Genomic DNA, 52,639 nt, shown 5'->3' on the forward strand with positions numbered 1-52,639 from the left:
GTGGATGATGTCATCATTACTGGAGATGATGAAGATGGGATATGTCGAATTAAAGCCAACCTCTCTATGTGGTTCTAGATGAAGGAGCTTGGAGAACTAAAACACTTTCTAGGGCTCGAGATTGATAGGACAAAGGAAGGATTATTCCTATGTCAACAAAAGTATGCACGAGATCTCTTGAAAAAATTCGGAATGCTTGATTGCAAACCTATATCTACTCCGTTGGATGGGAACACAAAACTATGTGCTGAAGAAGGTTAAGAGCTAGAAGATTCGACTATGTATAGGCAACTGGTAGGTAGTTTAATTTACATTACCATAACTTAGCCTGACATCTCTTTTGCAGTGGGAGTAGTGAGTTTATTCATGGAGAAGCCAATGAAGCCTCACTTGGATGCAGCCAAGCGTATCCTGACGTATGTAAAAAATACTTTTGATTTTGGGCTTTTGTATAAGAAGGGATCATCGAGTGAGTTGGTCGGTCATTGTGATGCTGACTACGCTTGAGATCAACACACACGACGATCAACTACTACTCGTTTAATCTTGGATCAGCAATAATGTCTTGGTGCAGTAAAAGACAGCTAACTGTGTCTTTGTCTACAACAAAAGCTGAATACAGAGCAGCGGCAATGGCAGCTCAGGAGAGCACGTGGCTAGTGCAGTTATTGGATGATCTTCATCAGTCAATAGGTTATTCGACAATATTGTATTGTGATAATCTATCAACTATAAGCTTGGCAAAGAATCCAGTTTTCCATGCTAGGACTAAGCATGTGGAAATCCACTATCACTTTCTGTGAGAGAAAGTGTTGGAGGGTGTGATCAAGTTGCTGATATCTTCACCAAAGGTCTTGGAGCTGTAAAGTTTGAAGAGTTTCGAACTTAACTTGGTATGGTCGCGAGGACTATCCTTAGAGAGAGTAGTCGGTGAGGGGGAGTATTGAATATACCACCGCCTATCTTCTGTGACTCTTCGTGTTTTTGGTCATAAGACTGTTCAGTTTCCAACGAAAATCGTTTCGGCACACATATTAAAGTGTCTTTATTATTATTTATTTAGACATGTCTTTTCATATATCTAAAGTATGTCAAGAGTCATGTTTTAAGCCTACATATAAACGAGTCTTGTAATCGTTTAAAAGAGGAGAGTGAAAAAAATTTTCTACGAGTAAAGTAGTGTATCCATCTCCTACATTAAGAGCTTCTCTTGTGAGAGTGTTATCAGAGATGTGCGACTCTGATATTCAACATTACCATTATTCCCCGCCATAGCCACGAGCTTCCCCAAGTATAATGAGGCGGCAACGATGGGCCATAAGTCTGATTCGGCGGTATAGCTAAAGGGGATGGCAAAAATGAGCTTCTATGTTAGAACTTAACTCTATCTCATCAATCAATTTTATTTCATACTAATATATGCACATTTAAATATTTTCTCTCTCTACAATCCACTAGCGTTTGCTTTTTCTTCTTTTTTTCTTTTCTGTGTTTTGCTCATGTGTGAGATCTTTAATTAGCATTACAATAAGATAGTGTAAATTGCCAAACAATTTAAATTTATTCGAAACACATCGATCTTAGCTAGATCTAGTGAAAATGCACTAGCTTTTGATAACCGGACCAAACATGTCCTCAAAACATATGATATGGACGGGTCTTTTCAACTCTGCAAGAAAAGTTCCCGTGAGCATAAGATTTCTTTCATCCTCAGCATAAAATCTCGAATCGAACCTGAAAATGATATAATCATTACCATACGGAGTAATGAACTTACTATAAATTGTGTGAACAATCAAAGATTTACTTGACCGCACTTCCGGAAGGAAAAAAGGATTGCTTAGCTTTGGTGGAGATCATCAAGGCCAGGAGGATTAGAGGTTAGTGAGAAAAATTGTTTGGATCGGATTGGTGGGATCGTTCGAGGGGTCGGGCTTTACTTTCAATAGACAATATCAAGCCCGATAATTGGGCCGGGCCGAATGGGCCGATGCCATTGTCACAAATGTTCAGATCAGGCCCGATCGGAACACTTCAAGTAACCACTACTTTAGTGGACACTTACTCCCTACATTAAGAATTTTTTACATTTTCGTCTATTAAAACAACCATTACTTTTAGGATCCACATATCATTATTTGACAGTTGACATTTCGAAAGATTCAATTGCAAAAATAATTATAAACGCACTTGTCAATAATTCGACAGTAAATGTATGAGAATTGTTTTACTCAGCTGTAAGCCTAAGAGTTTTTTTTTTTTTTTTTTTTTTTTTTTAAGTTACACTATTACTTGGAGGATCCAACGCATTTGTCTGATCTCATCTCGTCTCATCTTATTTTATACTGCGTATAGAAATCTAAGGTGTCTCGATTGCATGACAAAATAGGAGCGAGCAGTATGTGTGTGCTTTTCACTTGCGTATATAGAATCGATTACCATGAATAAGAGGATGTTGAGGAGGTAACTTTGGTTTTTATACCATATGAAGTTTCAGTTATGTTGGAGAGTGCAACACAAATTCGATAACTTCACCGGGGAGGTAACCAAGAAGAAGTTTATTTAGAATATTATTTAATCAATTAAGAACAAACGGATCCATACATGATTGTAAAACACCAAGATCAATAAATACAACGGAATTAAAGCGTACCTGTTTGAGCCATTGCTTTACTTGAGGAAAACTAGATCACTCTGATAATCAGGGATCTATTGGAATACCAGATCTTCCTCTCTATGACCTATTTCGATATAGCAGCTTTCAATGGGATTAAAGCAACTGATAGGTATAACCTACCCTTTTATAGGCTAGAGAGGGGACCTAGCAAACCCTAATCAACAACGTGTCAACTGGGCCCTTCCCATTACGGGCTTCAGTCAAACACAATTGCCTACACTTTGCTGCTCAACTAGGCCCGTTAACAATAGATGCCAATACCCAATTCAATCAGATCATTTTAGGGTTTAACAAATATTGGAATATCCATTAACCCGATTATTTAAAATAGAGAATCAATTAATTAATGTAAGCCCATATTATAGGAAATTTCCAACATTCTCTCACTTGGGCTACATTAATTAACTTATTTTATTTTGAAAAAGATTTTATATTGAAAACGACACTATCGGGTTAATAACTAAAATTTTGTTTTATGTGGCCACAACTTTTAAAATAATATTCCAATAATGGCATCTCAATACCAATCCAATCCTATATAACCTTAATATAGGACTATGGAGATCAACGTGTTAAGAAAATACCACAACACAAGACCTTCCATAATCACATATAATAAGTATTATATTTTCATGGATCATGGGCCTAGTAGTGTAGTAAGAAATAGTGCCAACATGTGATCAAAATATACACTATTTCTTATCGGTCCTCAATGCAATTTCTCAATGACATGAAATTACATTATCGCAATTTCTAAACAACATGAAATTGCACAATTATGTCACAATCCAACATGAGATCTCATAATCAGTGACATCCAGTCATCTTTAAACTAAAATTTGTTTAAAGATACTGTTTTATATTTCCATTTCTCAGTCAACATGAGAAAGGATAACAATAGAATCAATAACAACAATCATTGAAAATAAATGCTTTAATAGATATCATAAAAGCATTATCAGTCTGCATATAACTATAATATCCAGAAATACAAACTATATAACTCCCACTAACAAAAGAAATCAAAAGATTCTAAAACACCCATATTCTTTACATGTTCTTTAAACAAAATGGGTCGTAAGCCTTTTGTTAGAGGATCAGCCAACATGGACTCGGTTATGATATTTTCAATTAGAACGTCTCCATTTTTGACCAAGTCCTTAACAATATAATATTTGATCTCCATGTGTTTGGACGCATTACTAATCTTGTCATGCTTGGAATAAAACACAGCTGCAGTGTTGTCACAGTAGATCACCATAGGTCTAGCAATAGAGTCCATAACACGCAATTTTGAGATCAAATTTCTGAGCCAAACTGCTTGAACCGACGCGCCGTAGCACGCTACAAACTCAGCATACATTGTAGAGTTCGTAATCAAGGTTTGCTTTGTGCTCTTCCAAGAAATAGCACCTCCAGCCATCATAAAAATATATCCAGAAGTTGATTTTCTATCATCTGAAGAACTAGCAAAATCAGCATCTGAATATCCAATCACTTTTAGGTCCTCAACTCTGCTATAAACGAGCATGAAATCCTTTGTTCGTTGTAGATATCTCATCACCTTCTTAGCTGCAACCCAATGTTCTTGACCTGGATTCGACAGATATCTTCCAAGAGTATTTACAGCAAAAGCAATATCAGGTCGGTACATACTTGTGCATACATAAGACTCGCCAACCGCACTAGCATATGGAACATTTTTCATGACTTCCTTTTCAACATCATTCTTGGGGCATTGATCTATGCTCAATTTATCTCCTTTCACAACATGAGCTTCACCTGACTTAGATAAATCTCAATAAAACATCAATATAATTATCTCGTCATTCATCGCTCCTAACCATTTATCTGCCCGATCACTATTAAGAGCTTCTTTGAAGGTCGTCGGATCAACTACACTTCCAATGTCAAAATCAGCTTCTCCAAGATAGACATGATAATCATTTAAAAGCGTTGGTCTTCTTTGTCGCTGTGATCTTCGCACAGGCATTTCTGGAGCTACATCATTCATATGGGGAATTTCATTTGTAATGGGAGGATCTACCGTCATATTTTCGGTATTTGCTTCCTGTTGAATTTCCAATCTGCTGAGATCTCGCATAGAATCATCATGCAAGATGGGCAATGGAATAGAGACCGTTTTATTTGGTTCTTTCATTTCGAAAGATTGAGAAGAACTCTTTTCAGCAACATCTAATTCCAGGAATTTGGCAGTTTGAGATTCAACGATTCTAGTGCCTCGAGTAGAACAATAAAATCTATACCCTTTAGAATGATCCGGATATCCAATAAAGTAACATCTAGTAGTCTTGGATTTGGTCTTCTTCTGAGAAGGATCATAAATTTTCACCTCTGCAGGACAACCCCACACTCGAAAATGATTCAAGCTAGGTTTCCTCCCAGTCCATAATTCAAAAGGTGTTTTCGACACCGATTTACTAGGTACACGATTCAATATATAAGTTGTCGTTTTAATCGCATCACCCCATAAGTATTCAGGCAAATTAGAACTGCCCATCATACTTCGTTTCATCTCCATGAGTGTGCGATTTCGCCGTTCAGCTACACCATTTTGCTCGGGACTCCCAGGCATTGTATATTGAGCAACAATACCACAGTCCTGCAAATATTTTGCAAACGGTCCCTTTTGTTGTCCAGCCTCAGTATATCGCCCATAATACTCACCACCACGATCAGATCTGACAATCTTGATAATTTTTCCCAATTGTTTCTCAACTTCAGTACGAAACACTTTAAACATGCCAAGAGCATCAATCTTCTCCTTAATTAGATAAAGATAACAATAACGGGAGAAATCATCAATAAACGTGATGAAATATTTATTTCCACACAAGGTGGTTGAGTATGGCCCACTAATATTAGTATGAATTATCTCCAATAGACTTTGACTGCGAGTAGCGCCTTTCTTCTTTGTTTTAGTTAATTTTCCCCTTACACAATCAATACAAGTCTCAATATCATATGAGTCAAGAGGAGGGAGAATATAGCCACGATAAGTCGCTTTACCCGTTCTTTTGAGATATGCCCCAATCGCTTATGCCATAGCAATGAAGATCTATCTTTAATCAAAGATCTCTTAGCAACAACATTCTCGACATTGAAAGAGCAATATGGTCTATCGGGAGATAAGGATAATCGATATAATCCATCAAACAAAACACAATTCCCAATAATTCTGGAATCATAACTCAAATCCGCTCTTTTATTTGCAAAATGAAGACAATATCTAGCCTTGTCAAGCGAAGAAAGAGATACTAAGTTTCTCCTAAAATTAGGAACATAAAAGACATTGTTCAAGACAAGCTAAAAACCAGAATCTAAATTTAAAACAACTGTCCCTATACGCTCCACATCAACTCTAGTATTGTTTCCAACTTTAAGCTTTGACTCCCTCAGACTTGGACTCCTTAGATTTGTGAGACCCTGTAAGGTAGTAGTCACATGAACAGTAGCACCAGAATCAAGCCACCAAGAATCCAAAGGAACATCAACCAAATTTGATTCAAAACAAACCAACAACTCACCTTGGTGACTTTCTTTTCTTGTTTTTAGCCAAGCTCGAAATTTGTAGCAATTGGCTCTCTTGTGACCCTGCTTCTTGCAGTGAAAACATTTAAAATCCTTATCTCCATTCCTCACATAGTTCTCATTTTTCCTAAAGTCTTGCCATTTCTTTGGGCCATGAGCATTTGACCCCTTAGGCTTCCATTTGCCTCTATATGAACTCAACTTGGCATTGGTAGTTAAGTGGGCGGACTCATACTTTTCCTTCTTTAATTTCTCTTCCTCGTCACACACTTAGTAATCAAGGCATTAACACTCCATGTCTCATTTCGAGCATTATAAGCGATCTTAATTTGGCTAAATTCAGCCGGCAAAACATTTAAGGCTTGATGCACAATATAATTTTCAGAAAGAACAATTTCATGGGCCTTAAGTTTGGACTAAATGTGGACCATCTTCAGTATAAATTCTCTAACACCCATAGCAGCATCATACCTCATGTTCGTTAACTCACTTAGCAAGTTCCCAATTTCAGCCTTATCTCGAGACTCTATATCTTTCTCCCACCGCTTCAAGGAACCGTGCCCGGCATTCGTATCTTCCGGCAAACCACTAATCGATGCTCAAAGCAATAGACCTCTTCATAGCAATGAGGCTCGTCGATTAGATTTTTCCCATCTAGCATAATGGGCCTTTTGATCTCGCAGTACTTTGATCATTGGGCATGGCAGGTTCATCCTCACGTAGAGCCAAGTCCATATCAACGATGCCCAAAGCAAACTCTATATCTTGCTTCCATCTCTTGAAGTTCGATCCAGTTAACATTTCAACCGTGGCATTGTTGTTATTTACAGCAAAGATAACTGTTTGACACACATGATGCAATAAGATCAATTATGGACAATAAGCAACTCAACAAAAATAATTAGTACATCATAAACTCCCATTTGGGCAGAGTGTATAATGCACAATTATTTTTCCCAGCATGAAATTTATAAAAGCAACAACAGGAGAATTACATATAATTATCAAGGATCAATCCCCTTTGAGCAGACAAATAATTTAAATCATACATCTCCATAATATCAACATAGAGGGGAATTACATATAATTTTCAAAACATTTATCCCCTTTGGGCAGATAAATATTTTTCAATTATACATCCCCATCTTTTAAATATGGGTATAAATTTCATGCTATTTTTCCAAATTAATATACAACACAATAACTCCCTTTGGGTGAGTAATTGTATATATTAATCTTTATCAATAGGGAACTCCAAAATTTATGCCCAAAATTCATCAAACAATATGAAACACTTCACAACATGTGTTTCCAAAGATCATATTGCACATTTTCAAAAACAATTTTTGCCACATTTTTTAAATTTTTTTAAATTTTTTAATTTTTTATTTTTTATTATAATATTATTTAAATATTTCGGACTCCCGCGGGCCCAGGACCCGCGAGCAGCCCTTATCAGACCGCGGGCCAGACCCGCGTGTCATACGTGCGCCCGGCCCGCACGCAAGCCATGCGGGTGGGCCACGAATTAAAACAAAAAATGGGCCAAACCCATTTATTTTTGGTTCTGGGTTCACGCCCAGAACCTCTTTACTTTGGTTCACGGGCGTGAGCCCAGAACCTTTTTTTTTTTATTACGCCCAGAACCTTTTTTTTATTATTATTTTATTAATGGGCGTGAGCCCAATTCGATGGCCCAGCCCGGCTGGAGGTCTTCTTCAACCTCCAGCCGGGTCACGAATTTGCAGAAAACCGGGTCGCATGACCCGGTTTCAACCCGAAGCTCCGAAGGCACAAATTAACATGGTTTTTGATGAAATTTCTCCATGGGACTTGCATAAAACATCAATATAATTAACTACAATGAATTAAATGAAGAAAAACCAAGTGAATCTACCACATACAAGCCTCAAAGTTTCGGATCTAAAGCTCCCATGCCCGAATTTCGAATTTCCTAAATTTAAACCCTAAAAACTCAATTCAATACAACGAAAGATACTAAAACAAATATATAACAATACCCATGCAACGGTTTACATCATACATCAATCGATTGCAAGTAATTTGCAAATTCTAGAACTTTTTCACATAAAAACCCTAGAATTTCAAATCTAAAATTCTCTCTCAATTCTCAACGGAATTATGCAAATTATATATGGTTGGAAATATCTCAACATGTAGAACAAAAGCCCTATGGTTACGGGATTAATCAAGCAAAAAATCTACACGAAAAATTAATGCCCATATCCGGCTCAAAGAAGAGGGTTTCGAATTTTTCCATAAAAGGAAAATTTGGGTTCTACATGTAGAATATTATTTAATCAATTAAGAACAAACGGATCCATACATGATTGTAAAACACCAAGATCAATAAATACAGCGGAATTAAAGCGTACCTGTTTGAACCATTGCTTTACTTAAGGAAAACTAGATCACTCTAATAATCAGGGATTTATTGGAATACCAGATCTTCTCTCTATGACCTATTTCGATATAGCAGCTTTCAATGGGATTAAAGCAAGCGATAGGTATAACCTACCATTTTATAGGCTAGAGAGGGGACCTCCAAGAAACCCTAATCAACGGCGTGTCAGGTCAACTGGGCCTTTCCATTACTGCTTCGGTCAAACACAATTGCCTACACTTTGCCGCTCAACTAGGCCCGTTAACAATAGATGCCAATACCCAATTCAATCAGATCACTTTAGGATTTAACAAATATTGGAATATCCATTAACCCGATTATTTAAAATATAAAATCAATTAATTAATGTAAGCCCATATTATAGGAAATTTCCAACAGTTTAACCACCCACATTTATTCAAAAGCTCACTTTATTAAGTTATAGACCAATTAGAATTCACATGTATATTTCAACAAACTCCCTCACATATGAGGTTAGTGTTAGGCATAACACTTATCATTCTTGAGATATTCACCAAAAATTTGGTATCTTCACTTGAGGAGATCATCAAGTGAAACCCAAAGTTTGAGCTCATCAATATACTTTTATTCAATAACTTAAATCAATGAGTTATAAGCTAATTAGTATATGTTAATTGTTCTAAATCACACAAATTCTTTGATTTGAGATTTTTTTTTTTTTAACATAACTTGCTCGTATGTCTCAATAGTTTGCTCGAAGCTTCGATTATGGGATTTTTATTGGTGAAATGAATCAACCGAAAGTAGAAGACAACGATGAGCACAAAAGTATAATGTATACTCCAGCACACATCCAGGGGTGGGAATAATTCGCCTAATTATTAAGGTCTTGGTTCTGATTGAACATTTCGGAGCTAAGGACGAAAACACTTTTTGGGGAATAAGAGTAAAGCAAAAGAAAAGGAGTCCAACCTTATATTCTCCCTCGCTCCTCATCCTTCAAAGTACAAGTTGTAATTATGCCTCACGTTCTTACATATCATCCATACGTCTTTTTTTCCATTATTAATCTCCATATTTAGTACTTTCGCTCGAGACGAATGACAACATAATTCTGCGGTTGAATGCTGCAAAAGCTTAAGATTCTGTCCGCTTTGCCTCCTTTTAAACGTCGACGCTAAAAGGTGGCAAAATTGCATCTCCCATGGTAATCTTGTTTATTTTGTGAAGTGCTCCTCATTGCATGAGAATCCATGCATTTCGATGCTCTTTGTCGGAGGAATTTTTCAAAAAATTGTATCATTTTTGGCATCTAATTAAGCTGAAAACGTCACGAGTGAATGTTCAAGAAGTGCATATTAGGGTGTATTTTGGAGGAACAAATCGCACTGATAAATAAGGGTGATTTCAAAGAGTGTATATGAGGGAATAATTTATGTAGTTTCGATTTGGAGAAACTGAAAATGCTTTTATTTTATTTTTCATGGAAATAGAGTTTCCATTTGCAAGAAACTCAATAAGTAAGCTTGCAAAATGAATTCTACAATTATTCTCCAACTTTAAATAGACATGGAAAACAAAAATACAGATAACTCTATGGCTATTTGCCCGATTATGGACTAATAATTCATCACTCAAGAACCACATGAGTAGGGTTATGGAAAATTCTTGGACCATGAAAAAAAGGGGTATGGAGATTTTGCATCAATTCAAAACAAAATCCTATAAATCTACTAGTTGAGAAATTTTGCAAAAATTAATGAGATCGAGCATTACTGAATAAAGAATCGTCAATAGAGCAATTAAATAAATAAGATAAAAAAAAAAAAAAAGATAACCCAGTTCTCATATTGATTATAGTTTTAAGATGAATTGGCTTGATTTATAAATTTGGAAATCGTAAAATCAATTCTAACGAGATAGGGTCTAGATTTCTATATTGAAACCGGCTAATCCTAATTTTCATCAATCGATTTTCATTCTGACAAAAAAATTCCTAATTTTCATTTCCCTTTTCGGCTTTTCTTCCAAGCATTCGACAATAGAATAAAGAAAGCAGAGAAGCGCAGGAATTTAAGTAAATTGTCAATTTCTGGCTAAAAGATAAAGAGTACAACGTCATTTCGTTTATATAGCACGGAAACGGTACAAGGTCACTTCATTGTACAGACGGTCGCTTTATTAGTCAAATGGCATATGAAACGCTGATGTGCTCTGCCTTTTGGTCATTTCCTTTTTCAGTTTTGTTCTAGCAGCTGTCCATTCAAGTGTCCTCGGAAAAGGTCTTTCTTTTTGAGTAAAAGAAAATCAGAATTAAATAAACATGAAAGAAATCTTTATCAAGGCAATTGCCCCGGTGACTGTTCTACGTAATTCGATATAAAAATAAATACTTACAATGAACATTGAAGTCTAAGTATACCAAAGTGATTTCATCCGAAAATTAGATCAGTAAATGTTTCAGGTAATTAGAATTTAAGTGTACACATTTTAGGAAATGATATATTACTCTCTATTGTAAAACAAATCTAATAATGATCATGCTTGCTCCGAGATCGAATAATAGCGTTGCATTTGTAAATAATGGACAAAAAAAGTAATTCAAAAGGTTAGTGTAACTCTTATCTTATTATCCCTGGAGTCCTTCATCAAATGAAATAATAAAAAAACGAAAGTGCGCAACTTTTTAAAATATGATGTGAAATGAAAACAAGAAACATTGTGCCCTCGGAATTTAATACATTTATATAAATAAAGATTAATATCATGAAAATGCCAAATCGATATATTTGTGATAATTTTACTCAAAATTAATTTTTTTCATAACAAAAGAAATCATAAATCGGCACACCTATGATAAGCGAAGGGTAAACTCCCAAGTTAGTAAACTCGTTAATTGTCACGCATTGCTCAATTCAATAATTTGATAATAAAATTTCATAAAAATTAACAAATAATAAATTTATAACAGATATACTAGTATTGAGTTCTTTGTAATAAAAAAAAATTGTTGTAATTGACAGGGCTGTGATAATGATTAATTAAAAAAGAAAGAAGTTTCTGTAATTGAAAAATATATACGAGATTAAATGATTAAGTAGATTGACTCTAACGATTTAATGGAAAATTTACTACAGCTTCATCAAAGCATGAGTCTTTTGGAAGGACGATGGAGAATTGAAGAAAGACATGTTTTACATCAGAAGGAAAAACGTAAGTTGTTATAATCATAGTCAATAAAGCAAATTTCGAGTAAAAATAACTTTTATCTAACAAATATCTCTAGGGCGTAAACCATTTTTTGCTCACGGTGTGCCTAATTTTTATAAAGATACATGACCACGTGAGAATATTTGAAACCCTTATCTAGATTAGTTGTACGTCTAGATATTTAATTGGAACAGCGTAAAAGAAGAGTAGTACAAAGAAATGAAATTTAAAGGGAAAAAGATGGATAGTTAGCTGAGCATAAGAGAAAGTAATTTTAACGCCAAGACTAAAATATAAAAGTGGTAACTTTTTAGGGAAATAAATATAGGAAAAAAGAGGAGAAAGAAATGAGCTACAATTGAATAAGAAGTTGGCAGCAACGTGGAGAGAGAGATGTTGGCATGCATGTTTTTTCCGTACTCCCGCTGGCCCCCCTGTCATGGGGTTGAGTCACATGACAATCACTTTTGATTATACAACTTAACTTGGGAATTAGAGTTAGGCAAATCCTGTGAGAGAATCGAGTGTGATGCACACATCACCTCCCTTGTCATTATCCATTTTAGTTACTATTAACATCACTTTATCGACGTTGATTCCCGATGTTGTTCGTCGCCTTTGATGATACTTTAACAACGTGATCTTGTGATAACATGTGCACTCTCTATTAGTTCCACATTTTCCCAGTTTCTCTTGTTGATATGGTCATGCCCATATCTTGTATCGACATGGTTATGTCCATGTTCTGCTTGTTTTTGAGCGAGGCTTGGACTTATGCATGATCAGAAGTGTAAAACCGATACTTTCTACATAAAAATATGACCACATCTCTCAAAATGTTGTATGAGTTAGTCAAGAATTAGATGCAACTTTTGATGGTATTGAAATTCCAGTGCTGTCCAACTTAGTCAATAGTTCACAAAACTGTTGATGGTCGGAGCCCTGCTGCAAATAGAACAACCTAATAATCTATTCGATGTGGTTACATTCACTCCTATCTGTGCAAGGGCGAACTCGCATACCAAGTGAGACTGCTCACACACTAGTGCTATTGCTTCTTGCATCTATTATCATTTATGCTAAGTGTCAACGGTATTTAAAGATATTATCTGCAAACTCAATTAAACTTGATATTACTTCCACGTGTCTATTATCATTTATGCTAATTGTCAACGGTATTTAAAGATATTATCTGCAAACTCAATTAAACTCAATATTACTTCCACGTGTTTGAAGCAAATGTTAGAGATATGATTAAATATTAAGGATACCATTTGATATTTCGTTACTTTTAAGGATAGCTAATCTCATCAATAAATTATCACTTTCTTTTGTGTGCACGTTGTGCGGATGCAAGTATTTCTCAATTGTGTTAGATTAAAGTGAACAACAGTATACTATTTTCCAATTTTCTACTATAACTTTTCTCAATGACTTTCTATTAAAAAAATGTTGATGTTGTCCCACATCAATTGTGGAAGGGCTGGCGATCAATTATAAGCATTAGAGAAAATTTCATCATTTTAGTTAGTTTTTAGAAAGAGAGACACAAGACTACTTGGCATTAAAATCAAAGTCTAGTTTGCCAACAAATATGAACTCAATAGTCACACGGAAAAGTTACAGGTTATTGGGTTATTGCACCCCTGATCAAAGCTCAATATTTAAGTTAGGGCGAGAGAGACTTAAGACCACTCAATAGTAGAGTATGTCTCTTTAAGTTTTTGAAAGATTATAGAAAAATATTATGGCTTTGAACGTTAATATGAGCATCGGTTGAGGTGCCGAGGACTCCTTAAAAGTTGAATATTAAGCATTAAAATTAGAAAAAAGAAATTCCAAAGCAAAGCTCACCCAGCAGGACACCTCAGTCGCTCAAAAACATCCTCAATTTCTTTCAAACAAATTAATGACATCACCATTACTGAAGTCTATCTAGGACATCGGATACTTGCTGAGAATCTTTTATTTTAAATAAGTTAGGAAAGATGGGAAGGTGAAGAATTTAGATTAGAAAGGGTTGATGGACAGATGAGAGGGGGAAGAGAGAGGGATTCATACATAGAGAGGGAAAAAGGAGGAGTGTTGATTGGACTAAGGACATGAAAGGGTAATGAGAACGGGGAGGGTGTGTGTGGTGGGGGTGAAAGAAGGACCATTTCGTAAGGCTTCTTCTCCTTTTGATTGACAAGACAGTGTTTTTTCTTTCAGTAGTGATCGAGAATCTGATGTGATCTTCCTCCCAAATCAATAATTTATGTGAGTGATATTATTGTCGTTGCACTTCCCTTTCTTTCCTTATTCTCATCATCCTCTCATTGGCTATTCACTTGCTTCCCCACCCTTCCCTGTCTGGTTCCCCCAACTATTTCTAGTCTCTAATTATGTCCCCTTTGCCAATATAAATAAAAAGAGATGGGTGAAAAGAAACCTGTTCACCCAGGCCACATTTGCCCTTGTTTTGTTTATGCATACGGATATAGATGAGTTTGGCAGGATTTAGACATGTTTAGTTGATTCAGACTTCAAAGGATTTCTTTGGAAACTTACTGTTCTATAGTTCATTAGGATCTTTCAAGCTGAAGCTTCTTCAATTTCTGGTATTACCTTCACGTTACCATGAATTCACTAGTATTGATAAATCAAGAATCTTTGATATAGTTCGAGTTTATTTTCCTCTTTAAATATTCCAAAAGTAAAAAACAAATCTCCCCCTTCAAATGAATTTCGTTTTGAAGCTTATGATCCATCACATTACATCCTCATTCCATCATAAATCAAATTCGATGTGATAACGTTAAGTTTTTGGTATTCAAAAGTAGTTTCCTCATGTGTAATGGACTCGGGGTGCAATGGAAGCTCTGAAGAGGATAATGAAACATGAATGGGATTGGAATTAGTTCTTTTCCCCTTAGAGCAGTGATTTCCTCCAACCAGACAGACGGAGGACATTTATCAGGCATTTCTCTATATATTGAGAGTTTGTCGCCCGCTTGTCACTTTTATTCACGTCAGACCACTTTCCTTAGTGCCCTTTTACATCGCTAGTCAATAGCTTCGTCATGCGGCATCAAACAAAAGATGACACAGAGAGACTAGAGGCCAACACATTCATTCGATTCTTTTGTTGTCTGCTTTCTTCTTCTTTATTCAAGTAGTGATTAAAGAACAAGAGTGATAGAATAAATATTTTGCGCATTGAAGTTCGCATATGATGAGTTCACTTCAGGTCTGAGCTGTTTTTAGTTTATCAAATTGTTTGAGGTAACGATGTCTTAATAGCAATGTATTCAATTGGCTTTCTTTTGTCATCCACTAATATTTGATTGTAATTATGATCGGATATGGCTTCTACTACCATTACGCCACTACAAGGCATGAAAACTTGATGTTTGGGAAATGATTGTGTTTGGACAGTCATTGCTTTAGAGACAATTCTGCCTTATCAAACTTGGAAATACATAACAATTTGTAGATAAATGATATTGGACCGTCCCATGAGCAATATATTCAGCAACCAACTTGTAGTCGCAATGAAATTTAAGTTAGTACGGTGAAAACGTCATGACATAGGTGGCACACTTGATGGGCACAGGTGCATAGATAGATTAGTGACATCTGGGCTGGAGGAACTCCATTAGAGGAAAATATAGCCCTTATCATCTGGCAATAGATTGAATCAGAAGTTAGAGGAAGAAGGATAGTATCATTTGAATACCCTAAGACCTTTAGCGATAATACTGGAGATTTGTTACTAAAGAACAAAAAGAGGATATGAAGATAAATAGTGAACCCTAATTGTGCATATGACTGTCTTGATAATACCTTGAATAGGATATGTATCATCATGTTCGATGGTTCAGGACATACTTTGGGGTGGATTAAGTGGGTCGGTCTGTGGGAGGAATACAATTATTATCGCACCCAAATAACTCGCGAGAATAGAAAAAAAAATGAAATTGAAGAAAAAAGGTCGCAGGGCATGAAGCATGGTTGGGGAACAAAGGAAGTGGGTGTGGTGCTTGGTTTGGCCACGAGGCGCCAATGACCACGGCGAGGCGGTCGCTGCTCTTGGATGACAACGCTATTTTCACTCATCACTCTAGCGAACTCTTTTGTATTCCCCTCTCGATAATCATGCAATTAGGATCAGATTTATTGCGGTGCTCTCTAGTGACCACGACGACAGGGACAACCATTACAAGGCGGTCACCATGGACTAGGGACCGCCACAGTTGTGGTCGCATTGTTAAGGATGAATCTTCCAGCCGTTGAGGTATGGTGGCGATTGTCCAACAGATTCAGGGTATGTAGGTTGTTTTTTTCCTAAAAATAAAAATAAATAAATTTATGGTTCTTTCAATACTAATTATATTATGTTTTTTTATTTGTTTCAGGGAAAAAAAGAGGAAAGTATGTCCATATATCCGAACTAATATAGTTTTTCATCAAGTAATCTACCAAACACAAAACGCGATATGTAGAAATCCGAGAGGGGGCTTCGAGTCAAAGTGTCTTGTCCATATTCTCAAGTGGTGGGCGTAATTTGTCATCGTTTCCCATCCCCATTTCATAGAATAATGCCACCAAACAAAGAAGCATTAGCTCAAAGACTAATTACCATCTGTTTTATTGATAGATACGTGCGAAACGGTGATTGTTTTTTCCCAAATAAGAAACCAAAATGAAGCATATTCAAAGGTGGAGATATGGGGAGACTTCCGGAAGGCAAGGGGATTGGAAAAGGCTCGAGATCAAAGTGCATAGCAACCCTTCGCTAAAGGTGAAAAAGAATACGAATAACTTCAGTAGCTCACTTTAAATTCCGAAACATTAAACAAATCAAATCTCCCTCGCCCTCCTTGCCTCCTCTCTTTACCTATATAAAGCCACCGCCCCTTCAATGAAATCCACGAGTGGCTGGGTGGTGGAAGGTCACAGTATAGTAGGGTCCTGCAAAGGGAGAGCGAGAGCGGCTCCACTGTCTACTTATAAGCAGTTCCTTTCTTTTGTTTACATGTCTGTTGCACCTCACCGAGTTTTTCTATTCTCTTTCCTCTGGTTGGTTAGCAGATTTCTCAGGGGACTTCCCTCCTCCCTTGAGGATCCTTCTCTTGAAGCGATATGTCTCGAATGGGTAAGAGAGAGAGAGGAAGGGAGCTTTCTTCAGTCCACCCATGGGACGTGTTGGGTTTTAATTAGCTGCCGACTCATTCATCCAAATACCGAGCGAGAGCAAGTAACACAGCTCCGTAAATGAATGGATGATGCGGGAGTCTTGTTGATTCCCAAGCTTTCCGTGATTGGACTGAAGGGAGCTCCCTCTATCTACTCCCTCCTCTTTCCTTCTTCATCACATCATTCGTCTGGAAATGCTATTTAATGTTTTCCTATCTTTGTATTTTGGCGAGACATTATCTTTTTCCATTTTTAACTCTTCTTGAAAGCTCATTCCAGGGGTCCCGAAACCTTGTTTCGTCATCTTTTTCCAATTCTCGCTGTTTAATAGCGACAGGTACATAAACTTATAGGTACTGCTGCTCTTTGCTTGGATCCTCTGCACGTGTCACGGATCTAATATGTTTAGAAAGCATAGTATGTCTGTTTCTGAGTATTGTGACTAATTAATAATAGTAGAGGTCCTACTTCCTAATAAATTAGTTGAAAGGTGATCTCACGGGATAAATTTTCTCTGAACTTTATACTAACGACTAATAAGCTGAGTATTTGGATATTGATTTTGCTTGTTTCAGCGCCTATGGAATTTGCCGCATTTGGGATAATTATTATATGAAAAGGCATGTCGATCGTGATGTTATGTAGTGAATATGTGAATGGTTTTAGTGATGATGATGATGATGTTGTATGCTGAATTTTTCTCCATTTGCTCAGTTGGGTTTCACTCGGTCACTCAAACGCGATTCATGCACTTCAAGGAGGTAGACGAGAAAGGAAGAACCGACTCATTTGACGTTTTGGGCGTGCCCTTGTTACTTCTTATTATCTTGGTAGGTCTCCATCGGGATTACTTTCCCACTTTTCTTTTATAATTGAGATTACTTCTGAAAACATGATTACATCTGTCTTGATGTAACCCTCTCAGTTTTGTAGAGCAGCTGAAGTCTACGGCAGTCATCATCTCATATACTGCAAGTATCTAACCGCCCTCCCAGTCATCATCAAGGAAATTTGGGGTCTCCTTTTCGTGTATGTCGGTTTCTTAACAACGTTAGTGAATGTTATTATTACTATTTTCATCATTTTGTCGAAGCATGTAGGGTTTTACAGAGTATTTGAGCCCAACAACGTCATTAGGTTTTATTATGCAGCATGAATCTTTTCGTCAGTATTTTTTTTTTTTTTTTGGGTTTTGATGGGCCTCTTCATACGAGTTTCTTACATTCGAAATATATATAATTTTTATTTTTGGTTTTGAGCCTCTTCTCTTCATTTGAAACAGCTGGCTTGTGCACAAAACAGATGCAGACCTATTTGCTTTTGGTCTACAGAAAACAACAGACCAAACTCAACCACGAGGCTTAAGCAGCTAAGGTCAAAGTTTCTCCGCCAACAGCAACTCTCTTTCTGGGACAACAATTTCCCAGGGACATGCGTGTCTCACGCACAGAGGCCGATGCACCGATCTACCCTCCACGTCGCTCCAAAACATGCAGTGAAAAAGCAGTCGGTCGTGGCTAGGATGAGACCAGTATTGTTTTATGAAGAAATCTAAATTTGTCACTACTGTTACAATATCTGTGTTAATCTGATGGGGAATAAAATAATCTTTTGAAGTTCGTACCATATGGTAAAAGAGGTGCAAGGTGTAGTACGGTATATTTTTGGCCGAAAGTGGTGCGAACTTTTTATTCTAATTTATCAATACCTTAAGCGGAAAGTTAGGTTTTCGAGTGATATTATAAGCAAAAAAATGATGTGTGATCGAAAGCAAATGTTTGACTGGGAAAGCCAATGTTATTGGATATGAATTGGAGGGTGTTGTGAAAATTTTAGGACAAGATGTGGCTGAAGACCAAAGTTACTTCATGATATGAATTTAAACTTCTTAAATTTTGGCACTTTTTGGGTTGACGTCATGACTTATCGTATCAAAGAAAATTCAGAAAATCAAGTATATTAAGTGATGCCACCTGATTAGATGACATTTGATAAGTGATCTTTTAAGTCCACACTTGAAATAATAAAGTTCAATGCATATTGTTTTGTATTTCTTGTTATCCTTGGATAACCTAATGCCTATACACAACTATATATTTGGTTCTAAGAAGTCAAGCAAATTGGTGCCAAGCTTATAGTTTTGACATTTGATTTTACAAGTGATTCAACTAGTCTTAGACGCATGTCAAAGAAGATGAGGGGTTTTCGGGGTGTGATCCAACGGAACTTCGACATATGTGGAGGCGATGACACTTTGGAAGCATGATCCATAACTTCGGTGGTATACCAACAGAAAGGCTTGGAAGCTCGATCCTTTCCTTTGAGAGTCAACCAATTTGATACATGTAGAAAGCTCTTGATACCTCTTCGTATAATTTCTCGAATGTGTTAAAGTAGGCAGTTCTATATTAGAAGATGGAGCGATATTCACCGAGGCTATACTTTTGGCATTGATCATTAGGATTTTTAGAGAAACATCTCTCCTTTTGTGCTTCCTCATATAGCGGAATTCAATGTAATATTCTCTGCAATATGTAGTTGCAGAGAATACTAGGAGACAATTCTCTCCCACATTGATTTGATGAATATCTAAAAGAGAATATGCAAAACAAATAGCTAATTATTTTTGCTTGTTATGATTGATCATTATTAGTAATTTCTTTTTATATAAATTCTTCAATCAACGACTCGATTGAAAAAGATCGGATAAGAAGCAGCATAGGCGAAAAATCACTAAGTGTTAGATACTAGCTATATACTTGTTTTTCAATTCTTTGTAACAGTTGTGAATTGTTGATACTAGCTATATACTTCAATTATAGGTTTGTACAAAATACCGCCACTTAATAAAAAAACACCCAGTCGTTCGTCTTCATTTTTAGTTTATCTTTACATTTCTTGTATCTTTTTTATGATTGGTAGCAATTGTTTCCAGTCTTAGTACCTTTAATTTTCTCATCATTTACATTTCTTGTCCCAAAATTGACCGATGACCTTTCACAACTTTTACTTGTACATATCGATAGATCCATATTTAAAAATATATTTCATCGACACTTTTCGGTAAAACAATATTCATATGCTATTATGAAAATTTTCAATTGATTTTGCGAGAGAAAATATGAGTATCGGGTCACTGTATTTCTGCTTGGCTCTATTTTCATCCTTGCCCTCAAATGGAATTTCATTAACCAAATAATTAAACATTTACTTGGTCAAGTCAAATGATAATGAGATATCTGTTGGTTTTGAAAATTCCCATGTCGACAGTAACACCTGATTTTGAGGTTGCTTTCCGCAGTTGGAATTAGGCAAGTTCCCACATTCAAGAAACAATTTCCGAATGGATTAACTCCAGCGGCCTTATCGAGTTGTTTCGGCTTCATTGATAAGGTATTTACTTACTCATTGCATCGCCAGGAGTGTACAAAGCCACTCTCGGAGTGTATATGTAATGCATAATGACGAAACGAACAGTTTGCAAGAGTTTATGTTCGCCAATTTTTTACTCTTTTACATTAGAAGTACGGCTTGTAAAATGTGCGAAAATGGAATTTGTTGTTCACATTTTATATTTTCGTGCAAATCCCTAAACTTTAATCAATTTCGTTAACTTAAATTTAAGTCCAATCCATTAAAAAAGGGGTTTATTTATTTATTTATTTAAAGAAAAGGGTTTACTAGCATGTGCAACGTATCAAAATCGAAATCAAAGTGAAGAGGTCCTTTTCCAATAATTTCTTTTGAAAGCCTGCAATAAGCAAGCAAACACGGAATTGGATTTATGTGTTTATTTGAGCGTCGCAAAAGGCAGACATACACATCTTCAAAGCCCCTTTTTTATGTCTTGTTGCGAAATTTGCTTCTCCTTCCTCTTTGACTTCGGGTCTGCGGTCTCTCTCGAGAAAAGATGGCGGTTTTAAGCACCGACAAATGGGACGAAATGAAAATAGAATGGAAGAAGAGTTATGAAGCTCTTTTAATTCTTGGGTTGGATTATTATAGGAAACAATGTGAGAGTATGAGAACAGTGACACCCATTATGGCTCTGAAAAGAGTTCCAGAGACAATAACGTAAGTGCATACTTGAGATGAAATTCTATGTTGAAGGAAGTTCTTGTACCATTCGACCCAATGAAAAAATAAAGAACGTTCTTGTGCCAAACAAAAGTACGGAGTGATTTTCTTTGTCTAGTTTAAATGATTATTTCATTGGAATGCCAACTAGGTAAGGAATAGATATTATCTACGCTCGAATCATGTGAATCCAGTTCACATAATCATGTGGGTTGCACCTCATTCAACGATTCATATGATCTAGTATTATAGGTGTAGATAAGATCATTTCTTATATAGGAGAGAAGTTCTTGTACTGGACAAAAACATGAAATGTTGAGCTATTGATTGTTGAAAAAATTATACTAAGCAGTATGCACTTTAGGGTAAAAAATCTTTTCACATGCGGCCTTGTCCGTTATTGATCTGATGGCTACTTGATTAGTGAGGGAGTAAGTAGTTAAAATCCTCGTATAAAGGGTAAATAAAACCGCCCTTGTAATTTTTTTGAATGCCAGTGCTGTATGTTTTTCCTTGATTGTTCATCTCTTTCTTTATCTTTTTTGCTAGATAATGTTTTAGATTAACTCTTGTGAATCGATTTACATACCACTTCACAATAAAATTTTTATGGTGATTTTCTTTCCAAAACATTATTTCTTTGATATATAAATACACGATAAGATCTTCTAAGATCAACAAGGCCTTTTTCTTTTCCAGCTGTTTAAGTTTTTGAGTGAAAGTATCTAATGATTCGGTAAATTCTTAACTTGTCAATCAGATAAAAAAGTAATATGAATATAAGTGCCCTACAATGTGAGACTAATCTTTTCTAAGCATAAAGAGGTGATGTTATTCTCACTTTAAAGATCACTATGTGAGAGCTCAGGACAAGCTCTACGAGATTCCTTCCACATTGCCCGGAATGGACTGCTTCAAAGAAATGCTTAAGATAAGCATGGGGCAACTCGAAGATAATTTATAGTAAGAACCCAAGTCAGAATAATTTATTTTAAGCTTTCTCGAGTGAAATATTCAAACAATTTTTAAAAATAGCCGCATGCTGTGGAGATTTGTGGTACTCAATGTTAAAAGATTAAAAACTTACATGTCAAAGGACCCCTACGCCAATTGTCTAAACACAATGAAGGAAAATACATCACCATTCTTCTCCACCCAACACAACATGGGCCCCAAAAGCAAACGAAATATGACTTTAACAATATGATTAATTGATTTTAAAATAATATTTAACAATGTATTCGACTGCTCTTATTGACCGCTTTTAAGGAGAATCCAATTTTGACATATTTATTAAAGTTTGATGTCGTGAAAGGTAAAATATTTGGTGGGACTGCTGCCAAATGCTTTAAAAACTTAAGCTGTTAAAATATTCCAACACTCTCCATTCACAAGTTGAGCTTTGACCTAAAACTAAGCGTGAAAATACATGATTAGAGAGGCGAGTAAAAGGCATGGAAAGCTTTTAACCCACGACCTCTTGCTCCAAACTATGAATATTCTATGTGACTGCCGCTAAATATTGGAAAAGCTTAAGCCGTTCAATTAAAGTGTGATTTAACGTCGAAGATATTTTAATCGGAGGAACATAGAGAAAGGTTACCCTACGCCCATCAAATTAGACTAGTGGGTAGTTGATAAAAAGGCCAAAACGAGCATGGGATGAAAATGCATGAACATGTTAGGAATGGGGGTCGAATTTCTGAGCCGAAACTTCCCTCAGCCTCCCATCCTTTTTCCACTCTCGTGCTACGTCTCATTGGCGAGAACTTTACCAATGGCTCGTCCTCACGCCATTGCGGATTCTTTGCACCGTCTTTAGCAAACACCAGGCACTGTTCAGCAGTTGACATGGCCCCCTTGTCGTTATTACATTTCATATGTTCTGCGGGGAATTTTCCACGTGCTTCGTCCCCGACCGTCCTCCATTGGTGGTGGCCATAGGCGTGCATTATTGCGCGATACTGAGGGAAAAACAAAGGGCGAACCACGTCCCGCTGCAGGCCCAAAAGAGGTTCCTTCGAAAGGGGTGATCAGATTCACCTTGTCCCAGACATGTCGTCCCTGAGAAAAAGGTGCATTTTTCAACAATTAAAAGCACTTCGACTCTGTATGATCAATGGATGGGAATTAGAAAACGAAGAAAATGCGAGGCCGATGTCATATTCTTCGAGCAGATTTCGTGTTGCGAACGGAATGATGCGCCGTCCAATTCGCGTATGTATTTGAATATATTAGAATGAAGTATTCTCTGAGCGGTGCCTATAAATTTTTCCACATAATTGTTGTTATAGATTGACAACTGCTGATACATTAAAATAATGTTGCATTTATGCTAAAATATTTGGAGCTTCATTTTCATTTTATTTTCGTGCAATGCACGGCAACCGCCTTGTATTTATTAATTAGATGAATGGATTGATCTATTCCCTAGTTGGCCGGCAATTTTTAAACCTAATAGCAGTTATTTTTCATGGCATTGACTTACTTTAGCAAAGTAGTTTTGAAACTATCGTGTTTCAACAATACTATACGAATACGATGTATGTTATGGAAATTGATGAGAAAAAATGAAAAGAAAGAAGTACAGATTTGTTGATGAACACTGTTTAACCTAGAAAATATGAGCTCAATGGAAAATTTTACGAATTCGGGATTCGGGATTTACTGAATTAAGCAAGACTTCTGCGTCTATCAAAAATTGCAAATATTCTTGAACGTAATCAAAATTGTAACCTCAAAACGCATATATCTATTGTCCCATGCCCAAAATGGTGGGTTTCTTTTCCATGCTAGTAAATTCTCATAAATGTTAATAAGTGTCATAAAATTGTCGATAAAAATGAAGATAAGATGACTTATTCTTTTACGTAACTTGTCAGTAAATTACCGATAATCTTACTAAATTGCAATTTTGTTGTTGTTGTTGTAGTTCTCAAATAAATAATTTCGTGCTAACTTATAGAGTTTTATTTTGTATAACTCACTAATATTCAGATTTCTATTCTTTTTAAGGAAAATAATTACCAAAAAAAATGTCTTTTAGATTTTTTGACTTTCGGTTTATGAAAACTAAATTAGTCAAGGAAAATATTTTCTATCAATAAAAAAATATTTTCTAAAGTGGAAAAAAAATTTCCGCTTTTCAAAAAGTGAACTCCTTCTTTCACTTCAACATTAAGCACTTTCTTTTGCCAAACACCTTTTACTCTTTTTTTTTTTTCAATTTTTTTCTTTATTAAAAAATGATTTTTTTAAATTTTTTTCTTCTTCCTCAGTCCATTGCCAACCACAAGTGAACTCAGGCCTCACCTAACTCATGGGATATAGTGAGGCCCAAGCTCACCCTAGGATGTCAGGGAGCTTGGACCTCACTAGATCTAGTGAGTTAGGTGGTGCTTCAACCTCTTTGACCTCTGGCAACCTCAGGCGAACTTGAGCCTAACTAGCCTGTAGCAAGGCTCGAGCTTGCTTGTGGTCGATGATTGGCCAAGGAAGAATAAAAGGAAAAAGAAAAGAAAATTAATTTAAGAATAAAAATAATCAATATTCGATTTTTTGGTAATTTTCCCCAAAAAAATCAAATCGATGCCAAATGACGAAATATATTTTCCAATTCATTTTTTGATATTAGTTCATTTTCAAATTTTAGTCAAACGCTAGAAAATATTATCATTTTCCTATAAAACATTTTGTAAAACATCACATTTTCCACGAAATGAATGTAGCTCAAGTCTTATATAGAGTTACTAACCTAAATTGGAGCGGCTTACCGACTTTTGTCGACTAGGGTACCAACCGAGTTTGTGTTACCGAATCTTATTTGAATTATTTATGGTGCGTTTGGTAACGTTTCTATTCAAAAATTGTTTCCGAGTAGAAATAGTTTTTGTTTGAACAAAAGAAGGCGTTTGGTAAACTTGTTCCGAAAATAAAAAATGAACGAAATACGTTTAGTAAATTTGTGTTCTTTTTTGTTTATTTTAATTTTTAATATTTTTATTTTATTTTTCTTTCTTCTTTCTTTTTTTCTTCTTTTGGTGGTCGCCGGCCTCACCCATGACCGGCCGACAAGGGCCGGCGGCCTCGCACTGACCATAGCGAGGCTCGCCGGCCTCCAGTGAGGTCGAGCCTGAGCTTGCCCAGCCTTGCCCCACGCTGGCAAGGCTCGGCCTCGCCTTGGTTGGGCGAGCTCGGGCTCGCCGGATTTGGGCGAGCTCGAGCTCACCCAGCCATCGACGAGGCTTAGCCTCGCCGGGCCACTGCCAGGCCGGCGAGCCTTGCCAGGGGCCGGCGATGCTCCGGCGAGGTCGCCGGACCTCGACGGCGTTGCCCGCCCTCGACGGCCAATCGCTGGCCATGGCCGAGGTCGGCGATCACCAAAGAAAAAAAGAAAAAGAAGAAAAAAAGAGAATAAAAGAGAGGAGAGAGAAAATTTGTTCTTAGAAATTGTTTTAGAAACAAAAAACATATTTTTCTTGTTGCTCGTTTCTGTTCATTTTTTATTGCCTGGAACAAAAAAAACAGGATTTTTGTTTATAAACAGAAAAAAAGAACGTTAATAAACAGGGCCTTATTAACATTCGATTGATGGGCTCGAGACACCGGGACATACTATCGGTGGGCTTGCGTGATGACATAACCCCATTGGAACGGGTGGGGCCAAGCTCGATTTCTTTTGTTTATTTGAGAATCAAGATGGAAGGCCCTTCTTGGATCAGCCAAAGGCCCCAATCAATTTTTCAGACGAACTTGCACGTTTTGGGCTCGGACGTTAGGCGCTCTCCCCAAGATCCTAGACCCAGTCCAACTTCGATTCCCCCTTGCCTCCAAGTTTTTGTTTTTCTACTCACAACACTCTCGCCTGCTGGTTCATAGCTCTCTGCCCTAAAACTTTCAAAACCAATAGGATGCAAGATGGGTCTTGTCTTCATCTATGACAAACCTAACACCAAAGTCTGATCACGAGGATAAGGCGTTTCTATAATTGGAGCTGAGGAAGAACCAGCAAGTTCACACGCACATCTGATGGAAGAGCACGCGCTGGAGATGTTCGAAGTTGGGCCATGCGAGACTCCTCATCAAATGGGCTTCTTGATCGGCCGGAGGTTCTCGCGCTTGATACAGAGCAGGTTGTCTAGGGACCTCATCCTTCGAAACCAGCTTCTGCCGTGGGCAAGAGCTCCGGAATCACGGCCTCTCCTCGAAGCTCTCTGCGACCATAACCGGAACAAGTTCCCTCGCTACTGGGACGAGCTCGTCGGGAAGGCCGAAGGGGCTGACGTGCCGGTTCTTGACGTAATCCTCGTGCTCCTTTGCCGCTATCAAGAAACAGAGGACGAAAAAGAATTTTGTGCGATGTTATCTCGTTGGTTTTATGCTGGCTGCTGATATATCACGTAGCTTTGAACTGTTCGTGTGCAGAAACTGTTGATAAACTTCAGGAAGGAAATCTTACCCTTCATCCCGGACAAGGAAACAAAATCAAACTCGCCCGAGGAAGCCATCGAGTGTTCCGACGTACTGGTTGTTGGCGAGTTGATGGCCGTTGCCGTGCACAACGAGGATGCCAATGTTGCTCTAGTTGGCCACACGTATGGTTTGAATTTTACTCTGTGTCGAGATTCATGAAGTTCAACTTGAATGTACCGGCCGAGTTTATTTCACGTGTTTGCCTAATGAAAAGGGATGGCGGATGAGTGACTGCTGCTTCTGTTGTGGTATTATGCAGCTACTTAGTCAAGGGTACTCTGTCGAACGGATTGTGCTTCATTTCGTACAACTATGCAGGAGAGCTGCCGAGCTGCGCATTTGGATTCAACAACAACGGAATGGTAAGAAAGCTCAAGCGCATGCTGAATCAGTAATACCAGCGAGTACTTCGCACCCAATGCAGTATATAAACAAACACCATAAATCGATGTTGGGGAAGTTAGGGACAATAGCACGATAGAACCTCCTGAGGAAAAAACAATTCAGCCTACCATTAGACAAATCTCCTATAATCTTGGGTTCTTGGGTATTGGCCTTTGTGAAATTCCCGATGAATTAACTTATACCCAAAATGAGATGTTCAGGGATTTACACTCAATGCCGTACCTCCCTCTAAAGAAGAGATTCTAGCAGGCGGGATTGGAAGGAACTTCATCTCCAGAGATCTCCTAGAGGCAATGAGCATGACTGATGCGACCAGTAAGACCTTATTTGCGTTATGAATCTCACATCTGCTAAAATGGACAGTATTATTTGCTGATCTTCTGCTTCTCTATCAAGAAAATCCGCTCTGCAGAGGCATCTGTAGGACACAGCTACAATTTGATCGATCTGAAGGCACGAAGAATCCGCAACCTAGAGACCGCATCAAGGACCCGGCTTTCGGTTAATGAAGTTGATGAGACACCGTTCATCCATGCCAACATGTATCTGCATCTTCAAGTTAAGCAGGTATTTTACCCGCAACCCAAACTAGCTAGAAGATGACATCATGCCTGAAGCCTCACCCACTCCATTGCAGACATGAACAATTCAAAAGAATTACAGGCCAGAAATGATTAAATCAATAAAAAAAATAGAACAAAACTCAATAGGCTGGAGCCAATGGAAATTCTGAATCACCAAGTAGTTTTTATTTCCATTTACACCGGAATCTGCTAATTTGCTATTTAGGTAGAAGACGAGAACTCGATAAGCAGGCAAAAGAGAGCGGCTGTGTTACCAAAGAATTCTAAACAGGACTTCCTCCTGCTTCTTGGAGATACAGATGATGCCAAATATCCCATCTACATGACAGGTAAACCAGATGAGTAATGAGATAATTCTTTCTTGTTCTTCTTTATTTTGTCCTCTGTTCTAACTGTAACCGTCTCAAGGTCCAACGCTGTACACGCTGTGCACGGCATCATTGAAGGGAATCCGAAGAAAGGAGAAGTTTCTCACATCTTCTCTCTCTCGTCACCAGATCTCAAGAAGCTGTGCTGAAAGGAAGCAATCTTCTGCTCAAATTCTTTGCACACAAAAATGGGGATCTTAAATATGGTCATAGTATACTGGGGTAAAGCCAGCACAATTGTTTTAATTGGAATTTCCCAACTAGCTTTAGACATCAATGTCTCCTTCCAGCCCTAAGTTTCATGTTGGCTAGTATTCAAGCAAACATTTCTTTCTTGGATTGGTTCCAATCAGATGGCATGCCAAGGTATTCCCTATCTTCTCAATGATGCATACTCTCAAATTATTTGCCATGTTCTTTTTCAAATTCAATGGTTAGCCACTATTAAAAAGATGCATGATTTGTTCAAGTTGATGGCCTAGCTCACAAAGCAATAATGATTTAGTATGGTAGCTAGGTTCTGGCACTCCATAACTAGCCTATCTAGGAAAAAGATAGCATCATCAACAAATAATAAAACGGAAAGTGTAGGATACAACCCGTTCAACTTGAGACCTCTTACACTCCCCTCTTTGGACGCTTTGTTCATTAGCTAGGAAAGAGCGTTAGCCATTAAAATGAAGAAATAAGGAGATAATGGGTCACCTTGTTTGATTCCACGCAAAGGTTGGAATTAATGCAAGGGTTCTCCATTGACTTTCACACTAAAAGAGACCGTAGAAACACACTGTAAAATCAGAGAAACCCAACACTCACAAAAACCCATCTTTATTACCCATACTTTCGAGAAAGCACATTCCACCCTATCATATGCTTTCTGCAAATCTAGTTTCAAGATTGCTTAAAATTACTTCTTTTTCTTTCTTATCCTCAATTGGCCTCCTAAACAATTAGAATATTATCTTGAATTTGCCAACCTCTAACAAAGTTGCTTTGGTCGGTGGGTATTAACTCAGGCAGACAACATATTATACAGTTAGCCATCACCTTTGAGATAATTTTGTAACTAAGTTACAAAGGTTGATGGGTCTAACCTGATTCATGCTTTCTAGATTTGGTACTTTAGGGATGAGTGAATTATATGTTTTGCTTAGCAAGAGGTTGAGAGTACTAGATTCAAAGAAAGTTATAACTATTTGGACCAAATCTGACTGGATATTCGCCCAATGATCATGATAGATTTGGCCATTCAAACCGTTTGAGCTAGGAGCTTTTAATGCACCCATTTGGCAAGCCGTTTCTCTCACTTCCTCTATCATTATAGAGGCAATCGAACCTTCATTCATCTCTTCTCTGACTATGCAAGGGCTAATCGATGATTGGTTAAAATTCTCTTGAATCCACCGATTTATAGAGGATTGGTAAAAGTCAATAATATGTTATTTCAACAGGCTAAGTTCCCGACACCAATTATATTCGTCAACTCTTAACATTTAAATCCTATTGCACTGTCTCCCCTGAATAGTAGTTTTATGGAAGTACTTAGTGTTCCTATCTTTCCATTTTAGCTAGTTTATCCATGTCTTTATGTCCCAATACATCTCTTCCTACCCTCAAAGTTTTTCAATATGTTTACAACTTGCTAAGTTTCTTCCTTTCAGAAAGTTCCCGATATTCTATTTGTGAGTTCAAGGAGTTTCTTCTTCAACACCTTGATTTGACAAAAAGCATTTGAAGAATTCCTTTTACTCCAGGCAGCTAATTCATCATAAGCCTCTTTAACAGTGAAAAATTCTTATGACAAAAGCGGGCTGTGCCAATTCTTCTTGATAATCTCACCATATTCCTAATCATCTGGTCCGAAAGCTTTGCATTTGGATTCTTTTTTCTCCTCTTATGTGTCGTCTTCAAGGAAAGAAGTAGAGGACTATGATTTGAGTCGATAGCTAGTAGAGCAAAAGCTTCGGCATTAGGGAAGAAAACTCTCTAATCAATATTACACAATCTATTCAACCTCTTTTTAATTAGTGTTTATCCTTCTCTATTGTTCGCCAATGTAAAAGCACAGCCCTTAATTTCGATATTTAAAGTGTGCGGTCATTCAGAAGTTCTCTAAAAGCAACTAGTTTCCTAGTGATCGGCCTACCTCTTCCTAGTTCACATGCCATTCTTGTAATTGGTTTTGTCCTAGACACTTTGCAGACATTGGTGAAGCTCCCTAAATCTGCTTTCTTGGTACGAATGTGCATAAAGTAGGTAAAGCTAGCGGGAAATTGCGTTGCAGGCCATGCTCACTTTCCAGCTTTATCAAGTCCTTTATTATTATTTTTTTATTATTGAGGATTATGATGAGTTTTTGAAACAATTCATTACATTATTGCATACATTACAGATTATATTAAGATCACCCGGAATTTAAGTCCCTTGACATGATGACATGCGAGCTACCAGTCATCATTGTTCTCTCGGGAATGTTCCTTCGGCAAAATCTTTCATCGAAGAGGCAAAGCTTTGGTTTTATGGTTTATAACGAGTTTTGTGTCGCTTCGGAAAAGAAGTAACTAATCTAAACTACTGGCAAAAGTAAAATGCAAAAAAACAAGAAAAAAGTAAAGGTACGATTTGTTAGAATATAATACGTGGAAACAACAATCTACGTCAACGCGAAATCGCTAGAGAAATAAACGAGAAATAATAAGGACACCAGAAATTTACGTGGTTTGGTCTGAGTATCGGTACCTATGACTATGGGGAGAGCTAGCAACAAATACTTCATTATAATCGGAGAATCAGAGTTTACAATTGCTCACACGCTCAAGTGTTTCCCACACTTAGATTTAACCCAAAACTCAAAGTGTTTATAAATAAACAACTTACTTGGACATAAATTCACGGCACAAAATTACCGCGCGTTCAAGCTCAAAACAAAAACGCTCTACGTATGCCAAAATCAAGAACTCCAGCATTCATCTTTGGTCTGTGCACGTACGGCTTCGCATTCACGGTACAAAATTACCGCGCGTTCAAGCTCAAAACAAAAACGCTCTACGTATGCCAAAATCAAGAACTCCAGCATTCATCTTTGGTCTGCGTACGTACGGCTTCGCATTCTTAATTAAGGCTTCAGGCGGCTTCGCGTACTCTTACATGCGGCTTCTTTTCGTTAACTCTCGTAGGGCTTTTAGCCGCTCCACGCACGCACGCACAAAAAAGGAATATATATGTGTGTGTGCCCACAGTCAAACTTTGACTCTGGGCCCTATTGTTTGTTTCCTTTTTCAATGGCTAAGGAAGTGGGACACTGCAGAGACTTCTTTAGCAGCTTTTACATTGTGTGTGCTCAATAGTCAAAGTCTTGACTTGGGCCCACCACCTTTATCTTCAACGTGGACAAACTTTGTAGAAGAAAGAAATTATTCTTTTATCTTTTATTTCCTCTTTTGTCTTGTTTTGCACGTTCGATAAAGAGAAAATTCTAGAAGGAAATTGTTTCTTCTTTCTTCATCCGATTTCTAATCCACTTGGGAAAATCTTCCTTAATAAAATTTGGTTTAACAAATCGTTATCCGAATTCAAACTCGAGACATTAATTTAATAATTCTCCACTTTGGCTCGATGTTTGAAACCGAGTTATAATGCTTATCATCCATGCTACTTTCCCAATGTCCCGACAGGCACTTACTTTCCACATACGCCAATAGAGCTCAAGTAGAGCTTGAGTTTCGCCAAATGAACAGACTTAGTTATCATGTTTGCTGGGTTATCTGCTATAGCAATCTTTTAGCTAAGACATCTCGGATGAAGTGGTATCTGATGTTGATATGCTTCGTTCGCTTGTGATAAACTAGATTATACGCCAAATATATCGCACCTTAGTTATCACAGTGTATATCCATACTTTTCTATTCTAACCCAAAGTACGAGAGCAAACTTTGTAACCATATCGCCTCATTTGTTACAAAAGTTAGTGCCATGCACCCTGCCTTAGTCGAAGACAAAACAATGTGATCTTGTAAGGACGATTTCCAACTAACTGCACTACCCACTAGCGTAAACACGTACCTTGCTAAAGATTTGCGACCATCCAAGTCACCGATGTGATTCGAATCCACAAAACTAGTGATCTCATTGCCATTGCTGTCTCTCCGATACACTATACCCACGTCTATTGTCCCCTTCAATGAGTTTTATCAGGACGCTTCATATAGCGATTAACCACGCTCACGGCTTATGAAACATCAGGCCCAGTGCACACTATAGCATACATAATACTACCTACGGCACTAGAATAAGGAACACGAGACATATGCTCCTTCTCCTCCTCAGTTTGCGGTGTTAATTTATTTGAAAGTTTAAAGTGCTTTGCTAAAGGTGTACTTACAGATTTTGCTGACTGCATATTAAAACGTGCAATGATCTTCTTAATATATTTCTTTTGAGATAGACGTAAAACTCCTGCAGCCTTGTCACGCAAAATCTCCATACCCAATATTTTTTTGCAGCACCTAAATTTTTCATCTCAAATTCAGCATTTAACTGCCTTTTCAGCACATCAATATCAGACATATTCTTAGCTGCTATCAGCATATAACATATAAGAGTAGATAAATCAAAGAACCATTCTTCAATCTCCTAAAGTAAATGCAACTATCAATTTGACTTTTCGAATAGTCTTAACTAGTCATGAAAGCATAAAAACGTTTATATCACTGCTTAGGAGACTGTTTTAGCCCATACAAAGATTTTTTCAATAAACAAACATGATATTCCTTACCTGGATAGCAAATCCCTCTGGTTGCCTCATGTAAATCTGCTCTTCCAACTCACCGTGAAGAAACGCAATTTTCACATCTAGTTGCTCTAACTCAAGATCCTGCGAAGCAACTAAGGCAAGTAAAACACGAATAGAAGTATGTCTTACCACATGAGAGAACACCTCATTGTAGTCAATGCCCTCACACTGTGTATATCTTTTCGCCACAAGTCTCACCTTATATCTTGCTGCTTTGACACCGGGAATGCCTTATTTCCTTTTAAAGACCCATTTACTTCCGACAATCTTTTGGCTCTTGGGTACTTTGACTAGCTCCCATATCCGATTTCGATGGAGTGATTCAATCTCTTCGCTCATAGCCCCTATCCACTACGATGACTTCAAACTAGCCATCGTCTCAGAGTAAGACGAAGGCTCATTTGTCTCCACATCATCACTTACAGTCAATGCATAAGCAATATCTGTATAACTATAACGTATTGGTGATTTAATTTGTCTTCTCTGTCCATTTGCGGCTATAGTGTGCTGCGGTTGTGCTAATTGTCCACTATTACCAACTTCAGGAACTACGGTTTCATCTGCAGTCTCAACTTCAGTTACCTTCGAGGTCTCCAGAGAGTCTATCTGAAGTTCCACCTCACTAATGACACCATGATCTGTCTTCTCTGCTGGTCATGTCTCAGAACTTCTCTGTTGAAGCATTGTGGTCTCGTTGAAGATCACGTCTCTGCTGATTAGAAAACCGGGTGATCTGGGATCAGTGCACCACAGTCGGTAGCCTTTCACCCAATGTGCATAACCCAGAAATATGCACTTCTTCGCCCTCAGCTCAAGCTTACCATTACTTGCATGAGCATACGTAGGACATCCGAATATACGTAATCCGGAATAATCAACAGGTTTCCCCCACCATACTTCCTCAGGAGTTTTCCACTCTATAGCAGATGATGGAGATCGATTAACCAGGTAACATGCCATGTTTACCGCTTCAGCTTAAAATTCCTTGCTAAGTCTTGCATGCGAAAGCATGTATCGAGCTCGTTCAAGCAAAATTTTGTTCTTCTGTTCTGCCACACCATTCTACTGTGGTGTCCCAAGTACTGTGCGGTGTCTTACAATATATTCTTTATCGCAGAATTCGGTAAAATCTTTACCACCGAACTCCATGCCATTATTGGTTCTCAGACACTTAATTTGTTTATCTGACTGCTTCTCAATTAATGCCTTAAATTTTTTGAACCGATCAAATACATTATATTTGTGCTTCAGAAAGTATACCCATACCTTCCTCGAATAGTCATCGATAAATGTCAACATATATCGGGCACCTCCTTTCGAATGAACCGAAGACGGGCCCTATATGTCTAAATAAATATATTCAACTGGTCGTTTGGTCGAATGAACATCTGTAGTAAACTTAACTCGGTGTTGCTTCCTAAAGATGTAGTGCTCACATAAGTCTAGCTTCTCTGTTTTCTGACCCTTCAACAACTCCCTTTCACTCAGCATCATCATACTTGCCTCACTCATGTGCCATAAACGCATATGCCATAATTGAGTCAAGTTAGAGTTTGACTCACCTGACGAAACTATAGTGGTTTCGGTCACGGTCTCTCCTAGTAAATGATAGAGAGTATTCACTTTCTTCCCCTTCATCACTATCATGGCACCTCGAGAGATATTTAGTACTCCACTTTCAGCGGTGTACTTACACCCGATGTCATCGAGTGTCCCCAGAGAAATAAGGTTCTTTTTGAGCTTTGGTACATGCCTCACATCTGTCAATGTGCGCACCACCCCATCGTGCATCCGAATCCGAATTGTCCCTATCCTCATAGCCTTACAGATTGCGTTATTCCCCAAAAGAACCTTACCACCATCTGCAGTTTGGTAAGTAGTAAATTAGTTCTTATGAAGCGTCATATGATAAGAACACCCTGAATCTAGCACCCATTCGTCTCCTAACGAAATAGTAGTCACACATAAAACAGCTTCTGCATCACTATTGCTCCCCTCGGCAATGTTTGCCACACTATTTATGGCATTCTGCCTATTAGCTTTATTCCTCCGTTTTGGACAATCTCTCTTGATATGCCCCTCCTCGTGACACTCAAAGCACTTCACGAGTCCCTTGGACTTTCTATGGTGTGATTTTGATATGCTTTTACCTCTTTTGCTACTAGGCCCTTGATGTTGTTCTCTACTCCGAATCGTCAGTGCTTGCGCTACTCCTTACGCTAGACTGTCATCACGCAACTTTCTTTGCCACTCCTTAGAAAATAAGGCGGACTTTACCTCTTCTGAGGTAATTGTAGTACGCCCCTACAACAGTGAATCAGTAAAGTGCTTCCATGACTCTGGTAAAGAGGCTAACAACATCATGCCCCGTTCTTCATCATCAAGCATCTTACCAACGTTCTTCAAATCCATAATGAGTTTATTAAATTCATCTAGGTGCATTCTGATAGACGTACCTTCAATATATCTATATTGAAACATCATCTTCAATATGTATAGGCGATTGTTCAAACCTTTCTTCACATAGAGTACTTGAAGTTTTGCTCATAATGCTGCGGCATCGTTCTCCTCAGCAACTTTTTTTTTCTGATGACCCAGGGTAGCCCCGTACGCCGTGGGTGGCTGGAGTAAACCTTGGGGCCCCACGGGAGGACCCACCACCCCCGTGGAACGGGTAAGACGCCAAGCGTCTCCACGGCGAGTCGAACCCTCACCCTCTGAGAAGGGGTCAGTGGGTCCTCCCACGATGGGGAAGACTTGCCAGCGGAGCCACCGCGGCCGGTGGTTCTCCTCAGCAACCTTTATTAAGACCTCATTCGACAAATTTAACAGGAATGTGCTTTTTGCTCTTTCCATTAACTTTACCCTATTTGAGGCTTTCATTATAATATGCAACTCATCTTCACCATCCACTGCCTTGGCCAAACCTTGGGTTGTCAATAATGCCCGCATCTTGATGCTTCATAACCTAAAATTATTTCTCCCGTCAAATTCTCAATTTTAGATTTCCTCTCAGACATAATTGCAATAACATAATTTCCAGATAATAATCGGACAAGCAAAAGCTCCAAATCATAGTCAAGAAATCCAACCTCAAGCTCTGATACCAATTGTTGGAATATAATACGCGGAAACGACATGATCTTGCAATTTACGTCAATGTGAAATCACCAGAGAAATAAACAAGAAATAATAAGGACACCAGAAATTTACGTGGTTCGGTCCGAGTATCGGTACTTACGTCCACGGGGAGAGTCAATAGTAAATAATCTATTATAATCGGAGAATCAAAGTTTACAATCGTTCACACGCTTGAGTGTTTCCTACATCTAGATTTAACCCAAAACCCAAAGTGTTTATAAATAAACAACTCACTTTGACATAAACTCACGGCACAAAATTACCGCACGTTCAAGCTCAAAACAAAAACGCTCTACGTACGCCAAAATCAAGAATTCCAGCGTTTGTCTTTGGTCTGCGTACGTATGACTTCGTGTTCTTAATCAAGGCTTCAGGCAGCTTCGTGTACTCTTATGTGCAGCTTCTTTTCATTAACTCTCGTAGGGCTTTTAGCCGCTCCACGCTTGCACGCACAAAAAAGGAACTTGTATTTTGTTAATATATATATGTAGGGGTGTGCGGTTCCCAATTCTGGTTCGATTCCGTCTGGAACTTGGAACCTACCTTCGGATACACATTCCTTATATTTTGGAACTTGGAATCTACCCGTTAGAACCAATAATTTGAAACCTACCGAGTCACAAGTTCCAGGGTCGGTTCTAGGTTCCAACAGTTTTTTTTTTTTTTTTTTTTTTTTTTTTTTTTTATATTTGAACTATAACGAAGAAGGAAAGTGACAACTTAAAAAAAAAAAAAAAAAAAAAGGAAGGAAAGGGACATACTAAAGAGAAGGGAACATTCAATGGTGAGCATTTACAAGAGAGCCACTTTCTTATCATCCTATATAACCAATAATTAGAAGGGATAAGTGCTGCAGAAGTCCTAAAACTTGTCACGGAAATGCAATTGAGTCCTAAAACTTGCAAAAAGTGCAATCAAGTCCTAAAACTTGTCAAATTGTTTTAATCGAGTCCTAAAGTTAACACTTTGTTAGCATTTTTAACGGAAAATATTGACGTGGCATTTTAAATCATTTTTATTTTTTCAGATGGCTTTTTAATTATTTTTATTCAATTTTTTAAAAATAGATTAAAAAATAAAAAGAAAAGTTAAAATTTATTTCTAAAAATCGTTTTAAAAAAAGAAAATAAAATAGGCGGCTCCCCCACCCATTGCCGGAGGGGCCGGCGATGGTTGCCGGCCCCGGGCGGGGTGGCTAGCCCTCGCTCGTCCCGGGAAGGCTCGCGGATCCGGGTGAGCCTCACCGAGATCTGGGCGAGCCTCGCCGGCCTCAAGCGAGGGCCAACGAGGCTTTGCCCGGGGCGGCGACGGTCGTCGGCCCCCGTGAGGGCCGGCGACAACTCGCCTAGGGTGGGTGATGGCCGCCGACCCTCGTGGGGGTTGGCGACCGTTGCCCGCCCGGGCGAGTCGTTGTCGGCCCGGGTGAGTCGTCGCCGGCCCCAAGTGAGGGCTAACGAGGCCTCGCCCGGGCCGGCCGATGGTCGCCGGCCCTCGCTTGGGGCCGGTGAGGCCTCGCCCTAGCCGGTGAGGGCTGGCCACCCTTGCCCAAGGCCGGCGAGGAGGAGCCGCTGATTTTATTTTTTTTAAACAATTTTTAAAAATAAATTTTAACTTTTCTTTTTCGTTTTTAAATCTATTTTTTAAAAAATTTGAATAAAAATAATTAAAAAATCTACGTGGAAAATGAAAAATTATTTGAAATTCCACGTCAGCATTTTTAACGGAAAATGTTAATGGTGTTAACTTTAGGACTCAATTGAAACAATTTGACAAGTTTTAGGACTTGATTGCATTTTTGCAAGTTTTATGACTCAATTGCATTTTTCGTGACAAGTTTTAGGACTTCTGCAACACTTATCCCTAATTAGAAAAGAGAAGGGAACATTCAATGGTGTCAAATGTCTCACTTCATACAAGAGAGCTATCACCAAACTATTCTAAGTGTCTTCTATCACCAATAACCAAATTTCGATTGTATCATATGCAACAAGATCTCTCATGGCGAGCATAAGACTCACCTAATGTTTATGCTTTCATAGCCAACTTGTTCAAAGCAGCATTTACTCTCTCTTCTGTGATCGATGTACGGTTCTCATAGAAATCCAATATCTCCACTGCTATATTCTTGACCTGTTCATGAACACATTAGCTTGGTTTGTTAAAAAGTTAAAGAAATATTATACAATAAATGACAAGATGGCAAAAATGAGCCTTGTAATGTCAGAGTTATTCTCTGGGAAACAAAATATTCAAAGTATACCAATGGCATGGCGAAGTTGCAGGACAATCATAAATAGTAGACACAACAGACCCCGTGAAATCATTATCTAGAATAGCATCACGCGCAATCTTTGCTGCTGCATCCCCATTAGTCCCATAAATTTTTGTATAACGCGTGCTATTGCAAATTGGTTTTAATAGACAAATAGGAATACTTTACTTGCATAACTTTAAAGTGTAGGAATACTCTCACCTGTAATACACATTGTCGCCAAATCTCACCTCTGGGCAATCCCATGCCAATGAAAATGTAACTGTACGAACAAATCTGGAGGAACTACCAAAGAGGCAACCATGGCAGCACCGATAGACGAACCTGCTTCTGATAGAACGAGATTATCATTCTGGACGGTATGATCAAATGACCCATTCTGCACATGCAAGAGTAGTAAAACATAAGAATCTTAGTACTCTTCATTGAGAAGGCATTGACACACACTACATGTGGATAGAAGACCTTTCGGTTCATCCCGTAAATAATATAATAAAAGCAATATCAAGGAGAATTTACTTTTCAAAAACGAGTTTGACATAAATTTAAAGAGTAAATCGGCTTTCTTTTTCGTTTTACATGCAACAGTACAAAGAGTGTTGCTTCTGCAAAATAATGCTTTCTAGAATAGAACTTTCAATACACGAAGTAATGAGTTCGCAGAGTGGCCCCTTCAACATGCCATCATTCTTTTGCCTTATGGGCAAACAGCAAGCTACATGCACTACTAAGTACCAACCCAGGCTGCATTTAATTAGATTAGGTTGACAAGATACGATCTTGAGAAATTATGTCTAATTCTTAAATACCAAAAGAAAGCCCCATATCTCAAAATATTTCCCTTTTGTTTTTCTTTTGTATTGTTAAAAACATATGTTCCATGTTATCATCCCATGCATTCTTCTATTTCAAAGTGTTTCATACAGCATATTGGTTGCACTGAAATGCTAGTTATCCAAAAAAGGTTTGTCAAAATGCCACTGGAAGTGGAAAGAGAGGACTAGAGCATGTCATCGGTTACCTGGATATTACTCATACAGTAATTGAAGGCCACTATTAGGGACCGGTGAAGAGAGAAATTATGAAGATTCAATTGCCCACCAAATATAAGATTGAAAATCACAATTCATATGCATGCTTAAGAGAGTCACATTTATTATTTAGCGATCTAGCGGGGAAAAGGAAACTGTAAGAAGGGTCAGCTGAGCTGACAAAGTTACAATTCCAATTCTTTTACGCTGCATGCTTTCTATAGTTAAAGCCCTCATAAATCAATGTGCACTACTCCAGTTACAGTCGAGCATCCAACAAAACAAAGAAATAGAATTCTTTATTGCGATGAATCATATCTACATTCCAGCATCTTATATGTTTCAAGATCATCAGTAAAGTTGATGATATAACAAGAAAATGAGGCTTCAATAAGCCTAATGATTCAGAGGGATTATATGACTAACCTTTTTAATTTCATACCACATATCCTTTGCCGTGAAACCATGGGATGTACCAGAAATAAGGAAATAAGGACACTTAGAAATATGTACATCAGAAGATTCCTCAGCTACAATAGCGAAAGTCACGGGTGGATCTCCATTTGCAGTTCTGGATAGTGAATAAGTATGACCAAGAAATAAGACGGGCAACATGGGCATTGAAGTGGCAATTAAATTAAGATTTGAATGTCGAAATTCACCTGTGATGTAAGAGAATTCCATGAATACCATCAATGGTCTTGGAAGGAGACAGAAAATTATGATTTAAGTGAGCCAACTACTTTTATTTCCTATATATTTGAAAATGATATAAGTAACCAAAAATTAAAGACACTGAACATTTCTTACTCCATATTAGAGTTGAAATGCGCGCCGGAAAAACCTGATACTCCTCCCACAGAGTTCTGTAGTGTAAAACGACCAAACATGTTAGTTATTGGTAATTCTTCAACAACTCAGAGACTCCTGTATCTGAAAGACCAATAGTGAGCATTATGCCAAAAAAGGGGGCAAAATAACGCTTCAAGTGCCATAACTTAGCACAAAGGGACACTTAAGTGCCATAACTTACGAAATGTACACTTAAGTGCCACATTTTAAGAAAAACGGATCACTTAAGTGCCACTTCGGCCAAAGTCTGGTCAAAAGGCGACGTGGCATTTTTACGCGAAGCGAGTCCAAAACAACACCGTTTTGCACGCCGACGTAGTCAAATAATGCAAAAACGGCGTTGTTTTGGGCTGACGTAGTAAAAAAATATAAAAATTAATTATAATTAAAATTAGTTAAAATATTAAAAAATAATAATTTAAAATTAAAAAAATTAAAAAAGAAAAAAGAAAAGAAAGGGGCGGGCGATGAGGGCTCGGCCCTCGCCCATTGTTGCCGCCTCCCCCGCCGTCGCCAGGAAGGGTTGGCGATGGAGGGGGAGGGGTCGGTTGAGGTCGCCGACTCTCGGCTAGGGGCCGGCCGACTGCGGCCAATCGGCGGCGAGGGCTCGCGAGCCCTCGCCCAGATCGGGGAGGGTCGTGACCCTTGCCCAGATTTGTGGTGAGTGGCGAGGGTCGCGGCCCTCGCCCGGCCGAGCCAAGGGGGCCGCCCGCTAGGGTCGGGCGAGGGCTGTAACCCTCGCCCGATTCGGCGGCGAGGGCTTTGCGAACCCGGCCGACCCTCCCCCTTCGTCACCGGCCCTTCCGGCAACGACGAGGAGGCGGGGCGGTGGGCGAGGGCGAGCCCTCAACCACCGCCCCCACTTTTCTTTTTTTTTTTTTAAATTTTTTAAATTTTAAATTATTATTTTTTTTTTTATTATTTTAACTAAATTTAATTTAAATAATTTATATATTTTTTTATCACGTCAGCCCAAAACGACGCCGTTTTTGCATTATTTGGCCATATCAGCGTGCAAAACGGCGTCGTTTTGGGCTCGCTTCGCACGAAAAATGCCACATATGCAATTTGGCCGGATTTGGTCGGATTGGCACTCAGGTGATCCATTTTGCTCCGATTTTAGCACTTAAGTGTTTCTTTCGTAAATTATGGCACTTAAGTGTCACTTTCTGCCAAGTTATGGCACTCAAGGAGTCCGCGTGTCTAAAAAAATGGTGTATAATTCATAAAAAAAATTCTTCAATTGTGTCTCCAATTCAAGTTAACTAAAGACTTGCCATGGAGATGACTGAATATTTAAAAATGCATCAATCGAAATAGGGAGTCTAAAAAAGTGCATTGCCTACTACTGAAAACACAAGAAAGCTTCACACCCTACCACCCATGTAAAGAGCAAGGACCTGCAGAAGTTCTTCCTTGATTGGAAACCTGAAGAGACAAAAGCAGCCAATAAAGCATAGGTAATAAAATGTTGTGAAAACTAAATAAATTCTTCTAGACGTTTTACCGTAAAGGTAAATGTAGAGACAAGAAAACTGCTCTCTTTGTAATTGTGGGGGATTATTGGCGATAACTGATGAGTTACAATTCTGAGATCTGGGTTAGGTTCACCTGGTTTACAAAGAAACTAAGGGCGCGTTTGGTAACGTTTCTGTTATTTTTTTGTTCCAGTGGAACGAAAAAAAAAAAGTGTTTTGTTCCAGGGAACAATTTTTGAACAAAAGAACGCGTTTGGTAACGTTTGTTCGGGAATAAAAAATGAATAAAAACACGTTTGGTAAATTTTATTCTTTTTTTGTTTCTTTTAATTTTTAAACAATTTTATTTTATTTTTCATTTTTTCCTTTATTTTTTATTTTTATTTTTCGGCCGGTCCCGGCCTCCGGCGACCGGCCGATGGGGCCGGCAGCCTCGCCCAGCCACGGCGAGGCTCGCCATGGTTGGGCGAGGCTCGGCCTCGCCTTGGCCGGGCGCGCTCGGCCTCGCCCGGATCCGGCGAGCCCGAGCTCGCCCAGCTATGGCGAGGCTCGGCCTCGCCGGGGGCCGGCAAGGCTCCGGCGAGGTCGCCGACCCTCGACGGCGTCGCCGGCCCTCGACGGCCGGTTGCCGGCCATGGCCGAGGCCGGCGACCGGCGAAAGAAAAAAGAAGAAAAAAAAGAAGAAAAGAAGAAGAGAAGAAGAAGAGAGAGAAGAGAAACGTTTCTTCATTTTTGTTTCTGGAACAAGAAACAACAATTTGTTGTTTCTTTTTTTTGTTCTTATTTTGTTCGGGAACAAAAAAAAAAAAAAGAATAGAAACGCAGCCAAATGCGTTTCTGTTCTTTTTTGTTCGGGAACAAAATCCGTACAGAAGTGTTCCAGAAACGTTTCTTTGGAACGTTTCCATGCACACCCTAAGATTACCTGCAACCATAAAAACTTTATATGCATTAGCAATTGAGGACTCATCAATTAGTACCATCATATATTGTCCATGCCCTTGGAAACAAAGCATGGTATGTACACTTATCCCCATTCAAGTTCCAATCCCAACATTCAGTCCCTGAACCTGTTGACTCTCTATATAACAACATACATCCGAAATAGTTATTATTCCTAGAGAAAATTGTACATTAACACCATATGCTGGTGGAGAAGAAAGAACTTCTACGGCAAGAAAACTTACTTGGGCATCCCAGCAGTCTTTGGACATAATACTGTTGAAAACTTTTTACCATTCGGATGCGAAACCATGACCTGTATAACCCATATCATGGAAGGCCTTGAACAGTTTGAAATGACTATAGAGGCAGTTACACTTCCATGGGAACACCAATACAGAAGTCAAGGGTCTAGAGAACTGAAGTTGTGCTCAGAAAAATCATCATGATTGATCAAAATGCATAATCACTACATTGGTCCGATGATGAGATCGAACATGTGTATTCTTACAGAACAGAATTTTGTTCCAGCAGACTTTGGAGGAACCCATCCAAATTCAAGGAAATCGAAGGGCATTCAACAAATTTAGACAATAATTGATTGGGTTAATGTGTAACTCGATCGTGCCCATGAACATATTTTGGATGGTAGCATGACAAGAATATTTTCTTTGCAAAGTCTTCAATAAGAGAGGATATTGCTGGTAGAAATGGGTGATCAGTGATTCTAAAGAATTTATAAGTGCAACAGATAAACAAAGATGTTTTTGTAGAATGTTCTTTATATTTGGAAAAAATTGTTTAAGCAGGTTTCCAGTTAATAAAATTTCAATAGAATTCATAGTCTCACAAAGGTAAACCATAAAAACCAATATTAGTAGGCAGGAAAGCTATCAAATCTTCAGTCGAGTATTCTTCATAGAAGGAATCGACTTATTTTCAAGCTGGTGACAAAAATAAATTCAACTGGCTATCCTTCTACTGACAAATGCTGTAGTCTTTTATCTTTAAGAAGATGGATCAATTTGTGATCATAATGGCCAAAGAGCTAGAGCTTCTTGCATATTTTGAGCTTGTGCTGTCATGCTCACTGCTCCAGATCTTACCAAAATAACTTTCTTTTTCAAAAAATACAAGCATCTTATACATTTCTATGATGGCTAATAGTTTCATAAACACAGATACAAGTGTTGCTGTCATAAAGGTAAACTTGAACTTTGCCGACATTTGAACTTACATAGAACTGATTTGCTAGAATTGGTACGTCTTCAGATACCTTTGGAAATAGTTGAAACCGTTGAAACTCGCCTTTGTAGCTTCTCCCAATGCTTCCTGCACTAAATGTCTTGCAAGAAGGTATCATGTCATCAAATTGGGCGAACACTTGAACTGTGAATAACATAACTAAAGGAAAACTTTCTTCTTCCATTTTTACTTGGGTGAAAGATCAGGATTGAAGCATCCTGCTCACCTTATCTTCCATCTCTAAGTACCTACATCATACGTGTGAATCACTGCAACCATTCCACAACATCAAAATGTCAAAGAACATCCAAAGATCACTTGATTGCAACTAACAGAACATATTGCCACAGTCCCATACCTTAGCTTTGGGAGCGAGATGAGCCATGAGCGCAACTGCAACATTACCGGCATTGTTCTCCTCGATAAAGCTAATAGCGGAGTTTATAAACAGAAGAGTGACGATGCCTATGAAATCTTGCCAATCTGGAGGCTTGCCCTGCAAAGGAAGAATTAGAAACAAATGGATACCATCTTTCACAAAAACTCAAATTTTACCCTAAAACAGAAAGAGAGACAAAACAACAGAGGAAAAATTCACCAACCCCCCCATTTGTAAGTGCGATGGCCATGATAGCAGCAAGCTCCATGACCCAAGACAGGGGATTCCACATGAACCCCAAGAACTTCAAGAATTTGCTCTCGTTAAACAAATCAACAAAGTGCAAATCTTTATTACCAACAAAGACCCACAGACACACACACATTGGTCAAATCAAAAGACAATGAGTGACGATGCCTATGAAATCTTGCCAATCTGGACGCTTGCCCTGCAAAGGAAGAATCGGAAACAAATGGATACCATCTTTCACAAAAACTCAAATTTTACCCTAAAACAGAAAGAGAGACAGAATAGTAGAGGAAAAATTTTACCCTAAAACAATGAGTGATCTCAGTGCCTTCTTCTCTTCAAGCTTGTTGTGGCCAAAAAGTTCCAGCCTTTGCTTAGCAGCCGCCGAGGTGAGGCCTCCTCTAGTACATACCAGGGATTGAAACACCAACTCTATTTATCAATGATAATCTCCGCATTAAGACCATCCATATCTAAAAAGAAGAAGAAAAAGAAGAGATTAAATAAAATATTCACTTATTAGATATACAAAAAGAGTTACAATATATAAAGATATAAACATTACTTACCTAATTTAAATTTTTCTGTGTTCTCGATGCATTCTTCAACATCAATCGATACACGAATGACTCTCGACCAATCTCGAGTGCAAATCAAAGCTTCCACTACTTTGGGAGTTAAAAAACTTTGAAAGCCATCAAGCACACGATCTGATGTACTAAAAATTGACTCTAAAGCAACGGTAGTTACGGGAATGGATAAAATATCTCTAGCCATCAAAGAAAGAATCTTATATTTTGAGCCAGTAGTCTTCCACCATATCAAAAGATCAAAATCAAGAACCTTTTCATTTTTTTTTTGAAGATACTCATCAAGCTCGGATTTGTTGCCATCGCACATTTGTTCATTTGAGTATAAAAACATTTTCTTCCAAGCTTGGACGTCATACTTCTTTATTCCTTCATTACCACCTGTATCGGCATTGAAACCACTACTACTTGCATCCAAACTATGGCCGCTTAAATTTCAATCACTTGAAATAAGAGAATATTGCTCATAAAATTTATACAAACGCTTTAATGTATCCTTGACCTTGTAATGCATCTCTTTAATTTTTGATTCATCATCATAAATTTGTCCATACAAGAAACTCATATAATTCAACTTGGCTCTAGGATCCAACATAACCACAATCAACACCATCATATTCACTTTATCTAATTTTCCATAATATTTATCAAATTTTTCTTTCATTTTCACACCCATAGCTTGAAGCTTAGGATCCGAAACATTGATTGCATCTTTCAAATATCTATACAGAAGAGCTATCCCTTCAAAATAATCATTTGAAGTAACATATGAACTTCCCGACATCCGATTGGTGGCATCATAGAATACTTTCTATAATTCCGAAAGAATAATAGCATTTTCCCAATCATCATCACTAGGAATTTCATGATTAAGCTATCTTGCTAAAGATAGATCGTCTTTTTCCATTCTTTCGAAAGCTTTTTTGAACTTTATGGCAGTGTCTAACATGAGATAAGTGGAGTTTCATCTAGTGGCAACGTTAAGAACTACTGAACCCTTATAAGTGATCTGTTCTCTCTTAATGCAAGATTGAAATGCTTTAGCTCTCGTGGGAGAACTCCTTACATACCTAACCACATTTCGGATACGTGCAATTGAGTCACGTACCGTAGTCAAGCCATCTCTCATAATCAAATTCAATATATGAGCTGTGCACCTCATGTGCAAAATACTACCATCTAATATCAACGATCTTTCTTTCGAAAGTTTTTCCTTCAAATAGCCAATTGCAACATCATTCGAGTTAGCATTGTCCTCAGTAATTGTGGACACCTTTTTTTCTATTCCCCACTTTTGAATGCATTTCTCTACCATTTTTCCAATCTCCCTACCCATGTGACTATGCATTACCACAAAGTTAATAATTCTTTTATGCAACTTCCAATTTTCATTAATAAAATATGCAATGAGATACAAATAATTCAGATTTTAAATGGAACTCCATATATCAGTCGTGAGTGTGATCCTAGAATTAATATTTTCAAAATAATTCTTCAAAGAAGTTCTTTCATATAAATACAACTTCATGCAATTTTTTGCCATTGTGAAACGTGATAAATGTTTGAAGAGGGGTTGTAACTCACTGACAAAATCACGAAATCCAATATGCTCAACCAAGGAAAAATGTTGCTCATCAAGAATGATGAAATGAGCAAGCATTCGCCTACAACGTTCTTGATTAAATGACCATGTCGATAAGACGCTACCAGTACTAGAATCTCCTCTCGCCTTGCTAGCCATGTCTACATTACGTGGTGCAAAGAATTTCTGCCTTTTCTCTACATTACGGGGAAACCTCTTGCATGTGGTCAAGTGCTTCCTCATTACAGAAGTACCGTTAGCAACACGGTACTTAAGCACAAACCCATAATGAATGCACTTCACTTGATATGTTTTTTCATCCTTATCATTGATTCTTGCATAATGTTTCCAACATTCGGATGTATATTTCTTATCATGAGGAAGATGATAATCAGGTACCTTATTTTTGGCACTCTTGGTAGGGGATGCCTCTTTTTCAATTTCATCGCCAGAAAACTCCAATTCCGTAATCGAAGTCATCTCCTCACGTCCCTCTACCTCCATTGACGTGTTATCTTGATACATTAACTTTGCACTACACAAACAATAATATAATATACTTAGAAATTTCAAAATAAAGAGCAAACTAGAAATGAAACACCACAATGAACCCATTTATTTCAATGCAACTCATATAATGATACCCATTGGCAAAAAATTTCTAAATGTGACACCAAATATATAAAATACAGAATTGTGAAAGATATAGAATTGCTGCTTTTAACATATTATTTCATTAGAATAATTTCCTAAGTTAATTTTTAAGGAGGGAGGCGAGGGAATTGCTTCTTTTTTGTTTGTTGAAGAAGGAAAAGGAAAATTGGAGATACCGGGAGACTTATTTTACCTCGGAGATTGGTCTGTACGTAGTCTGCTCTAATTTGGATGAAACGCTTGAGGTAAGTTCTGGTTGTTAGGCAAGTTTTGAAGATGGGACTAGGAAAAGTGGCATCTCAATGTGCTCGTGACTTAACCTTAATTTCACATAATGCTGGGAAATTGACTTGTGCTCCTTCAAATGGTGTTATTGAAACTTTAATACAGTCGTTTCTCTTGTTCCTCTGACTAATTTGTAGATGCTGCCATGGAGATGTATGCGGAACTGATGCAGAGGTTGGTTGTGAAGAATTTCCTTCACGGGGAATTGCTTCCAAATGACAACTCTATTTTTGTTCAATGCGAGCGAGTTGAGTTTATTGATTCATTCTCTTCTGCAGCAATCAGGTTCTTTTAAGACAACGAGAGCAATGTAGGCAACCCAAGATCGTCTGTACATGCAAGAATCAACAAGAAATGTAAGCAAGTGAATTTTTCTCTCATACTTAAAAGACTGCACTTATAAGCTGGAGCTATTCCATATTGAGGTTTGCTCTTCACCAGGAATCAGCTAAGAGAAGCTGCCGAGAGCACTAGCCTTCCAACTTCCCTTAGGACCTAAAACGACTTTGTTGCCGACATTGCCAACATCCTCACCCTGCTCCAAAGATGCACGGGCAAGCTCTTCACTTTTTCTCTGAATAAAATCAACCAAATAAAAAAATTAGAAAGATAACATGATAGAAAGTACGACCAGATGTTACGGATGAAATCGACCTCTCTTTTCATGTATATTTGGATCTGAGCATGTGAGTTTGGATCTGGTTTGATGGTATGTAAAATTTGGATCCAATAATGTAAAATTGTCATATCTTTTGATGGTACTTATAGAGTTTCCATTATGGGTTTCCAACAAGTAGCATTCCTTATTTAGATATCATATATATCACAAGGGAAGAGATCAAACAATTGGATCCGCCCCATGGAATGAAATGAAAATCTACAAATGCACCTGAGCAAAGCTAACAGCTAAATACTTCTCTTCCTTTTACAAGCTGGACCTATCTCTTCCACGATTACTTTGTTGATAAAAAAGCACTTGGAGATGCTTTATTAATCTAAGAATTTATGAATAATTCATGCAGGTTAACTACGAATGCATAATTTACACAAGGTGGAACCTTTCGAATGCCATGTATGCCAAGTTATCTCTTGCACTTAGCCAGTTACATGTTTCTAGCTCTAAATATATCGCGCTGCATACTTCATGATAGTTTATCTAAGAAAAAACATAGAGGAAGGACTTAGACTAATGGAAAAACCAAACACCTACTAAAGGAGCGTAGGTGCCAACACAGTCAGGATCCATATGTGCAAAGATAAACTCTCTAAAATCGAGACAGCAATTGCATTTGTAAAATCTTGACCCAGGGAGCCACGAGTTACACCAAAAAATATCTTAAGTTATTCCTCAGACTAGAAAATACATGGGACCCTTCGTAAGGATTACATCCCTACACGATACAAGTTTAAGAGATAGCTGTAAATGATGAAACCATCCCTTTCTTCCTTGATGTTCCATTACTACCTTTCCAGCCTGACTTATTATTCTGAATCACAGTAAAAAACTAGAGAAAATCAATTTTCACGGAATCCACATGATCAGGTTTCTCTTTACCATCTTTGATGACCAACATCCATTTACTAACAACTCATACCTTCTGCAAAGACTGCTAAGGCACTATTCAACCTTCAATGGCCAATGGAGGACTAAATTCCAGAAACAATCAGAAGCACAAGATAGAAGACGCAATCAGTAATCCTGACCAAATTCCACATCACAGAAAGAACAAACTCATACACTTATACTTGAGTTAGATCATCTACTGCAATCAAATTACCCCTAGGAAGCACTGCACAAAAATCTGGCATAGCAAAATCAAAGCAAATTTTCTCGTTCCGAAAGACGCACCAAAAAGCGCTTGCGAATGCAGACCACAACATGTTGGCAACCCCGATTAGGGCAAAGAAAGAGAACGAGCGGGAGAGAGAACTCATGACGATGAGATCCTTGAGGTTACTTTGCTCCAGGAGCTCCAAGACGTAGGAGAGGACAGGGCGGTTGGCCACCGGAAGCAGCGCCTTCGGCACCTCTTGCAACGAATTCGAACCGAGATGAAAATAAAAACAAAGACGAAGAAGGATGAGAAAAGCCTTCGAGAATCGTTCTCGAAGTAGAATGCATCAGTTCCTCGGAGAAAATCTCCGAACCGCAAGAAGGTGGAGGGAGTGACCTTAGAGACGAGGGGGATGAGCTTCTTCGAGAAGCCGCCGGCCAACACCACCGCCTGGAAGGGACTTGAGGCCTGACTCCGTGTGGAGATCCGAGAAGGTGATCGCCCGATTCGTCGAGGAAGCGTTACTCGGAGATGTAGGTCCTGCCGGAGAGGAACTCGTCGAGGAAGCGTTACACGGAGATGTAGGTCTTGCCGGAGAGGAACTCGTCGAGGGACTTGAGGCCCGACTCCGTGTGGAGATTCGTTGAGGAACTCGTCGAGGGCGAGCACTGAGCAGCGTCGGGCAGAGACAGAGAACTGTGAGTGTGAAGTGTGAAGTGTGAAGTGAAAGTGAAAGTGAGAACTGAGACTAGGGTAAATTAATTTAGCGCTTTTTTTTGGAACCTCACCTAACCGGTTCCCAGAAAAAAGGGAACCGGGAACCAAAACCGGTCTCTTAAGAACTGGGAATCGAATCGGACCCTCTGGTACGGTTCTCTGGTTCTCGGTTCTACCCGGGAACCACGCTCATCCCTATATATATGTGCCCACAGTCAAACTTTTACTCTTGGCCCCATCGTTTGTTTCCTTCTTCAATAGCTAAGGAAGTGGGACGCTGCAGAGACTTCTTTCGTAGCTTTTATACTGTGTGTGCCCAATAGTCAAAGTCTTGACTTGGGCCCACTACCTTTATCTTCAACGTGAACAAACTTTGCAGAAGAAAGAAATTCTTCTTTTATCTTTTATTTCCTCTTTTGTCTTGTTTTGCATGTCCGATAAAGAGATAATCCAAGAAGGAAATTGTTTCTTCTTCCTTCGTCCGATTTCTAATCCGCTTGGGAAAATCTTTCTCAATAAAATTTGGTTTAACAAATCGCTATCCGAATTCAAACTCGAAATATTAATTTAACACAATTGAATGTAAAAGTGCAATGAAAGGAAAGATAATAATTAAAAACAGAATGATCGATTGTCAATTTGGCAAAAGGTCTTTTACATTGATGAGTTTTGGCTATTTATAGTGGTAATCCATAGATAACTGCTTTTTAGGGATGACGATAGATGTACCGTCCAAAGGACACATTTGTTCATGGGATGGCTTTTTGCAAGAATCTTGGGAAAGAGAGAATATATTAGTGGAGTATCGAAATGATATTTTTATGAAGAATAAGTGTGCATCGCAATGTGTCTCTCCCTTATGAAGTCCACGCCCTAAGATGGCTTCACGGGCTGCACGCGGCGGCGGTAACAGGTTGAACTCACTGGAAGTTCATTTGAGCTCCGCGACCGGAGCTGCTGGATTTGTCAGTGGTCTGCGCTGCAAGATGAAGCACGCTGGAGTGAACAGGCTGACGACGGAATCCGGGGTGCTACGACAACGATGCTAGAGATGGTGAGGCTGTGGAGTTCGCGGCTGATGGCAACGTCGGGTCGAGACAACGTAAAGAGGAAAGAGGCGCTGCCACAGATGAGGGCGAGCAGCGAGAGAATTTTCATTCTCTTCTTCCACGTTCATCTCTCTGCATGGTGAAGACCTCTTTTGCGCCTTTTGCCCGGTGGCGAATTTCCCAAGGGGTGTGAATCTCTCTCTCCCTCCCTATTTTCTCGCCTTCGGCTAAGTATTTCAATTGTGTGTCACCCCCACTCACGTTTTTCTCCCAATGGCCCTCTATTCTACTGTGTGCCCCCCTTATATATTAGTCCCTTCTACGATGATTGTATCCTTTGTTACCTTCTTCCACGATATTGACCAATTCTGTCTTCGCCCACTTTCCTCTTATTATTTATTTTATTTTCCTTGTAGTGCATGAATTAGGGGTGAGCAACGGTCTAGGGTCAACCCTGGACCGACCCTGGACCGGCCCAACCCTGCTAGTCTTGGTTCGGTTCCCAAGGGGACTAGGTCGGTCCTTGGTCCTGGAATTTCAGGACCAACACTGTGCGGGTTGGTCCTCGGTCCTAAAAGTTTTGGGTCGGTCCAACTCTGGACCAACCCTGTATATTATATTATATTATATTATATTATATTATATTATATTATATTATATTATATTATATTATTTATAATTATTTTATATATTCAAACCTAAGTAAAATGTTTGCTATGTTATATTATATTGAGATGTTCTATCAATAGCACTAATATTAATTTCAATTTAAAACTTTGTTGAGTATTAATTATGTGTCGTTTGTTTTGTTTTCAAGTGTTTAGAAGTTCAAGTGAATTAACAATATGTGAAGTTATATATTCATGGTTTATATTAAGTATTTTGAATTTTTTATGATTTAATTGTATTTTACTAATGAATTTTGGCTACACTTTGCTTTTCAATTTGTGTCAAATGGTAGAAGTTTTTGAAGAGTAGAGTAGTACTACAGTTGCTACGGTGATTTGATGGTTGAGTGGACTCTACATGATCAAATGCAGGAAAACGCTTTTGCATATAGTGTTATGAATATTAAAGATAGATGATTACAAGAACTTTTCATCTTGTCCCATATCTCGATGGGCGGTTAACATGTACGAAATTTCTATTATTGTGTCATCTTAAATTTGCTAAATATGTATTGGTATTTATAGTTTAGTTGCACAATGCCGCATTGTCGATGGATGTGTAATTTGAATTTGTAGGTTTGCTTTTTTAGAGAGTATAAAAAATAAGACGAAAAAAATTATCGATTGGTCCCGGGTTGACCCTGGAACCGGACCGAACCCATTGGGTCGGTCCGATCCTTGGTCCTGTGCTAAAAGGGTCGGTCCTCGGTCCTAAAAATTGAGGACCGACATTGTACGGGTTGGTCCTAGGGTTAGGGGTGGCCCGGACCAACCCTGGACCATGCTCACCCCTAGCATGAATAATCTTTTAAGATCTGATACCAGCTCGCGTATTATATTAACCTTCCTCTGCTTACGTGACCAGCCACCTTCACCCCATTCATTATGATTTTTTTCCTATGCGGTATATTCAGCATGTGCCTTAGATTTATATTCAACCCATATTTGCCACATCATTCCTTTTCATTATGGAGAATTATAAAGAATATGCTTTCTTGATTTCAGAATTCTTTCCAATTAGGATTACCA

General features: G+C 38.4%; 4 protein-coding genes across 8 annotated transcripts; 3 read left to right on the forward strand and 1 right to left on the reverse strand.

Moving 5' to 3' along the window:
- Window positions 1-16,773: 16,773 nt before the first annotated feature.
- Window positions 16,774-18,770, forward strand: LOC104441689. The gene is made up of 4 exons (XM_010054877.3): window positions 16,774-17,340; window positions 17,718-17,833; window positions 17,929-18,032; window positions 18,286-18,770. Exons 1-4 carry the CDS (start codon window positions 17,208-17,210, stop codon window positions 18,374-18,376), a joined length of 444 nt encoding a protein of 147 aa, XP_010053179.2. The 5' UTR covers window positions 16,774-17,207; the 3' UTR covers window positions 18,377-18,770.
- A 7,338-nt stretch (window positions 18,771-26,108) lies between these two features.
- LOC104443109 lies at window positions 26,109-27,295 on the forward strand. Its single transcript, XM_018872243.2, has 4 exons — window positions 26,109-26,378; window positions 26,505-26,674; window positions 26,812-26,914; window positions 27,158-27,295. Exons 1-4 carry the CDS (start codon window positions 26,109-26,111, stop codon window positions 27,293-27,295), a joined length of 681 nt encoding a protein of 226 aa, XP_018727788.2.
- Window positions 27,296-37,648: 10,353 nt separating this feature from the next.
- LOC104441690 (non-lysosomal glucosylceramidase-like) lies at window positions 37,649-49,884 on the reverse strand. Of its 5 annotated transcripts, XM_039311172.1 has the most exons (16): window positions 49,251-49,884; window positions 47,840-47,975; window positions 47,310-47,730; window positions 44,860-46,997; window positions 44,593-44,763; window positions 44,265-44,489; window positions 44,021-44,158; window positions 43,889-43,931; window positions 43,655-43,762; window positions 42,663-42,733; window positions 42,456-42,556; window positions 41,376-41,425; window positions 39,956-40,011; window positions 39,572-39,845; window positions 38,316-38,493; window positions 37,649-37,972 (listed from the first exon to the last, which is right to left on the reverse strand). In XM_039311172.1, the coding sequence occupies exons 8-15, from the start codon at window positions 43,898-43,900 to the stop codon at window positions 38,341-38,343; spliced, it is 825 nt and encodes a 274-aa protein (XP_039167106.1). In that variant the 5' UTR covers window positions 43,901-43,931; window positions 44,021-44,158; window positions 44,265-44,489; window positions 44,593-44,763; window positions 44,860-46,997; window positions 47,310-47,730; window positions 47,840-47,975; window positions 49,251-49,884; the 3' UTR covers window positions 37,649-37,972; window positions 38,316-38,340. The 5 variants fall into 5 exon arrangements, with proteins under 5 accessions (XP_039167106.1, XP_039167105.1, XP_039167107.1 ...); XM_039311171.1 differs by lacking the exons at window positions 43,889-43,931; window positions 44,021-44,158; window positions 44,265-44,489; ... (3 more) ...; window positions 47,840-47,975; window positions 49,251-49,884 and having other exon boundaries at window positions 43,694-43,881; XM_039311173.1 differs by lacking the exons at window positions 43,889-43,931; window positions 44,021-44,158; window positions 44,265-44,489; ... (3 more) ...; window positions 47,840-47,975; window positions 49,251-49,884 and having other exon boundaries at window positions 39,572-39,716; window positions 43,655-43,881.
- LOC108959070 (peptidyl-tRNA hydrolase 2, mitochondrial-like) lies at window positions 46,838-47,761 on the forward strand. Its single transcript, XM_018872244.2, has 4 exons — window positions 46,838-46,880; window positions 47,367-47,426; window positions 47,539-47,575; window positions 47,680-47,761. The coding sequence occupies exons 1-4, from the start codon at window positions 46,838-46,840 to the stop codon at window positions 47,759-47,761; spliced, it is 222 nt and encodes a 73-aa protein (XP_018727789.2).
- Window positions 49,885-52,639: the final 2,755 nt, after the last annotated feature.

The sequence above is a fragment of the Eucalyptus grandis genome, chromosome 4, assembly GCF_016545825.1.
Source record: "Eucalyptus grandis isolate ANBG69807.140 chromosome 4, ASM1654582v1, whole genome shotgun sequence".
In the NCBI taxonomy this organism is placed as follows: Eukaryota; Viridiplantae; Streptophyta; class Magnoliopsida; order Myrtales; family Myrtaceae; genus Eucalyptus; species Eucalyptus grandis.

What these genes read in the sequence shown, in the direction of transcription:
- LOC104441690 (XM_039311169.1), bottom strand. Translation starts at nt 43,846, where the DNA reads ATGGAAGAAGAAAGTTTTCCTTTAGTTATGTTATTCACAGTTCAAGTG. An exon ending in CCTTGCTCTTTACATGGGTG is followed by an intron (nt 40,012 to 41,375) that starts GTAGGGTGTGAA and finishes TTTACACTACAG; the next exon opens with AACTCTGTGGGAGGAGTATC. An exon ending in CATTTCAACTCTAATATGGA is followed by an intron (nt 39,846 to 39,955) that starts GTAAGAAATGTT and finishes TCTCCTTCCAAG; the next exon opens with ACCATTGATGGTATTCATGG.
- LOC108959070 (XM_018872244.2), top strand. Translation starts at nt 46,838, where the DNA reads ATGAGGAAGATGATAATCAGGTACCTTATTTTTGGCACTCTTG. An exon ending in CCTTATTTTTGGCACTCTTG is followed by an intron (nt 46,881 to 47,366) that starts GTAGGGGATGCC and finishes GCTTGAGGTAAG; the next exon opens with TTCTGGTTGTTAGGCAAGTT. An exon ending in AGTGGCATCTCAATGTGCTC is followed by an intron (nt 47,427 to 47,538) that starts GTGACTTAACCT and finishes ACTAATTTGTAG; the next exon opens with ATGCTGCCATGGAGATGTAT.
- LOC104443109 (XM_018872243.2), top strand. Translation starts at nt 26,109, where the DNA reads ATGGAAGAGCACGCGCTGGAGATGTTCGAAGTTGGGCCATGCGAGACT. An exon ending in CTGACGTGCCGGTTCTTGAC is followed by an intron (nt 26,379 to 26,504) that starts GTAATCCTCGTG and finishes GTTCGTGTGCAG; the next exon opens with AAACTGTTGATAAACTTCAG. An exon ending in GTTGCTCTAGTTGGCCACAC is followed by an intron (nt 26,675 to 26,811) that starts GTATGGTTTGAA and finishes GGTATTATGCAG; the next exon opens with CTACTTAGTCAAGGGTACTC.
- LOC104441689 (XM_010054877.3), top strand. Translation starts at nt 17,208, where the DNA reads ATGTTTTCCTATCTTTGTATTTTGGCGAGACATTATCTTTTTCCATTT. An exon ending in TGTTACTTCTTATTATCTTG is followed by an intron (nt 17,834 to 17,928) that starts GTAGGTCTCCAT and finishes TAACCCTCTCAG; the next exon opens with TTTTGTAGAGCAGCTGAAGT. An exon ending in ATTTGGGGTCTCCTTTTCGT is followed by an intron (nt 18,033 to 18,285) that starts GTATGTCGGTTT and finishes CATTTGAAACAG; the next exon opens with CTGGCTTGTGCACAAAACAG.